The sequence below is a fragment of the Phalangium opilio genome, unplaced genomic scaffold (assembly GCF_054372755.1).
Source record: "Phalangium opilio isolate 3A_F unplaced genomic scaffold, DU_Popi_V2 ptg000246l_1, whole genome shotgun sequence".
Taxonomy (NCBI): Eukaryota; Metazoa; Arthropoda; class Arachnida; order Opiliones; family Phalangiidae; genus Phalangium; species Phalangium opilio.
In genome coordinates, this window is record NW_028324225.1 from 285135 (window position 1) to 354163 (window position 69029).

Here is a 69029-nt window from a genome sequence, read left to right on the forward strand (position 1 = left end):
ATTTATATTAGTTTAATCCTTATTCATCATTTAATTCAATCAACTGATTTAACCGCTAATAGATTAATTCCCTCCAAGTTAATTGAAGAAAAGACATATCCTATGAAAAACATTAACATGTACAAAAATGGGCCTCGCCTCGTGCCCTTTCCGCCGTAAAACGTTCTGAGATCCCATGTAGAGCCAAGTATGCCTTTTTGCTCTTATTCAATCGCCAATTGAACAATTATGCTATAAATTAAGTCCTTTTCCTAATTAATAACCAATATTTTTTTACTCTATCATTATTATACATGTTTGTTCGTATCAAAAATATCGCGACTTGGCAATCGCAGGTAAGTAATATTAAAAGGGAATCGAGGGGATATTCAATAAATCGTCGCTGATTTTAAAATAATCGAAGGGATGTTCACTAAATCGTTTATGGTCGAGGGGGATATGTACAAGTTTATAAGATGAGTCATGCATAACCCTATTTACAAGTTTATAAGGCGAGTTTTGCATAACCCTATGTACACGTTTACATGCGATTGCCAAGTCACGATATTTTTGATACGAACAAAGATGTATAATATTGATAGAGTCAAAGAATATTGGTTATTTATTAAGAAAAGGATTTAATTTATAACATAATTGTTCAATTGGCGATTGAATAAGAACAAAAAGGCAGACTTGGCTCTATATGGGATCTCAGAACGTTTTACGGCGGAAAGGGCACGAGGCGAGGCTTGGCCCATTTTTGTAGATGTTAATGTTTTTCATAGGATCTCACTTCTTTCTGTAGACCCTCTCGTTATACTTCGGTAGTTATATTAAAACAAGACCCTCTCGTTGTACTTCGTTTGCCAATATAATTGCTAACGCTTGTCCATATTTACGCTGAATAACCCCTTTCGACCCCTAGAGAATATCCAAAAAAGATAGTACGCTATATCCTAAAATAAGAAAGTAGCATCAGCTACGACTTTTACGTCCTTTCAACAAGAACACACTCTAATTCTGTTGAAAAGCTGACGGCGCCATCTAGTTTTAAAATAAAGAACTAATGAACAGTTTTATAAAAATTTCGGGATGTTTTAATTTTTCTGTGCTTTATAAAATAAATAAAAACTAAGTCCTGAATTTTAAGTTTCTATCTACCCTAGAAGGGTTCACGGGTAGTTGAGCGGTTTTCAAAAGAGCGTTTTGGAATAAAGCGGTACCCAAAACAGCGGTTTACAAAACCGCGTGGAAGCAAAACCGCGGTTGCTGTTTCCGCGTTTCTCAATACAGCGCTATTTCCCAAAACAGCGGTTGCTGTTTCCGCCCAAACTGTGATTGATAGGAAGGGAAATCTCTATTATATTAAGTATATAGAACAAAGAACAATATATAGAACAAAGAACAATATTATGCAAAAAGGAGTAATGTTGTATCGGAAGTAAATATAAAATATAATTTTTTGGAAAAGGCATGTTATTTTGGGAAGTCAATAAACAACAATATTTTATAAAAGGCGTACGAAACGACGCTCAAGATATAAACGCTGTAATCAAAATGCGCTAAAACGAGAAATTGCTATATTGGAAAACGCGTTTTTGAAAAAGCCGTTTTGGACAATGCTGTTTTGATAACACGCCCAATCGATAGCATACCCCTAGAAGTACCTTAGAATTTTGATGATCGGTGAGTGAGTGAGTGAGTGAGTGACAAAATAAGGTAGATTTCACCTTCGATATTTCGAAAAGTATAAAGGGTAGGAACTTGAAATTTGGAAACTATCGCTAGCATTGACAGTCCTCGCGGCAAGCAAAATTTCAGACTTTTACCTATACCCATCACGAAGTTACAGTGATCTTAAAAGTGCCGTGATTGGCTTCGAGAAAAGGATGTCAGTGCTCGACTTGGCGGGGCGCTCCCAGATTTACGCTTTTTCAAGAACAAATTAGATTTTCCTGATTTATTTTATGATATTAATTACTTTGAAGGGAATACGTGTTGAGACATATTGAATATGTGAAATATTCTACTGACTGTTTAAAAAGAGCAAGAACTCCTCAAATTTAGAATTTCAAGGTATAATAAATTATCCGTGTAGAATTAGAACCAGGGACCACTTGAGCCCAAAGCGAGTATCATACACCTAGAACAACGGACCACGAAAACGTAATGAGAAGAAAAATACGAAAATCAAAAACTCCCTGAGATTTAAACGCGGTACCACTCGAACCCAGTGCGAGTACCATACCCCTTGACCAACAGACCACTAACATGTACTACGAAGTCAAACACGAAAATCAAAAGCTCCTATTATTTAAAAGTTCAAGGTGTAAGAAACGGTTCTTGCCAGTGTTGGCAAAACTTCTGTTTATAAGAAAAGTTGTGATTTTTATTGTTTAAAACACGATTTGAAATTAGATTTTCCGAAAACATTTTATCATGAAATTAATTATTAAGAAGGGAGTACGTTTTTAGAGAAAAATATTCTACTGACTGTTTAAAAAGATCAAGCGATCTTTTCAAAAGGAAAATGTTATTTTTTAATAGGGATACAAAATGAGGGTGATGCGTGAATTTATACATTTAACCTCTAATGTCTAAATGCTCTTTTTGTCGCCACTATTAAGGAATTTCCGCTTCTGTACTTTTGAGTTTCTTGGTCAGAATTCATCATACGTTTGAAACGTCACCACTCCTTACTACTTTGTAGGCGCTTCATGTTTTCCGTTTAAGCGTATTAATTTTAGCACTGTCAAGGGCCTGTAAAACAGTAAAATGTACCAACAGTGTAGAGAAACCACATTGGAGAAACGCTGTTGCTTTGTTTTAAGTAGACGACAAAAGCCTTAATCATATTTTTGGAATATCATTCTTCAATACAGATTGGTAACGGATAAATCAACTGGTAGGGTTTTTTATATATTAAGTATATGGGCCATGTGGGCTAGGCTATACGCCTGCCTCGGGCCCGTCTTTATAGGTTAAAGCTTGGGTTTATGTACAAATTGCTCTTCTACTTTTTTTGTCGGTTACATGGCTGTGTGTTTTGTTACAATGTTAGTGTACAAGTGTGTTGGATTTTTATTTTTATTTTTTTTTTCGTTACAACCAGTTTATTGTAGAATTTGGTAGTGTTTAGAGTGGACCGGCACTATCCCTGGTTTCAGCGGCCTGTGGAGCCAAAGCCCCCCTCTCCTCGGTTGGTTGGCGGTAATGTGGCGGCCTCTTCCATTGGTCCTGTGTAGCATGGTGTAATTATCATGTGCGCAAGTGCGTCCCCTTGGGTTATGTGAAGTTCCGTCTGTGCTATGTTGAAGAGGATCACTTTGACGCCTCCTCCTATATGGCATCCCTGCATCATTAGATGTTGTAGTCCTAGTAACATGCCCACGTGGCTATCCGGTATTGCAAAGGCCAGCGCTGTGTCCACGGCAACTCTGGTTTGTGGGGCGATCTGTATGGTTTCTGCGCTGTGAAGGGTTGGAACGCCATTGCTAGAGCTTCCGCTCTCTGGGGCTGTGGCAGCGTTGGACAACCGTTGATATGGGAGTGGCACCGAGGAGCCTTGTTCCACCATAGAGTCGGGGTTGCAGCTATGTTATATACCCCGTGTGCTGTTACGTCACCAACGGCGGGCTGTTTTCTCATACGCTGCCCAGAGGCACGTGATCTTCCTTATAGTTTTTTCTTGCCATTCATGTTGCTAGTTAGTAAATTTTTTAGGGTAACCTGTTTGTTGGGGTTAGGGTGGCGCAAGGATTGTCTGTGTGTGTCATAAAGTGGGCAATGACACAATATATGTTCGGTGTCCTCTATGACACCACAAGTGGAGCAGTTTGGGCTTGCGAGTTTTTTATGAAGGGAGTCTCCCGTCATCCACCGTCTACAATGTAGCCTTGATATGCAGGTTTCTTGTGTTCGCGTTAGTTTTGAAATTTTGTCTTTGTAGGGATCGGTACGCCATTCCTTCTGTATTGCTCCTTCTCGGGTTCCCCTCCTTTCTGTTATAAGAGTGGAGTGCCTGTGTTGGCGAAAAAGTCGTTTGAGCGTTGGGGCGGAGTAGGGGAGCCAGTAGTCCGGGTAGTCGTTTTCCTTTTCTAGCGCTAGCTTCGCCGCCCGATCCGCTCTTTCATTGCCTGCTATACCTATGTGCCCAGGGCTCCATATAAACGATATCTCTTGAGAGCTCGCTTCAATTTGGTGCTGTATCGTGCGTACCAATTGGTTGTCCGGGAGTAATTGTTGCAGGAGTTTGAGGGCTGCTTGTGAGTCCGTGGCTATGAGGACGTGTGTATGTGGAAAATCCCTTGCCTCTGAGATAGCTAGGTGTAAGGCCATTAATTCGCCCTGAGTAATGTCGTGGTGTCCGTTGATTGTCTTCTTTATCGTTAGGTTAAAAGATTCTAGTATTATCCCCAGGCCTTATTTTTTCACCCCGGGCCGGTATGAAGCGTCCGTGTAGATCTGTAAGGTGGCGTCGATCGTAGATGCGGTAGAAAGTGCCTGACGGTAGTGTTGTAAGAGTTGGGCCGATGAAAGTTCCTTTTTTGAGCTTGGTTGAGAAAGGTTGTAGATTTTTGGTGTGAAGGTTCTCCACGGCGCAGGGGGTCTGGCGTTGAGAGGTATCGGCTAAGATAGTGGGTTTGGTGTTATAAGGTCCTCGGGAACACTGCGGCAAAGGTATTGTAGGCGCTCCTTCAAGGTTCTTCTTTCTGGCGGTGGGAGAAACTTCTGTGGCCTGGTAGTGTTGAGCCATTCCCGGCTCTTCTCTGTCCCCAATTCCCTAGCTAAGAGGTTTAAGTCTAGTCTTCGTCGTCTTACCGATAGGGGAAGAATACCCAGCTCGGTTTCCATTGACGAAATGCTTGTAGATTTGGGTGTACCTAGTATGATCCGTAGGGCATTATTCTGTATCTTATCCAGCTGCTGGAGTTGGGTATGACTTGCCGCTCCGTATACCGAGGCTCCGTAGTCCATCGTGGATCTGATCATTTGGGTGTAGACCATTTTATCTGTGGTCCGCTTCGCTCCCCACCGTAAGCCCGTCACTGCTTTGAGGACATTCATTCTTTTCTGGCACTTCAGTATTACGTTCTGGATGTGATTTTTCCAATTGAGCCGCCTGTCTATCCATATTCCGAGATATTTGTATGCGTCTGTACCACTGATGGGGTTACCGTCTATGTGTATGGGAAGCTCCACTGGTGGACCTCTTCTTCTTGTGCAGAGTAAAGCTTTGCATTTTTCGTACTGTATCGGTAATGTCCATGTTTCTAGGTTTGCTGCGACGAGATTGAGGTTGTCTTGTAATACCCTGGTGGCTATGGTCAGTGTGGGAGAAGAGGTCCATTTCGCAATATCATCCGCATGTAGGCCGTATTCGCAATTTGGGAAGAAGTCCAGTCCAATATCGTTGATCGCAATCAGGAAGAGGGTGGGGCTTAGGGGGCTCCCTGGGGAACTCCATAATTCAGTCGTCTAGTTAAGGAAACTGTCCCATTTAGGCGAACCTGTACTTCTCTTTCGAGGAGGAAGTTGCTAATCCATGACCTCAAGTTTCCGTGGCAGTTTAATTCCGTCAATCGTTGTAGTAATCGTCCTGGTGGTACGTTACCGAAAGCATCCTTTATATCGAGAAAGACTATGCCCATGTATTGTCCCTGTTCCAAAGCTTCCCTGGTCGCTTCCGTCAGGCGTAGTATGTTGTCGGTAGTGGTTCTCCCCTTCCTGAAACCCGTCTGAAAAGGGTTGAGGGCTTGGGTGTCTTCCAGGAAGTGTTGTAAGCGTCTGTTGACAATTTTATCCATCAATTTTTTCAGGGTTGAAATGAGCGCTATAGGTCGATAATGGAACGGGTCCTCCTTCGTTTTGTTTGGTTTCAGAAAAGGGACGATGACCGCGTCATTCCAGTGGGGCGGATATTGTTGTGTGGTCCAATGGTGATTAAACATGTTTAGGACTTTCTGATGAAATTCCCAGGGAAGGGTCGCCAGCATTTTGTTCGACACCCCGGCCCACCTGCGGCTGTGTTCTTTAGGCGTTGTATTCCGAGTCGGTACTCCTGTGGGGTTATCGGTTCACTATAACTTTCGTTCTCTCCCCCTGTGCTCGGCTGACGAAAGGGAGTTTCTTTATAATATACTGTGTGATAGTAATCTGCAAGTTTTTCTGCCACCTGTGCGTCGTCGGTGTGAGGGGTAGCCGCATTCGTCGTCGCCCATTTCAACCCCTTCCAGACTTGTGCTACTGGGCTTTGGGCGTTTAGATGGGTGCAGAACTTCTGCCAGCCCGACCGTCTTTGCTTCTTTAGTTGTTTTCGGAAAAGGGCACGGAATTTCTTATAGGCAATGAGATCGTTTTTATTGTGTTGCTTGCTGTATCGGTTCCTGTGCCAATTCATTTTCTTGTGTAGTTGGGATATCTTGATGGTGTGTTGTTGAAGATTGGTCTGTCTTGATTTTCACCGTCGTCTGATTAGTTTTCTGTCGTCGATTTCACGGATTCTTCCATCCCGTCGCTAACACTGGCTTAGGCAAGAAGTTCTACTATCTGTTTCTTTCTTGATGCTGGCCCTAAGACGGGCTTTTTCTTACGTTTCTTTTTGACAGGGCCGGACACCGCAGCAAACTGAGCCAAACCGCGCGGCATGGCGACCCAAACCGAAAAAGAGCTGGTAGGGTTTCCAAACAATTAAACACACATATGAAACAGCTGAATTGTTGGAAGGTTTTGAATGAAGCTTAGTATTTCTGTTATTTATTCACTTCGCTCATTTTCAAATAAAAAGAGTTAAAATATTCGAAATTTCTCTCCATAAAAAACACGTTTTAAACTTTTTTTAAAACGTTTTAAACAAATTGGTCTTTTTAATGACTGTTTAGAACAATTTGTTTAAAACTTGCCAACGCTGCTCATTGTATATTCTTTCTAATTCAAAGAAGTATAGAAAATTGGTTAAAAACGTTATGAAAATTAATGAAAACAAAACGGAAATTAACGACTTCTTATCTCTATAGAGATATCTGCACTTGTTCGGACATAGATATGAAAAATGTAATCAATAAAATATTTTCTTAAGTTGTAGTTAATATTTAATAATCAAAGACATGTGTTTTGACTACGAGAATAAAAGTATTTATTAATTGGAAATATTGTTATAGTCAGATACGTTCTTTTATATATATAATCAGAAAGACGCTTTTATATATATAATCAGAAACACGCTTTTATATATATAATCAGAAACACGCTTTTATATATAATCAGATACACGCTTTTATATATAATCAGATACATGCTTTTATATTAAATGTAATAATAATTTTAAAGGCAAGGCAAGGCAATTTTTTGGCTGTCTATAAGTTAACCAAGCGATATTAGCTTCATTAGTTTGAAACTCTTTCAAACTAGCACGATCTCTTTTATTTTGGCTTGTGTAGGGTAGGGTTTTAATTTCGTAGATGGATTTTTTTCGAGTCTTTTTTTCGACCAAGCCGCATCCTTAGGATTAAGTTTTCGGAACATTGATCCAGAAGACCCTTACGTTGAAAAGATCCGTTGAATTCAAGACGCCACGGGCTTATTCGGAACCATAGGTGTTAAAACTGGCATACTGGTCGTTCGAGAGAGAGAGAGTCGATGGTGAGAGAAACGACATCGCCGGTGTTTGTACTGTTCAGTATGGGCTGTGGGGTAGCGAAATTAGAAGATAGGGTCGCAAAGATATATTCTGGGAAGGGGTAGAGTTATTAATAGATATATTCAGGGTAGAGGTAGGCCACAATGGACGAATCCAAGGAGAGGATGAAGGACTTAGAAGCGGTATTTTACTCGACACTGCGGGTGCTGGAAACGACGAGTTCGTTGTAGGTGGCAAGATTGAAACACTTGGTAGCTCTGCTACACTCTTCAAAGATAAAACCTTTTGTAGAGTTAAATGGTACTCCAATTTATCCTCGGCAAAACCAGGTTTTCTCAGCACCTCTTTAATGGCGTTGTCTAAACTGTTAACTTCCTTTTGATTGTCCATCAATAAAGCTGCTGGTACTAAAACGCACATTTTCATTAGCTAATAAAAGCCGAAGCTTTTGTTGGTATAACCATAAAAATCAACGCTGGCCAGAATCCTCTTACCTGTTTAATTAACACCTGTCGGCTCTTTTTATCACTTAAACCTCTCTTGGATAAATACCTTATAACGTTGAGGTCATTTCTTATGAGAGAATTCAAAATTTGGCAAAGTTGATAGTGTATATTTATAAATTCAAGTTCTTCTAAGTTACGGAATTTAACGTTATATTCGGTTAAAACGTATTTATATTTTCTAGATATACGGTTTGATGTTTTATCTATCGTACAGCATAGCTCTAGTCGAAATTCAGCAGATGAATCGATTGCTTTGACATCATCGTCTGACGATGAGGTGTCCGACATTTTTTAGCGGAAAAGTTCCCCAAATCAATTTATTTTGTCTCTCCGAAAGCAGTTGAATACCAATTTTCCCATAAATTTATTGATCCAATGAAAAATACATAGTACTCCCTAATTTTAAATATCTACTTGATAGTATTATTATTTCGACATGAATGAATTTTATCTGTTAATACTGCGGTTTTATATATTTTACCCGTTAGATCTCGTCTTCTATTTAGGGTCTTGGAACGATGTTACGATTAATATCTTGCACGATAAATTCATGTTCGATGAGCCGAACCTTTCCTGGTTACTTACATGAAGGAGGAAATTTATTAAACTTAATGTTGAAAAAGATGAAACGCTCCGCATTATAGCTGCGTAGCTATAAAAATCATCTTGTTGAAAGTGAAATTTTGATTTTCGAAACTTAATATTCTAGTTGAAATCCTAACTGGTACACAATCTTTGTAATCACCTCGGAGATTATAGGACCACTGGGTTCCTTGAAATCATTTATAGGCCAGGACAGATAGGCCAAAAAAGGGCTTGACCTAGAACATTTGAACATAAAGATGAAAATTGGTACATGTGTTGTTTTGACCCAAAAAAAAATATACTAAAAGTCCCCTGCTGTAGAGCGCGAGCTTTTGCCGCCATCTTGGAAAATGGCCGCCGGGAATTACAGCTACAATGTATTCCACGTTCATCTTCAAAAATTATGAAAATTGGTACACATTATGATTGGAACCACATGAAAATCATGGCAAAATTTTAAAGCTCTGTGTTGAATAGTTTGGTCGCCATATTGGAAAATGGCCGCCGTTAATGCTAGGTACAGTATATTTCACCATGTTGTTGGAAAACTATGAAAATTGATAGGTATTATAATCAGAGCTGTGTGAATCTCATAGTAAAATATTGAAGCCATTAGTCAGATAGTTTGGCCGCCATGTTGGAAAATGGCCGCCATCAATGTCATTTAGATACAGTATATGGTTCAAAAATTATGAAAATTGGTAATAATTATGTTGAAGACCATCTAAACATCATACTTGAATATTGAAGACGTGTTACTGATAGTTTGGGCGCCATCTTCGAAAATGACTGCTTGAAATGGCAAATATATTGCCGATATATAAATTTTTTCGATATTTTTTTATTGAGTAGATAATTTTCATGAACGTATAAAACGCCATAAAAATAACTATTTTCGAGTCTAAATTATCGACCCATCTTCAAAAATGGTCCCTTAAATATTACTATCCTAAAATCTGGAAAAAGAAAAGGAAAGCCATATTACTCGAATTTTGGTTAGGAAAAACCATTTTATATGGGGTATAAACATTCTAGTGTCGTTAAGGATTAGATTTACGACACATTTTTAACATTTCGTTCATATTTCTCTTCATCCTGAAGATTTTTTATTACCGCTAATACCTTGACAATGACCACACATTGCCCAGCAAGCTAATCCAGATCGTCTACATTCACAGTTCTTTATACAAGATGTTCTGCAGACTGCAGGTACAAATAATGAGTGTTATAAGTTCATCTGATGCCGGAAGGAGAATAGTGTGAATGGGTCTTAGACTTTCGCGATCGCGAACCAATCCCCACTGTTCGGGATTAAATCGTTTCCGAGCAATTGTTGGACTTCAAGATACGCTCGGAATAAACGGAGTTTTCCGGCATCGGTTGTTGGATGAAGCTTAGCGAGATCAAATGAGTACTTGACAGTATGTGTGGCAACGGTTCCATTATACGTGTAATTTCAAAAACGGATTTATGGGATAAGAACGTCGGAGTTAGCGAATTCACTCCCCATCCTCGCATACTTTATTGAGAAACTTCGTCTGCTTATATTTTGACACCACCCACAAATTCTGTATATAGCTACTTCTAGAGATCGAATTTGTGGGTGGAGTCAAAATATAAGCAGACGAAGTTTCTCAATAAAGTATGCGAGGATGGTACTAGAGACTAAAGCTATGATCCGACGTTCTTATCCCATAAATCCGTTTTTGGTAATATCTACATAGTTGAAGCGTGACGTGTCAATTATTACCCTAAAAAAAGCGAAAAGGAGTCTCTCTTCGGCAGCAGCTATGGGTTCCTTAGATGCAATATGGTCTTTAAAAAAGCGAAACAAATTTGTAAGATGTTGATTATCTGTCATTACTTTAAACCACGCCTTATCATAACCACACCCAGTTACAGCACGTAAATGAAAGAAGTGTTCTTTTAACCTTTTTAACTCAAAGGACTTGTCGTGGCGGAGGGGGCCTGAGTTCGGTGTGACGGTTCGGGAGTTCCTTGGGTTCGCCCTTGGTTCAGGCCGTTCCTTATCCCAATCCGTGAAGGTTTTGCCCGGCCGCTTCGCCCAAGCCCAGGTGTTGTCTTGGCTCACCCCTGCTATTGGCAACCCTCTAGGGGTCGCGCATACACTATTTGTTTGGGCCGTATGGCACTGTTGTGCTTGGAGAGAACTCCCCCGTCCCCTCGAGTCTTCTGCTGCCTTAATCCTTCCCTGTCACTGACCACCTTATGACTGGGCTTCTGTCACCTGCTCAAGTGGCGTTTGTTGGTCCCACTGGCCGATCCCGTGTGCCATGACTGCGGGTCCGCAGGTTCAATTTGGAATATGATGGGGAGGGGCGCTGATAAGGCCCCCATATAGGTGTAGCGCCTAATCAATGGTTCTGACATGCAATTATTATGAGAAATCTTCAGGATGACGATGAATATGTATGAAATGCTAGAGATTTGTCTAAATTCTAATCTTAAACAACACTTGAATGTATAAACCCCATAAAAAATCATATTCTCTAATCAACATGTCGAGCATAACAGCTTAGAATAACTTTTCTTTCTTTCAGAATATAGGGCAATGATTTTCATGTGGCCATTTTTAAAGATGGCGTCGATAATTTCGACTTCGAGTTATCCATTTTTTGTTGTTTATTACGTTAAAGAAAATCATCTATTCAAAAAAGGAATTTCAAAAAGATTTATATATTTGAAATATTTTTAGCATTTCCAGCAGTCATTTCCGAAGATGGCGCCCAAACTATTAGTTGCACGTCTTCAATATTCAAGTATGATGTTTAGACGGTCTTCAACATAATTATTGCAATTTTTCATAATTTTTGAACCATACACTGTAAAAATATGACATTGATGGCGGCCATTAATTTAATTAATTAATCCCTCCATTAGTTTTTTTTTATAGAAAATAAAGTTGCTAAGGGTGGTTTTCATTTCCATAAAAAAATTCAGTCATTTTGGCAAAAAAAGGTAAATTTTCCCATAGGAATAACATGGGAAATGTTTTGCTGTGATGGCCAAAGCTACTCGACCATTTTTTTGAAGACTATTTATTCGATAGGTCTGAAAATGGTTTTAAATGAAAGGTTGAACATTAAAACTGGTGCCTTTCGAAGTTTTATTGAAAACAATTAATTAACAACTTATCTCGGGTTTTCGAGCACAATTCCATTCCCCGTTTACATTTTATAACTAAATTTATCATTTTTAGGAGAGTACGTGTATGACATTGTGTCGTTAATAGGTTGCTAACATATCCCCGTTCATGGCCTGAACGATTTACAGTGAAACCTTTTGTTTTTGTGCAAATTTCAACAATGGCGGCAAATTCAATAGGGACGTTATGAGTTTTAGTCTTGGTTAAACTGAATATATGTAAGAGGGAAAGACACGGGGAAAATACTTAACCTTCCAACTCGCTCGATGGAAAGATCATAAAAAAGAGTAGAGACGTCGAGGGGTCAACCCCCTGTATATCCCGATACTGAGGATTGACATCTCTCTTTTTTAAGTAGAAAGGGTCTATAGCAGCGGTATGACAGACAACGGTCACACGGTTCTATGCCAGGCCAATGGCGTCTCTATCGTTTTTATAGTTCGCAAGCAGTAGGGGGGTTGTTGTAAACTTGTAATTGTCAACTTAAGGGCGCTAAGGCCGTGAGAGTGTCAGCTGGACTCAGCGCGGTCGTAGCCTGAAAATTCTGACTTGGCTATTTTGCCAGGGATAATTGCCAGGGATAAAGGAGTTGAGATGGATTGGAAATGATGATGGGCGACCTGCGGCACCGTATCTCTCCCAATGTACCTCGCGCACGCCCCTACCCTTCGCCTTCGGTAGGCGATTGCTAAGTGCTGCCGCGTAGCGCCATTTCATTTGTATGAGAGCTAGTTTCTATTTTTAAGATAGAGGGAGCGCCTTTACAATTTCATCCAGTAAGAGTGACGTACGACCCTATCTAACCGCTGAGGATGCTGGGAGGACTAGGGTGCCGTAGGTAGGGTACACAGGCAACGCTATAGGTATGGAGGTTTCCACTCCATTCCTCTCTCCTTCAAGATTTTGCAATATAGCCTGCGTTCACCGAGTCGCGTGATCTAGGAGGCTGTGACTCGACTCTGCTTCTTAGTCTGTATATCTTCAGGAACAATGTTAATGAATGTATTAACGGTTTTTAAAGGAATATGGGATTTATCAGGGATAGTCCTGGATTTATATACATGTCGCCGCGAATCTTCCTATATAAATGTAGTATTTCTAGTAGGCGCAGAGACTTCTGGTAACACTCTGTATGTATTTGGTAGAATACTTTTATAGAAATTGAAATTATTATTATTTACAAAATAAAATTTGGTCGAATTATTTCGTAGTTGTCCTATTTCAAGCCGAGGAATGTTCTCAAAAACAATTACTATTTGGTGACGAATACCTTAAAAAGTACTATTCACACGGAATTTTGGAGCAGCTTAACGAGTAATTGAGTGGAATATTGCCTTGGTGACGAGGCCAGCGAAAGAAGGCATGAGAGTGGCACAAGGCGTACTTCTAGCCAGGGCGATGTATACAACTATGCATCCTCCTTGCTCGTATTGGGCATAGCAGAGGCTAAAGCAGACTACGACTAAATCGTTTTGTCATTGTTACGTGTAGTTTTATGGTATTTTTCATGACGAAATCCCCTAAAAATGATAAATGTAGTTATAAAATGTAAACGGGGAATTTAATTGTGCTCGAAAACCCGAGAAAAGTAAATTTTTCAAATTATTGAGAGGGAATAAATTGACTACCAGTAAATTAAGTTTATTCAATGGAATAGGGTGATGGAACATTAGTTTCTTAAAGGGGCTGTCCGACGCCCTCTAGTTTTTTACCCACCCGCCATGTTAAGCTCTACGAGGAAGATCGTCCTTTGTCCCACTGTCCGAGCAGCATCTTAAGCATGTAAGTCTTAATTTAAAAAAACTTTTAATATCTGGGCCTTCAGTCACTTGCTTAACTCTCTTCTTATCGATACTTTTTAGGTCTTGGTTAAATCCTAGACGTTTTGATTAATATCTGGTACTTCGGTCATAATTTTTATTAATTTTGTGTAGACACGTTGGTGATTTTATATTGATTATTTCAACGCTTATTTCTGCATGCCGTAGAATAGCGAGCTAACAGTTCTGACCCTGAAACGTCACACCCTAGCTTCTATCTCTTACTGGAGTTTCATCCCCCCTAACGGTTGGAAACAGTATTCTACGCGCAAAAAATGCCAACCAGATAGGGGCTGCGTGACATCAGACTATCTCTTCCCCCTAGCCAGTTGTTAGCTCCCTATAGGAAGTAGTTCATCATTCAATTGAAAATTGTTGAGAGATCAGAGCTATGGGAACGTCACATCAATATTTGTAGTCTAAATTGTATGACCTGAGCTGACAAAGATTGTAGTATCACACTATAGAGAGCTTTCAGATGGGATAGTAGTACGTCACACCCTCCCAAGTCTTACCGCGGTTCTGGTAGCCATATTGGGTGGTCTCAGCTTCATACCTGCTTTAAACCCACCAATATGGCAGCGTAAATTACGTCACGAGACTCGGCTCCTCCTCCAACTGAAAGCTCTCTATTTCAGGTGGACCAAGACAAGATGCTCTATTACAAATTTTTGAGCCCCATTTCCAATGTCATTGTTTGAACAATTCTTATTCAAAATGGATAATTTCTTTTAACCTTGACAGGAAATGAAACATATAGAATATCCCATCTTTTGTGGCGCTCTAACTTTAACCTAGTTTAAAGAAAAAAGATAGTATTTTTTTGTCGAAATGCCATTAAATTAGTAAACTAGCAATACTTAAGCAATATTTCGGGGTGAAAACAAATCCAATTTTGTAATATTTTGGGAAAGATGTCAATTTGATAATAATAAGAAATACAATAACAGGCACACATTCAGTCATTCAGTTTTAATGTTATTAGCTCCGCCCTTAAGTACAATTCTAATTGGATTCAGCCTTTGGGAAATTGAAGTTGGTGTTAAAATAATTTGCCAGCATGCTAGGAGGTCAGGCAATGGAAGTATGCTTTGATTTATCATTAAATATAGGAAAAAACAGGATTAAATTATTATTTACTTGTAATCATGAAATTAATGTTATTTTATGCCCTGTAAACTATTTTATTTTTAATAAATAAAGTTAAATGACAGTTACGGTAATTTATTGATGACAAAATTTAGGGTTAATAATATTATTTCATATAATAGTTAAAATACAAATAGGAATGTTTTTAAGTAATGCCTGTTTAAAAATTACTTTCAAGTACTAAATTGCATTAAGAATGTTTTTGTTTGACTATTTTCAAGTTTTTAAACACGCATGATTATGATATTGGAAGGCGCAAATTATTTATTTAAATAAACATTTGGTTTGATACTTGCCACGTTTATTTACAGCATGTAATTTGGGCTTAATTTCCCTAGTTGTTATTAAATTATGGTATTCATTATAAATTTATTCCAGTCAATAAAAATATTGTTTTTTACGTTTAAAGGTAAAAGTTGCATATTTTAAAGGGTTTTTCCAAAGAAAATTGTTTTTGACACCAGAAAGGCTTTTGAGGATAATTAGCGATTGCGTCCTGCTGCCAAAAAATAGACCTTAACAGGGAAAAGCTAAAAGTAACTATAATTAATTTTAAATGAATCTAAAATGTAAGTTTCACAATGAATGCGTGAGAGGGATTAAAAAAATGTTCAAAGACAGTCATACGTGAAGGTTGGACTTAAAAAGTGTGAGAGTTAAACATTATCGTATGAATGCCTATAAAAATTTTGTTAATCTCTCAAGTGAACAATTCAATGATGAAGAAATTAATATTTACACACATTTAATCCTAGGATTGTCAAATTGAGACTATATAATTGCCAGAAAAATAGTAAGCATGTGTTTTAATATTATAGTTTTTTAAAGTATAAAAAAGGGAAGGGGAGTTTGTTAAATTACTCCTAATATACTTAAAGATGCTTTTTAAAAGGGTAGTGATTGGGACGGGTAAACATTATTGATAAGTTAAAGAAAGAAAAGGTTATATTAATAGATAATATTTAAACATAAAAGCTTTGCTAATCTTTGATATTTTAACAGGATAATATTAGATTAGATTAATTTAATTCAATGTTTTTGAATGGTTTTAAATTGTTAATGTAAAAAAGTTATGGGCGTCTTAATTTAAAAAAAATAGCGCGCTTAAAAGAGAAAAAAATGGAATATGCGAAACTGATATTTAGAAAACTCTTTGAATATATTAATTTTAATAAGTATTTATTTAAAATTTGGATACGAGTGTCTAAATCTCAGTTCAAAAAATCTGTTCAATGTTAACTAATAGGATGAGTTTGTCTCAATAGTTTCACCAGCTTATTAAAGAATTATATTTAATCACATAGCATTACCAACAGGGGTTACGTTTTTAGCGTGTTTTTTACATAAAACACAATCGGGGCAAGACTAATACAGAGTACTAAAAACCCTTCACTAGAAAATTCTAAAATTAATGCAAGAATCATCGCCTTTTTTTCGTAACAATAGCATGGCCCTACAATCCTCCCTCCTCTCCCTTTCACGGTGATTATAGTAAGCAACATCAAAATTACTCCAGAACCATCGTTAACCTTTAACTTGCTCTAGGATTAACAATCTTACCCAGACATAAATTACTTTAAAGGGATTATGAAAGTATTAGTATATCTTTGACAGATATGATGCTCCTTTCTGGTACGAATATTGAAATTTTGGACTTTACTCGGGGTAAACTTGATATGGATTCTTCAAGCACGTTAGATTCCCTTTAATGTGCCTGGACTCTTTCCAAGAGCAGAACAGTGATGCAATAACTTCATGCGTTTTCCAAAATATTGATGGTGACGTTTGCTAATTACCCAATAATTTGCCGCCTTTTCCAAAATATGTCTGAAATAACTAGACGCCTTTTTTTAAAATATTGATGTTGACGTTTGCTAATTAGCCAATAATTCGCCGCCTTTTCCAAACTATGGTTGAAATAACTAGACGGCTTTTCTAAAATATTGATGTTGACATTTGCTAATTGCCCAATAATTTGTCGCCTTTTCCAAAATATTGCTGAAATAACTAGACGCCTTTTCTAAAATATAGTTGCAACAGCTGGAATCCTTCTCAAAAAGATTAATGTTGACGTTTGGTACCTTCCCAATAATTTGTCGCTTTTCCCAAAATATAGTTGCAAAAACTTGACTCTGATATATTGATGTTGAACATTTGCTAATTTCCCGATAATTTGACAACTATTCCAAAACATAGTTGCAAAAACTTGACGCCTTTTATTTAAAAATTTTGTTCCAAAACATTCCCCAAGGATTTGACACATTTTCCAAAATAAATTCAAAAATAATTTGACGGCATTTACCAAAATTTACCGTTATCAATTATCGAATTCCCAAACAATTCAACGGTTTTCCCAAAACATAGCAGTTTTTCTCGCATTATATTTCCGTTCTTTTATCAGAAATGAAGGGTTTCCGTAAGCTTATAAAATTCCATAGTACGAGTACGTCAATTTATCACAGTCCCCCCGGCTTATTTTGCAAGATTGAGTGCAGAATGCATTAAGCGGATAGCGACTTCAATGGTGGTCAGTGCGTGGATTTTAAAATTTTCAAATTTTTTTTCACTAACTTGCGGCGGCGAAATAATTTTTTAACTATTTATTTCGGACTCCTCAGGGTCCAATTAATTAGAAACCATTGTTAGTTGGGTGGGTCACGTAAAGTGCAATCCTACCGGCGATAACTCTCCGATTACCCTGACCTAATCTGCTCCACTGCCAATAAGTATATTGTCTGTAGTCAGAATGGCGGTACCTCTTTTTTGCATTGGGGAGAAGGTGCAATAAATTTTGTTGCATTTCCATTTGGATTTCTAACACTTTGTTTTTAAATTATGTTATCAAACTTTGAATGGTCTGTAAAACATCCCATGCTCCTTCTCCTCGAGCAACATTTCCTTTCATCAGGAGTTGGCATCTTCCTACACTTATCACATTTACACCAGCCTGGAAAGTTTCCCCGGCAGGGTTAGGAATAGCATCATTGGGAATTGGGACCTCCTCTTTGGTTGGGGCACTATGAAAATTTTTAACGGGAGGGCTCTCCAGCTTCTGATATATTGCCAGGGAGGAGGAATGTTGTAAAGGAGAGGTCTACGCACGTTGTAAAAAGAGAGACAATTCTCGCAGATTCCGGGTTAGGGCTCAGAGGCTCTTTTTTTTTTCAGGCGCATGCGTGATTTTTTTCTCCGGACCGTCGGCTGCTAAAATTTACTCTCGTTAGGCTTAGAAATTTGAAACTTGGTTTTTTTCACGTTTTAGTTATAATAATAGCGTTATTAGGATATTTCCATTCAGAATGAATCTGGTTTACAAGGGAGTCCCGGAAAATTAAATAGTTATATATAAACTAGGCATAAAGTTAAAAATGCCTAAAACTAAGGCGTGTTATTACAAAGATTGTTTGAACACTAGTCGTGCTATGCATCAAGAGTTTATGGAAGGGATATTTTTTATTCCATTCCAGAAACCCAAAACACAGCTTGAAAAATGTAAACGTTGGATAAACGCGTGTGGTAGACCAGATTGTTTTACTATTGATAAGATAAAACCACATCATTTCATATGCTCGGAACATTTTGTCGGTAGTCAAGGTCCCACCCAAGAATATCCAGATCCAATGGTTTATCATCCTACGAAATATATGATTGTAAGTCAAATATTACTCTAAACAAAATATTTCACGACTATACCTCATAATACTATAATTATATCTATTAGGATCCAAGAAAGGCTGATTTAGATGATAGAATCAGTGCTTTAGTTGAAAATTCAGTGAGTAAACACAATAACTCAACTGAAAATGTGCAAATTGAAATTAATTCCACGCGTGATGAACTTTTCATGCAACAAAATGCTTCCACAACGAATTCTTAAGACCTGTTAGACGTTAATATTTGTTTTCCAAACCAACCCGATATTGAATTTTCCTCATTAGAAGAAATGTTTTCAGCATTTTGTCAATATCAGTTAGAAAATAATGAAAAGCTGTTTTGGGTCTTTTACCGAAAGCCAAATTCTCCGTGTTTAGTTGCAATTAGCACAGAAAGATTTAACGAAGTTGGGTTGAGCATTGAAATTAATGAGTCCTTCATGTTCGAAATTAAAACATTTGGAAGAAACATTAATAGTATGCCTAATTGCGAAAGAAAAATATTCGAAACTTTTCCCAAAATCAATAGTTTCAAAAAACTAGTTGATTTCCTAGTATTTTTGGATTCATATGAAACATGTGCTGGTAACGATGATGAAGCTTTCATGTATTATTCAAAATCTGCTTTCAAGAATCCCTACACCAATGCATTACATTCGCCTAATTGCCTGGGGATCATTGTTTGTAATAATAAACAGCGAAGATGCCATAACTGCGTAGGATTACGAGCTCAGATTGGAAAAAAAATATCAAGGGCTAAATTAAGGTAGGGAAAAAAACAAATCACTACAGAAAAACTGAGAAAAATGAGAAATGAGAAAAGATCCCTAAGAAGTAAACTTTGTAAACTTCAGAGAAAAGTGGAAAAATCAATGATTAAGCAGAAAGTTGAGCCATTTGGAGGCCTTTTCTCAGAAATATCTGATGAAAACCCATTCTGTAGTAAGATAAACTTTTTGAAAATTCTAATGAAGCAACAAATAGAATTAATTAAAAAAAAACATAAGAGACCCAATAAATGGCACCCTGCTATAATTAAATGGTGTTCTTACATAAAAGCCAAGTCAACAACTGCGTACGAAGCTTTTAGAGAAGTAATCCCGCTGCCAGCACCTAGAACTTTATACTCTTATACCTCAGTTTTATCAAATAAAAGTGGCTTTGTTAAGGAAGTTATTCAAGAAATGAAAGATAAAATTGATTTAGATGTTGTTGATGAGCATCAGAAATATTTTTCTCTCATCGTCGATGAAATGAAGATAAAAGAGGATTTGGTGTATAAAGCCACAACTGGTGATATTATAGGGTTCACTCATTTAAATGCAGCTGGTGATAAACTGAAGTCCGAAGAGATTAAAAAAATGGGTGAACCATCAGCTGATCTACCAGTAGCTTCTCACGTGATGGTAATAATGGTTTGAGGGCTTACAACAAATTTTAAACATATTTTGGCATACTTTCCATGTCACGAAATGAAAGCTGAAGACTTGTTTTCTATTATGCAAGAAGCCATTGAAATATGTGAGAATAATGGTTTTAAAATTTTGACTGTGGTCTGCGATAAATCTGCCATCAATCAAAAGTTTATAAGAATGAGTACCGATATGGATACAGAAAAGGGTGTCGCGTATAAAGCAAGAAACCCTTACGCCCAAGAAAAGACCCTCGTGATATCTTCTACATCTCAGATGCGCCACATCTTATCAAAACTGTTAGAAATTGCTTTTCCAACAGTGGGTTCAACAAAACAAGATTGCTAACTAAACAGGGAAAACATATCTTATGGTCCCATATAGAAGAGATGTTTAAAAAAGACTCATCTACGCAGTTAAGGTTGTGCCCTAAATTGACATTAGACCACGTTACAATTGGTCCTTACACGGCAATGAGGGTAAAACTGGCCACCCAAATTTTAAGTGCTACAGTAGCATCTGCTGTCGAGCAATTAGTTGGATCCGAAGCTTCAGAAACTGTTCAATTCATAAGAACATTCAATAAGTTTTTTTGATATTTTGAACACAAGAAATCTCAACCATGCCAGACTAAAGCGAAACCCGAATTTGGATGTTTTTAGATCGGAATCAGACGATCGATTAAAGGTACCAATACTAAATGAAAGACGTATTCGAGTAAAAATTAAATTAATTTTATCTCTACAGTGGTTGGAAGAAGAGTTCATCAAGTATCTAACTGAATGGAAAGAGGAAGCTGAAAGCAAAGATTATCCAGCAGAAGCCAAAGCAAAAATGCAACTTAGCCGAGAAACTTTGGCAGGTTTACATATAACAGGTACTATTCCGTCAATCAAAGGTTAAGTGTTTCAATATTAATATTGATTTTTCTTCAGTATATTCCATTATTGGTGCTATTAAATTTCTACTATCAAAAGGTGCCCCATTTGTAATGACAGATAAATTTAACCAGGACCCGTTAGAAATACACTTTGGGAAACAGAGGCGGTCAACAGGATGCAACGAAAATCCAGATTTGTCACACTTTGGTTTTAGCGAAAGAAAGTTTAAAATTATGCGGCCCCTTATAAATAAAACCAAAGTTGGTAACACAACTAAATTTAAGAATAAAAACCCTAAAATTAAGAAAATAGCAGGAACCTCAGAGGAAAAATCTTAACTTTATTGGGAAAAACAGTATTTTTAGCTTGATCACATTTGCTTTTATCACATTTGATTTTATCACGCTAAGTCATAGTAATTATCTTTATCATATTTGAATTTGTCGTTATTTGAGGTCAGATCTTTGGTTTCATTGCGTAAATTTAATAAAAGTGCAAGTTCTTTTAAAACTAGTAATATTTTCTAACTAATTTAATTTTAAACCTGGTTAAAATAATTCAATTTAATAACCCTCCCTTTAATTAGTTTTAAACCCGCATTTGTTGTTTTCAGGCATACAATTGCTTGCAGAATTTTCCTTCATTGACCTTCGAAGTCCCTTTTTTTAGCTAAAGCAGCTCTTTGCGCTTCACTCATTTTAATTTTAGCAAAATTCTTGAGGGCTTTCCCTCGACAATTTATGTAAGTATCCATCAAAATGGTTTTGGCTCTCTCCCTGCTGCTTAAATCATTTTAACCCCACAGTCTGTTAAATGCCTCACTGACATCACTTTCCTTTAGTCTTTCTAAGAGTTTATTTTTCTTGTTTACATTTTCATGCAACACTGAAGTTTCAAAATATGGTTTGGCTAATTCGTCCAGCTTTTTGAAGAAATTAAACCTTTCATTAGTTAGGAACTTTAAACCACCCCTGCTAAGTAATTCTGTCCAATTTGAAAAAGAGTTTCCCGCCGATACTTGTTTACCAACGCAATTAGCAAAAATAACTGTTAATTCAGATTCTTCAAATCGTTTCGATAGTTTTTTCATAATATATCCACCAATATGATAAATAGTCATTTCTTCTTTGTGCATAATTTCCCTGGTTGTTAAGAGTCGTGACTCATTCGACCCAAATTTCGTGAAACTAAACTCTGGCAGAGAATTGTCTGGCTTTAGCGAAACCCACTTACAGAGAGTTTCTTCTAAAAAAGATCTTATCCAGTTCGCAACGACTAGCTCCAGATTTTCCTCCGTTAGATTCTGAAACATCTCCATCTTTTGAAAATTATTGAATAATTCGTCCAGAAGCTCAAAATCATTTCTTAAAACTCTAGCTTGAATCATGAATGTCGCCTTGTCTCTTATGTGCTTTGTGTTAAGTGAAGCTAGTTTTTCCAAAACATTGTCGCTTAACTTAAGAAAACCATTCTGGAACAAACTACTCAACCCGATGGGCAAGAAATGAGAGTTTTCCATATTTTGACGGGTCTTCTCAACAAGCTCCTTTTCATTAGTTTTGAAAAACTCTTTGTCAAAATCTGTGGGAAATAAATTTAATTTCCACTTTTTATGCCTTACTTTTACTTGTTAAGTTCATTAATGAGTTCCTACCATGTTGACCAAAGTTCTGGGCATTATAGAGTTTTGGCTTTTCAGGCTTTTTTGGGGTCTCAATTGCAATTTCAACAGCTTTTTTGACAGATAAATCTAACTGCGAATTTTCATCATTCTCCTAATAAGAAAATCCATTTTGAGCAACTACGTTAGAAATATTTTTACCTTAAGAAAATATTTTACTTACATCAACAACACCAAAGTTAGCTAAGGGTTCTACACTCCCGTTAAAGTGCTCTGAACATATGTAGTGGCGTTTATTTATTTTTTCAGGCACCAAATCACTTCTTCCAGTCGCGATAATCCACTTTTTACATTGTTCCAGTTTTGTTTTAGGTTTGGGAAACGGGTGGAAAGTAATGTTTTTACGTTCAATTTTATCCTTCAACTTTGTGCTGATTTTGCAGTTTAGGTAACAACACTTCTTAACGTAAACCATGATTTTAAAATAGCCTCTGGCCTAATTTAAAACGTAAATTACACCAAGGCCGACTATATTTATACGAGCACGAGCTGAGAAGAGCAGACGACACAAACCCATAAAATTCTCTCTCTAACGTCAGTGATGACGTACTTGCGCACCGCTGATGCGTAGTAGCTACTAGTCAGCCTTCTCTCTCCAGACCGCTAAATGGAGACCTCTTCGTAATGCCTTCAGCCACTCCTCTACAACATTCCTCCTCCCTGATATTACTTACACTAGGGTCTCCCAAAAATCCACGGATATCTATGTTTGGGTACGATTCCTGAACCTTCGTAACTATTTGCCTGAGCTGATCCGTTGATAAGTTTAAAACATTGACTTTTTGCAGTTTGGACAGTTAAAAGATATTTTCATAATAAAGCGAACAATAAAATATAATATAAATAGAGATGGGCCGATACCAATTTTTGGCTAAAACGATATATTGGTATCGGCCCATCTTTATAAATAAAAGAAAGAAACTCCATTTACCTCGTGTGAATCATTTGTTACTACCCCTTCCATAAATCCACTACATTTGCAGCTAACTGAGCTAAGAGGTACTGCTTCTGAAAGCACCATCCTTCCTTCGTCATGGATTACAGGGTTCAACTTTACAGCCCTTTTGGTTCTACCTCTCCTTTTCGGGAGTATTAATTTTGTTGCCTTACCAATGCCAACCAGATCAACTCCTGAAATTACACTTTTCACATTGGCGCATTCAAGATATTCTCCACATTGGCACATTCAAGACATTCTCCACATTGGCACATTCAAGATATTCTCCACATTTGCAAGTACTGGGGCATTTCAAATTGCCTTTCTATATTCTCAAACGTTCCTATTTCCATTGCTCTAGCAATTACTTTTACAACTACAAGGCATTTTCAATAAAGTTTTAAAAACACTCCATAATGCGCCTACTAGTCTCTAACTTGAATTCAAAAAAACAACAAAGACAGCCTAGAGACGAAAACCCTAACAACTCTAGCAGGTAACGCTTTTGCTGGCCCATTCACGCCTCAAAAACATGTATCATTTCTCACTTAAATCTAGTTCCTTTTCACTCACTCCCCTTCCTTTTTTCTCCCCTTCCCTAAATCCAAGACGGGTGGGTCGACATTCCGCGGGGTCACCACCGTCGAGCCGAACAGTCCCTTTAAGATGGCTAGTAAAAACTTAAACAATGATCTAATTTTAGTGGCTAAAGAACGACTTTCTTGGTTATCATGATGAGTGAGAAAATTATGTCTCAATATTGGATGTCAAGGAAGAATTTAAGAAAAAGATGTTGCTTAGCGCTGAAAAGCTGTCAGGGTTACGTCAAAGTATTATGCATTTAGGGACATTCAGGCGTTAAAAAAAATCTTTCAGGCAAGGGTCTTTTGGAGATTATTCCTTTTTATTGGAGCAAGGAGCTAAATTTATTATGACATCACATCTTAACCAAGATCCTGTGGAACAATTATTTAGTAAACACCGACAGCCATACAAAGCTGGTTCGAAACCACAGAACCAGCACTCTAACTTTTGCCGAAATGATTTGAGGCTTAAAATTCTTGAAGAAGGCAAAAATATGGTGCTGGTACCAACAATGAATGACCAAACTAGCTTCGGCAAAGGTTTTAAATTCATTTCTTATTCTAAACTCTTTGAAGGAACTATTACCATATTCATATTTTTAAAATGATATTCTACAGATCAAAATGAAAACTTAACAATCTGAGATCAGTTGAAATGTCCTATAACATTTTGTTATCACAATTTTTATGGCTAGCACGTAAATAATTTTAGCTTTGACTTTTTTTTTCACGACTATTCTCTTTCGTGTTGTTATTCCCATCCAATCTCTTCTTTCTTTTATTAAAGCTTATGCAGTTTCTCAATTTGTTTGTGTGCCCGTTTCCTGCGGTGTTGATGAATGTTCTTTTGATACACTTTAATATTGGTTCTGCTTGTTCTTTAAAAATGCCAGCTTTCTCGCAAATGTTTTCCCATTTGTAGTTGAGGTTTTCATCCAAATTCATTGACCTTAAAGCAAGCTCTCCTTTTTTGGGGACATGCTTTTCATTGTAAAATTTCAATATATGGGAGTAGATAAGTTCAAAGAATTGGAAAGCTTCTTCCGTAGCATATTTTAACCCGTTGCGATTTTGAAGGTCAGTCCACTCTCTCAGTTTCCTTGGCACTTTATCTTGATTGTTTTCACGCAGAGCTTGCCCTATTATTCGACTAGCTTCAGATTTATTTGGCTTCAAGAGTTTGTTTATCAGGCTTCCTGTGACGTAGAACAGAACATCTTTGTTTTCTTTCATTTGAATTTGCTTAATTTCAGTATCTGCAATTTCGGAAGCTGAAACTTGATATTTTAAACTCTGGAATAATTGCCAAAGAAAGTGTTTAATCCCTGTTTCTTTTTCAGAAGAATTTAATCCAACCTATTTGGAGAAAATGAAGAATGGATACATTTTTAAATGCAAAACTAGCAAGGGACAAGAAAACAAATCATACACTAGTGTCATCGTCAATTGATGCCAGCTCTTCCAAGTTTGATAAAAAAACCGATTTGAAATTTGGCCCAACTTTGTCTTCTCTCGTGTTTGTGAATATATCTTCAAAAATGGTTTTTAACCCAACAAATAGAATGGAATCAATTTGCAACGCATAAACCCAATTTAATATTGCTGCTTTTTTGGCATCATCAACAAGAACTTGTAAAGAGGCTAATCTAGACTTTGCCTCAATCCACCCCGATTTAAAAATCTCATTGTAGAGAGGTTCTAAAAACAAAAAATATTACCAATGTTTTAGTTTTTAATGCAAATAAAAAATAAAAATTACTTGTGACTAGCTGATTTTTTAGAACTTTCTTCGGTTCCCTTTTTCTCTTCCTGTAAATGGAAAAGTAACTTTCTTTTAGTCAAAAACTAAATATCAATTTATACTTTCAAATTCAAAACATTTTTGCTCAATAAATGCAACAGCGACTTACTGTGTCTCTACAGAAGTTGGATTAGATTTGTCTAGGAAACCGGTATCTAAAATGGGTTACTCGTTAAAAGAAACAATTTAATGCTAAAACTATAAAAGGATTAAATTAAAATGGATTACTATTAGAAAGGTCTTTCAAAACTTTGACTGGCGTTTTAGAATTTGAAGTTGAAGCATAAACCAACGATTGTTTGTCCATGGTTGATGGTAGAGCCCTTCCATAAGTTTTAATGTTGCAATACAAATCTGGAATGAGTTATTTAAAAACAAAACCCTCAATTTATTTTGAGAGATTTTAACTGAGAAAAAAAAATAATTGATAATTTTATAAATAAAAAACAATACCATTAGAAACATCTTCATTGTTGTTGAATGGGGATATTGAATTCAAACCTACAGTCAAGAACAACTGTTTAAAACAATAAGCCTTGGACAACGAAGGAACTTTTTCTTTTAAAACTAATTAATTCATGTTTAAAATAATAAAATTATTTAACCCTGGGACAATGAAAAACTTACCTGAGACTGAGAGGCTTGCCATTTCTGCTTCCAAGTTTCAACCATTTTAAATTAACATTCAGCCTGAATCCGTTGAACAATGAACCAATGATTACTGACTTTTTTGTCACGTGCCTAATGTCGTTACCCCGGTTTTTCAGAACATTGATTCCCCCTTATGCCCCCCACTGTCCGGTTTGTAGCTACTATCTGCCGCTAGAAGGCGAATTAACAAGTATTTTTCAACTTTCTCCCGCTGCCATTCGTCCTTCAGTATTGTTTCGTCCATGTTTACATATACATTTTATACACCATTGTTATAATCATGTTTATGTCATACTTGCAAGTAGTAGGTGGATAACAGGCATCTTCTTCATCCAAAACGGAAGGCGGAACTGCTTCTGAATGGTCTTCGGAGAAATCTGTAGGACCGCTGTTTGAGCAGCTTCCCGGTTCTGTAGAAATAATGTCAAGGACATGGTAAATACATAACTAGTCATTAATGAAATGTCATCTTACCATAATTTGAAAAAAAATCCGATATTTGTGATGACAGGGATTTTTCCCTATCTTCGCTTGAAACGGGAGTAGCGCTGTACGAGCAGCTTGCTCCTGGATCTGGTTCTGAAAGCAATGATGATAATGACATGGTAAGTACATTACGAAACCTTAGCAAAATTTAAACTTACCAAAATTTGCAAAACGCGAACCTACATCAGTTGCGACAGAAGTAAATTTACTTCTGGTTCGATTAAAGGGTCCTCACAGTCTTGCTTATCAGGTGTGGGATTATTGGCTTCAGAAGGTAGGCTGCAATTGTTTTAAAGATAATTGCACACACTGAAGTTTGTAAAATAGTTCAATATACTTTCTCGGGCCATGGGGCCTATTTCGTAACTTTTTTAGCGAGTTATTGCAAGTGATTACTATTAGTTTAGGGGGTACAGTCAGCATAAATAGACATAAGACTTGGGTGTCCTCAAACTTAAGTGTTGCATATCTCTCAATTCCGCTCGTGCTTATAAGACTATTTAAAATATTACCGTATTTAGTTATCACGACATCGGGTTGTGAAAATGAAAAAACCGATAAACGTTTACTTTGACAATCTATGTTTTTACAGAAGCACGAACGAAGTCGCGACACAACCCTCAAGGTTTGATGACACCCCATATTAATTGGATATTTAGACCAAGCCCTGACATAAAATCGGGTGTTTTAGCGATATATATCATAACTCACTGAAAATGTTGCAGAATTTTCCCCCATATCCGTTAGGATTTGTTATATGACGACTGAATAAGTACTTACATTTCAGAGGAACTATCTATAGATACCCCAAACTGGGAAGCACCAAAATCGAAAGCATTAGGAATGCCTACCATTGACACCTTTGCAATTAGGGAAGCAACCCTTGACTCAGTGGGTGTCAATGGCTCCGAATTGCTTGCTCCACATTCAGTTTTATGGGACTCCCTCGATAGAATTGCCACCTTTTTGCGCACCTCTCTTTAAATAGCTCCACTTTTTTAAATTTCTTCAGGAGTGCGGTTTTGACGGTGAAGTCAACGATTGGTTATTTCCTGCCACCTACTTCTCCTCTCTTCAGGCGTCTTCCCAAAGTCATTGATTACCAATGAACGAACAGACTCCAACTGAGTTAATAACGTGTCAAACTCGTCATGGGTATATGGCGCCTTTTTCAGTTTTTAGCCGTACTATGTTTAATTCATTACAATAATTACAAATAAATCTTAACAACTTTAGAACATATCAATATACATTTAATTACAACTTGTCAATTACAAAGGAATAGGAAAATAACTGTTTCACAAAACAAATAAAACTTCACTCTGCCAGTGAATTTAGAAGTACATTCAAATTTCACATTTACATTTAGTCTCTCAGTCCCAAACTTTATTTCTCAACAAGGCTCAAATCTAACTCGTATCTTCTGTTCTAGTCTGTAGTGATTCATTTTATTTTTGTTATCAATTCATTGTATTACATTAGTATTATCATTTGGAGCTGTATGGCCATTGTAGTGCTAGCTCGACAAATAAAAAGAGAAAAAAAACAATGACAGAAAAATCTGGGTGACATAGGTAATATAATAATTATAAGAGATGACCCGACACTGATATATCGGTTTATCCGAGTATCTGTATCTCTATAAATTATGCCTTCATTAAGCTTAGGTAATTGTGGTTCGTGGAAAATTCTATATTATCAAGGTGACTAACAACATGGAAGATTAGACGTTTAAAACGTAATAAAATTACAATTAGTTTTCATACAAATGTTGAAGCACATTCTTTACACGAAAATATATACATTACTCAACATTACACCATGTTACCATAACAAGCGGCTGTCTCTAGTATGTTGAATTCATTCAATAAAGACAAAGCAAATATAGAGCAGACAGCAACGAATAACTAATTTGAAATAACCGGTAAGCCGGCACGAAATTACTGTTTAGTTCATATAATAGGTGGCGTTTATAACTTAATTTGGGGTTAAAGGTTACGGCACTGACCTTTGACGATAAATTTACACTGTACACTGACCTTACACTGAGATTCAGTTCCACTTGAAATGCTAACTGAACTGAATTGTAAGGCTTATTTTTGCCAGCTGAACCTTCAATCACTGATCCTAGGAATGTAACGTCATCGGTGAACGTAGCCAATTAGAAGGCCAAGGGCAATGGTTGACGGCCCAACCAGCAAGCTTAGGACAGAAGGAGGAGCTTAAATTTTCTGCAGAATACGGCCGCTGAAGCAAATACTGTAAGCAAATTTCTGACGTTCATTCTAGAGAGCCGGTAGGCCCTTCTAGATAAGATCCCACACGCTCTTGTAATGTTAAAAGAAACTTCAAAGTTTTTAGCTGATTTTCCCATAGGAATAACATGGGGTTTTTGGTGCTCCAGCTAAAGCGAAGTTACGTTTCGGAATACTTTCAAATTAACAAGTAACTATTCAAGGTGTTCCTTTTTCAAGTTTCATCAAAATCCAAGTATGTTAATTTCATTAAAAATGTAAGTACCTCAAAAAATAATTCTACAGCAGACGACGCTAATTTTTCATTTCACCGCCTTGAAATTTTTACTTGATGTTTTTCAATTAATATGCAACTGTAAAATGAGAAAGTAGGAAAGGGGGCCTAATTTCACGACTCACAAAGAATTTAAATTAAAAGAAGACTAAGAAGTTCCCAGGTTACCCGTTTAAAGGACTTATTGTCAATGACTAACAATATTTACCAAGTAATCCATAGCAAGAATTGACAGATGCCGTAGTTGAGGGCAAAAATACTTTATTTCAGAACAAGAAAAAACGCGTCTGTACTCTACTGTGACTAGTGAGCGGGTGACTTCTTTACAGACGGAGGCGGCGGTTTTTATTCCCGCGAAAACGTTTTTTAATAAATTTGACAGCAGTGACGCTTAAGGCACCGTTTGTGAGAGAAATAATAAGAAAATCAAAAACACTTTATGAAGCAGACGACGAGAATGGAGATGGGTGTAGGACGGTAACATCTCCCCTCTAGAGGAGTCGTCGGTCTTCAGGGAGAGGGTGGTCCTTCGTCCTTTTTTCGGCCTATTGCGGCGGCGGGCCTTTTAGGCCCCGCTCCGTTTTGGGCGCGGCTTGAAGCAGTTCTTTTCATGGTGGCGCCCCACGACATAGAGTGAAACGCTCATCGGGAACCATATTCGGCGGGGCACTCGTTGGCCGTACCTATGGTTCCACGGGAAGTGGCGTCAAAAAGTTATTACTTTGCGTTCCGAACAGTTTCCCACGGTTCTCGCGAGATTGATTAACGCGAAAAGTTAAAACTCACTAGAAGTCACATCTGTGATTGCATGCACGCGTAAATAATTTTCTACGTCCGGGCGAGACCGAAGAGTCTTGTGCGGATAATTAGCTGGAGGGTGATAATAAATGTCCTGTTCAGGACCTCCAGTAATATCTCACGTTTCCATCCTTTACGGAAAGGATTTACAAATCGCATAGTATTTATGGGAACAGGGTTGGACAATTCCGTATCGTCTTCCTCAGATTCAGAGGAAGAACTGGAATCGTAAGGGTGAGATAGAGGAGAGCGAGAGACTTCTCCCTCGAGCTCCTATCAGGAGAGGAAGGAGGAGAAAGGTCTGGCGGTATCCGATTCACTCGGAAAACCGCTGGAGGATCTGAGAATAAGACAAATTCGTCTGGTTCAGATTCCTCGGGTAGATCAGAGACTTCTGGGAAGGACTCTGGTACTTCTTCCGACGAGGAATAAGAGGATCCTTTAGTGGATGAAGATGAGGATGACGATGAGGTTTCTCCAGATGACTCAATTTGCGTTTCATGTTCTCTCAACAATCGTTGTCTTCTTTCTCGTCAAGTCTCACGAAGTTCGTCACCAGTACTGACTCCAGCGTCCTGAAGTATAGGCATTTATTGTGACGTTGTAGAACTTGAAGATGAGGATGACTGGCTTCCGTCCGGTTGGCAGACATCTTTATTTGACCAATACAGTTTTAAATGAGCGATTTTCTCGATCCCTTTATTTTCTCCAGCCTCTGGGTCTTCTAAATGATATCGCAATCGATCCATCTTCTTTGCGATCTTGTAGGGACCATTCAATTTGGGACATAACTTTGCGGCAACATCACGTGCCGCTTGAGACAAAGGATGCGTCTCCTTCCAGACAAGCGCACCAACGGGAAATTCAATCCCTTCCCGCCTTTGATCGTAGTAGCGTTTCTGGTGTACTTGCGCTTTCTTGGCAAGTTCCTTTGACAAAGCAAGTTGCTTCGCAAAAGCTGAGAGCGATGCGGACCTTTCACCAAAGTCCGCTACTGGCATACCCACGTCCAAGTCCCAGGGAAATCTCGGTTCCCTACCCATGTTTAGGTAGAAAGGAGTTCTTCCTGTTGTGGTATGTGTAGTCGAGTTGATGGCGAACTGAATGAATGGCAAGTTCTCATCCCATCTTCGGTGATCTCGACCAACGAACATCGAAATAATTTCGCCCAGAACTCTGTTGGTGCGTTGCACGATGTTACTCTGAGGATGATACGGAGTGATGTATCGTGATTTGTTTTTGAACATCTTGAGAATGTCCTTGAGAACGGATTGTGTCCCGTTGTCGCTTACGATGGCTTTCGGACATCCGTAGCGAACTATCACGGAGACGAGTTTCTTCGCACACGTTCTGGCGGTGATGTTCTTCATCGGGTACAGTTCGACAAATTTGGTAGCATAGTCCGTGAACACCAGGAGGTATTTGTGATGGTTTCGGCTACTTGGTAAAGGTCCCATTATGTCCACTCCCAGCAAATCAAATGGCTCAGTAATGGCCGTAGGTTGCATGAGACCTGGACGTTTTCTATTGCGGGCCTTGTGCATCTGACACAAAGGACATCCGCGGACGTACTCGGTTACGTCCTGCCGGAACGATGGCCACCAGTATCTGGCTCGTACTTTGTCGAAGGTACGATCTCGACCTCGATGTCCAGATAGAGGGTGGTCGTGGAATAAGCGGATGAGTTCCCGCCGGAACCGCTGTGGCAAATACATTTTTGCTGGTTGTCTACCATAGGCCTTTCGATACAAGACATCGTTCAACAGTTCGTAGTACCGATGTCTTTGAGGATTATCTCCTGATAACTGGACTATGATGTCATTGATGGCTTGTTCATCTTGTTGGACTTTTCGCACTTCTTCCAGCGTGAAAGAGTGGTACAATGCGTTATTGGCGGGAGGAGCTAATCCGCTACTGGTTGAGGACGAAGTCGACGTCATTGAAGAGGATTCCGCTGGACTGGAATCTTCCAAAGACATGGCTAATAGCGAGACAGGCGCTCTTGATAATGCGTCAGCAACCTTGTTCTCAACTCTCTTCTTGTGTATGATCTTGAAGTCATACGTCTGCAGGTACATTGCCCAACGAACAAGTCGAGAATTGGGTTCTTTCAAAGTGAACAAACACTGTAGTGCCTTGTGATCACAGTGAACGGTATGTTCTCCAAGTATGGCCGGAACTTTCCAACTCCCCAATAGATGGCAAGACATTCCTTTTCCGTCGTGGTATATCTTCTCTGGACGTCGGTCAGTTGTTTACTGGCATAGGCAATAGGTAGCTCGACGTCATTTTGGATTTGTGACAGGAAAGCTCCAAGTCCGGCGTCGCTAGCATCCGTTGTCAGGATACACGGCAACTTAGGGTTGTAAGCCGCTAAAGGAGGCGCCATGCAGATCGCATCCTTGATGGCCTGGAACGCTTCCTGCTGTTCATCTGTCCACTGGAATGGAACGTCCTTCTTGAGATGGTTTAACAGGGCAACGATTTTGGAATACTGCGGGATGAATCGAGAGTGCCATCCCGCCATGCCCAGAAATCTTTGGATTTCTTTCACTTTCTTTGGGACGGGAAAGTATACTATAGCCCTAGTCTTGAAAAGATCAATATGAATCCCTCGTTCATTGACAATATGCCTTAACACGGTCGCTTCGCTTTGCGCAAAGCGACATTTCTTAGTCTGAAGCGTAAGTCCCGCTTCAGACAGTCGGTGAAAGACATATTCCAAGGCTTGCAAATGGTCTGCCCAAGTACTGGATGGAATGGCGATGTCATCCAGATAGACACAGATAGAAAAGTGATGTCCATCCCTGAAGACTTCGTCGATGAGTCGTTGAAACGACGACGGCGCATTGCACAGACCGAACGGAAGTACCTCAAACTCGTACTTCCCCGCGTGCGTGATAAAAGCAGTCTTCGCTTTCGCCTGCGGATGGAGATCTATCTGCCAATAGCCGCTCTTTAAGTCCAGTGCTGTGATGAACTTTGGGGCACCCATTTTTCCTAACAGTTCTTCTATTCTCGGAAGCGGATACTGATCTTTCACGGTCACTTTATTTAAAGCGCGATAGTCGACGCAGAAACGTATCTTTCCGCATTTCTGGTGGACAAGTACCACAGGCGCCGCGTAAGGACTAACGGATGGTTTCACGATTCCGTCGCGGATGATTTCGTGAAGATGATCTTCAATTATCCGTTTTTTCTCGTCGCTAACACGATACGCGCGTTGACTAACGGGAACATCGGTGGTAGTGTGTATCTCGTGATAGACTAAGTTCGTACGTCCCGCTTTTTCCGAAAATAGTTTTGGAAATCGTAATAATAAAGTTTTTAAGTCTTCCTTCTGTTTGGGACTCAGGGTAGGCGACGCGACAACTTGTTCAATATCCTCGATAATCCGAGGGGTTGGAGTTTTTAACCCAGGGAGATTAAGCACGAATGGAAACGTTGTTCCGTCAATCTGACACGTTTTTGTACCAAAATCCAAAACGGCACGATGTTTATAAAGGAAATTTTTTCCCAAAATAAAATCGTTTGGTAGTGAGGGAACTACGTGAAATTCCTGCTTTAGTTTCAACTGTCCTAAGCGGAAGTCTATTCGCGCGCGTCCCTTCGTGAAGGTATAACGTCCATCGCCTAACACTATACATTGAGTATCTTCTTCTTCCGGAAGTACTAAGTCTGGTTTTAAAGTTCTGACTAAATTGCGCCACTGATATAAGCTGATAAAACAAGCATCAGCGCCTGAATCTACTCTGGTCGCGAAAGTCCCATGCGAATACACGGCTTCCATGGCCACGGGAGGATCAACCTCACAGCGACGCACATCCATAGAGCCAATTTCCATGAGGGGCTTTACTTTCTTCGCGCGGCGGGAAGACGATCCCCTTTTTGTCTTCCCGCTTTCGCGTTTTCCGAAGCCTGTCTTTGCGCGACTTCTTGTTTGTCCGAACAGGTTGTGGCATAATGCCCTAAGAGTCCGCACTTGTAGCATTCTACGCGACTTAAATCGTTTTGCGCTGGATTCACCGGCGTAGGAGTCTTTGATCTATTGGCATTGCTTGCATTTGATGTCACAACCTTTGATTTCGGACCTCCCCCCGGCGGTTTTGTAAAAACCGCGGCTGTGGGAAAATTTCTTCTCCCACTGGATTCACGCGAGGAAGACTTTGCCCTTTCGGCAGGAAACAATGAGCTAGAAGGGGTCGCTCGTAAAATTTCTTCTGCTACGCGGCCCTTTTCTATAAAACTGCGCATTGTCCTTATATTGTCGTTAAAAACGTGGATGCGTATTTCGGGGAGGATATTATTCTTGCAAATACCAACAAGTTCAGAGTCAGTGTACGGAACGCGTAGATTCTGATTCATCGCGGTAATTTTAGCGATATACGCGTCTAAAGACACACTGTCGGATTGTTTAAATTGCGCTATTACTAGGCGGAGGGATTCCTCCGCTCGTACCGAAAAGAAATAGTCTCTAAACGCACCTTTTGCTGTACGCCACGTTAGTACTTGATTAGGCCTATTCATGTCTCTAAACCAGATTAATGCACGGCCCCTTAATATTTGGGGTAGAAGCGCGATAATGTCATTTCCAGTCATGCTGTGGTATTCAGCGAATACCGTCTAAGTCCGAAAGAATTCCGGCGCGCTTTCACCTTCAACACCACTAAATATTAAGTGAGGGGGTGGTGTTGGCCTATTTTTGGCAGCTGGTCTAGTGCCTACATTCGCTAATGTAGTAGCTAGGGTTTGAACAGTTTGTAGCCAAACATTGGCCGCTGCACCTTGCGGTAGCGGCGGCGGAGGAAGGATTCCTCCTGCCGCTTGTCCTTGTCCATGGGTAGGACTAGCACCAAGGCTTGGAGGAGGAGTGTTCCTCCTCGGGGGAGTATAGGATCCCGTCAACTGCGCGTTAATCGCGGCGATTAAAGCATGCGGATCGGCGGGATTCATGACGCGACAGTTAATGAGTTCAAGCAATGACACAAGTAATGTTCACAATAACGCGTTTAAGCACAAATGGTAATGTTAGTCTTAACGAGTCCTGGCAAGCTCGGCACTTTATGTAACCGTAAAATTTGAAAGTAGGAAAGGGGGCCTAATTTCACGGCTCACAAAGAAATTAAATAAAACTAGCAATTGAAGAAGTTCCCAGGTTACCCGTTTAAAGGACGTATTGTCCATGACTAAAACATATTTACCAAATAATCCATTTTGAAGGAAAACACCGTGGTAATCGAGATAATACTTTTTATTGAACCAAAAACAAAAACACGTCTTAACTTGAGCGCGTTACATTTACTGACTGCTGCCCGACGACTCTTTACAGATTGTAGGCGGGGGTTTTTATCCCCGCTAAAAATGTTTTTTAACAGGGTTGACAGCAGTGGCGCTTAAGGCGCCACTTCGGGACAATTTAACATTATACAAAATTTAGTATAAAAATATAAATTGAGTAAAGCAGACGACGCGGTTTTTTCCCGGGAAGGAGGTTCTGGCTGTGGACGGTTACAATATTACACTTTCAAGTCTCTACTTTCAAAATATAAAGTTTTTAATATAATTTAACCAAAGTTTCTATTTTTAAAATCCATTGGAAAATCAGTTTCGATATATAAATCTATTTGTCTTATCAGCTTGTTCGGATGTTTTATGACATCACTATGACGTTGAGGAAAAAAGCGCGGGAAACCTATACGCGCGAGCTATACGCGTCTCGAGCTCTGTCCATGCTTTAATAGCGGAGAGAGTGGCACCATCTCGCGTGTGTGACGTCAAAAACAAGAAAACGTTGTAGCCTTTCTTAAAAAGTGGGTTTTAAATAATTTCATATGAAGCATTTTCAAATGCATATTGTCAAATAACTAGAAATCGGAGAATTAAAAGCTTGATATTTTTGAATTCACAGTAATTAATTCCATCTTTTGCTATATAAATCAGAGGTTTTTCAAACGAAGCTTCTCATACCCTTTAAAAGATAAGAAATTTTAAAAAGATACATTAATCCAACATGAACTACCGTTTTCGAGGAGTAAAATATTTTGGGTACTTCACAGATATCGGATTCATCTTCACTATTATCGAAGGTCTGAACTGCCATTTTCGTTGGATAAAATAAAGTGAATATTTCACGAATTTCAGATTCATCTTCACTATTATCAGAGACTGATTTTTGGGAAGATAAGATATAGAAATAAATTTTTTAATGCTTGATGATGTTTCAACAGTAGTCTAAAACACACCTTGAACTGAATTTGCTTGCAATAAATCAAATGTGTTTGGGGCATTTTCCATCGATTTAGGACGCGTATTCGAGGCATTTTCCATCGAGTCAATTCTTTTAGGACGCGTATACGAGGAATTTTCCATAGAGCCAATACCTTTAGGACGCGTATCCGAGTCATTTCCCATCGAGGCAATTATGTCAACCACCGTACGATTTGTAGTTGAGTCACTCTCCACAGTTTTATTTATTTCTACAGCGTTCGAAGGTCTTGGCCTATTTGGTAAATTAAGTTGTCTTTCGACGCCTAGGCTCATACGGGAAAACGCTATTGCTAATGCTCTTGCAAAGCTGAGCCCCTCACGTGAAAGCGCTATTGGGCTTGTAGTTACTTGTTGCCGAGGCACCATTTCAATTGTGTTGGTATCCCTTGAAAAATGTGTTGTTGTGTCTCTAGCACGGTGTTGCGCCAAACCTCGTGTTTGGTTATCCTTTGAAGAATGCAGGGCCGGCGGATGATGTGGGTATGGTGGGTAGGCCTACCCACATGGGAAATTCCGGGTGGGTAAAATACCCACCCGGAATCTCATGGGAGTTATGGCAGAGAAATAGCCGACGAGACTCTGAGTATGCTCGAGGATGAGGAGAGGGAAAGACTGAGACGCATTGGTAGCAGTACAGCTGCAGCTCGCTGAGCCTTGCTCCTCGCCTCCTCCTCCTTATAACCTAGAGCACCGTCACCGTGCAGCATGGTGCCCTGGCCTCCCTTTATTGTGATGAGTCATGAGTAGTCTGCTTATAGTGATGGTCCATCTTCATCATTAAAGGGAGCATTCTACTGCGGATTCCGTTTTCCAGTTAGAGAGTGACGCTGTATAATACAGCCTCAGCCTGTATTTAGATTTTTTAACTCGGCAAGAAACGCTCAAATGGATAAATTCGTTGTTAGGTTGAAAAGAAAGAACGAGTCCACTGTAGATGATGTTATTATTATTGTTGTTGAGGAGGGTACGCGCCCTAGCACCGATGCCAAAGGCATATTGTGCATCCTCGTAATCAGGCCTTGAATAGGCCTGTAGCTGCAGCGTAGCGAAGAATTCGCTCCACCGTGAGAGAGGAGACCCTCGAGGGTTCCAGGGTGTGTGAATCAAAATATTCTAGTCTAAGCGAGGCGAAGTAGTCGCACTCGCAAAGTACGTGAGCGGATGTTTCTTCCTTCTCCTGACACGACCTACAGAGAGGGTCGTCGGCAAAACCCATCAGATGGAGGTGCCTATTAAGCCGACAATGCCCGGTCAAAAGACCGGTGGCCAGCCTAATATCCCATCTGCTGAGCGAAATTAGGTCCCTAGCACGAGACCTGCAGGGACCATCGACAAACAACTTTGTCTGTCTCTGGCCCTCCATGCTGTGCCAGAGCTGGTTTTGTATGACAGTCAACCTGTCATGCAGACACCGTTTGACGTGCCTGTAGGGGATGGGGACGGCCGGCTCCGGCCCCAAGAGCTTGGCCTCCGCACCCCTTTTCGCAAATCTATCGGCTTGCTCATTGCCATAATATCCGCTATGCCCTGGCACCCAGTACAGCAGAACCCTGTTGCAGGATGCCAGTCGCGCTAGCAGGTCGAGGCAGCTACGCACCAGTTGAGAAGTAATCTGACACTGGTTCAGAGCGTTCAGGGCAGCCTGACTGTCAGAATAAATTCTCACAGTCCGTCCGGTATACCCTTTGTTAATACAGTAATCTGCGCAATAACAGATCGCGGCAATTTCAGCCTGGAACACACTAGCGAAGGTGCCCAGGCAAGCAGAAAAGCCGACCCTTGTGGTTTGACAGTAATAGCCGGCGCCAGCGCCGGAATCAGTCATGGAGCCATCGGTGAACCAAATGGTTTCACCCCCAGTGCCAAGAGGCAGCAGGTTAGTCCACTCTGCCCGACTGGGGAAGTGGATGCTGAATGGCTTAGTGAAATCAAAACTGGTAACGGTTTTGTCAGAGCACATCGTAAGCGACGGCTCAAGTGCGGCGTACTCCCGAAAGAGCTTCGTATGGCTGTAATCCCAAAGTCTTGGAACCCAGCAGCCACTAATGTTGAGCCTGTAGGCTCCCATGATAGCCTCCTCCTCAATGAAGAGATGAAGAGGAAGCATGTCAAGGATCACCTCCAGGGAAGCAGTTGGGGTCGATCTCATGGCCCCCGTAACACCAATGCAGGCAAGCCTTTGAAGCCAGCGCAGGGCAGCCTGCACCGTCTTAAGCCGGACCCTTGTGCACCAGACAAGTGCCCCGTAAGATAGTACGGGTCTGATGATCCCAGTATAGAGCCAGTGTACAGCCTTGGGGTTGAGGCCCCAAGTCTGGCGTAGATGATGTTAGAAGTGTCGAGGAGAATTCTGCACCATCGTTAGACTTGGATGTGGAAAAAGTTGAATCCATTGGATGTTTTGGAAGTTTAAGACATGAGTCACATGACCTTGTTGAATCTGCTGATATTGAAACTCCTGAGAGTAAGTTTTGAAGTATATTTTCAACCTTATCTCTAACACAAGTTACGCAACAAAAATTAGTCTGCATTACAAAATACAAATTCTCATAATCTCTTTTGTAATTATAATTATAATTAAATTATAGTTTTAATTATAATTTTAGACTTTTTAGTTTCTTTACCATCTTAAAGCTATAGTAATTTAAAAGTTCATTTTTTCCTAACTTCCTAAGGGCCTAATTCTTCAGTACCAGTTGTCTTTAAAAAGTGGTCAAAAGATAATCCATGGCTTCAACTTAATAAAAACAACAAAGCGATTTGCAGTATCTGCACCGAAGCGAACGATCGAAAGTTAAACATCATAAAAGATTCGCGTGCCATCAGATCGAAACAAGCTTGGGTTGATGAGGGATTTTCAAACTGGAAGCATGGACATGAGCGGATTAAGTGTCACGCCACTAGTTCTTTACATATCCAAAGCACCGGAGCGTTAAAAAACGTCGCTAAAATTAATGTGGTACAATCGATATCAACGGCTCATTTAAAACAAATGATGGATAACCGTACAGCGTTGATGAAAATATTCAGTACGTTGAAGGCGTTGGCAAGACAAGGTCTTCCTGTGAGAGGAGCCAACAACGACGAAAATCCAAACTTCGTGACGTTTTTAAAGACTCGAGCTGAAGATGTTACAGAGCTGAAATCATTTCTGCAAAGAAATGGTCCCAAATGGCTTCATCATGACTGTCAGAATGAAATTCTTGATTTGATGGCCACTACAGTGCTGTCTAAAATCATGGAAGAAATAAGAGCAGCTGAATGTTTTTCTATTTCGTTAGATGAAACCTCTGATATTTCCAGAACAGAAAAAGTGTCAGTTTGCCTGAGAATCGTTTCTGAAGATTTCATTGCAAGTGAATATTTTATTGGATTCTTTTCAACTGCGAACACCAAGGCAGAAACGTTATTCGATCTCGTTATCGATATATTTGCCCAGTACAAGTTGCCACTCTCAAAACTCAGAGGCCAGTGCTACGATGGAGCTTCTAACGTTTCTGGAAAAATAACGGGTTTACAGTCACGAATACGGGAAGAAGAGCCTCGGGCTTTATTTGTGCATTGTAATGCTCATAACCTCAACCTTGTAGTACAGGATGGAATTGAGAGAGTTATAAAAGCGAGAAATTTCATTGGAACCATAAAAGATTTAATAAACTTTGTGCGAGACTCGCCGAAACGACTTGGACAGTTTAAGGAACTGCAAACCCGAGCAGAAAAGGAAACTGCGGATTTACCATCTCTCGCAGCCTATTGTCCAACAAGGTAATGTGTTTAATATTAAAAATACACATTTCATGAAATTTTTCAATTTATGTATTTTTACAGATGGGTAGTTAGAATAAAATCTCTCAAATCAGTAAGAGCAAATTATCAGGAGCTTATGGAATTTTTATCCGATCGTTCTGTGGACAGAGAAGTAGACAGCGCTATTAATGCTAAAGCTTCTGGATTTTACACTTACATGGAATCGTTTGAGTGTATTTTCTATTTAACAATGATGATAGAAATTTTTGATCGCGTTGAAATTTTGAATGCAGATCTACAAAAATCTAATCTGTGTGTTATTGAATCTTATGGGAAGATAGAAGCTGTTGCCGACGTTTTGAAATGTACTCGAGATTCAAAATTTGAAGAAATTTGGCGGAAGAGTGTCCAGTCAGCAACTGACTTTGAAATTAACGAGCCACAACTCCAACGTCAACGAAAAATTCCTAAGCGTATCGACCAAGGTAGGAGCGAAAATATCCAATTCAAAAACCCTCAAGATTTTTTCCGAAAATCTTACTTCGAAGTGTACGACCAAATACTCGTGTCATTAAAAAGTCGATTCGACAACGATTCCCCTCACTTCTTTAAATCGTTGGAACGATTCACCTTGGGACAGCTCACCGATGTTCAAAATATTATAAACTTTTATAAGGATGAATTTGACGAAGATAGGTTGCTCAGTGATAGAGACATGTTTTTGCAACTTCTGAAAAGGCAAAATGAGGAGGCCAAAAATTTGAGAGGGGTTGTGGATTTTTTAAAGAAGTACGAATGGAGCCGAGGGCTCATACCAGAGTTTGTACGCTTTGTTAGACTTCTCGTCACGATTCCTGGATCTTCTTGTTCGATTGAACGAAGTTTTTCAGTCTTACGCAGAATAAAGACTTACCTAAGATCGACAATGAGTCAAGATCGACTAAACAACATCGCGATATTGCACGTTTATAACAATCTTACTGATGAACTTGATTTGGAAAAATTGTTAAATAGGTTCATTTCCAAAAATGAAAAGCGCACTGCAGTTTTTGCATTGCGCGAATAGAATTAAAATTTTTAACAAATATTATCTTTTTCTCAATTACTTCACATACTACTACTAATTATTATTAGATTTTATTTTATGTAAGATAACACAACATTTTCAGAAATCAGTAGAACCAGAAGTGAGATGAGACTAGAAGTGAAGGGCTCTAGCATTGGTAATAGATCCTGGCATTAGTGAACAAATTTGAGGATTTTTCGCCGCTTCCATCGCGCCTACACTAGAGAGAAAAAAATAAGTCGAGTTCCAAAAAACTTTCCTACCCGCTTCCCCTCAACCTAAAGCGAGCGTCTCACGTTTTGGGGGGGAAATTCTGAAACCGCCACCAGAGGGCCAACCGTTGGTGTTTTATCAAGAATATTCATTTTCGCCAAGTGAAGAATTTGGTTAGCTAACTTAGCTCAGTACTTCTAGTCTCATCTCACTTCTGGTAGAACACAAAGTACCCACCCGGAATTAACACGATCCGCCGGCCCTGGAAGAATGTGTTGTGTTTCCAAAGCGATGTTGAGCCAACTCTCGTGTTTGCTTTTCCCTTGAAGAATGTGTTGTGTTTCTAGCACTATGTTGTGATAAATCTCGCGCTCGGTTATCCCTCGACCAATATGCTGTGTTTCTAGCACTATGGTACGATAAATCTCGCGCTCGGTTATCCCTCGACGAATATGTTGTGTTTCTAGCATAATGCTGTGATAAATCTCGCGCTCCGTTATCCCTCGACGAAAATGTGGCGTTTCTAGCGCTGATTCGTGCCATATCTTGATTTGACCTTCGTCTTTGATGGTCCATTGCAGATGTTTGATTGTCAGTTGAAACATGGGTTGTTGTGATTGTGAAAGGGTGTACTAAAGGAGAATATTGTTGTCGTCTAACTTGGAGTTGGATGCTTGAAGGCGCTTTTGCGCTATGCGGGGAAATGTTCTTGAAACAGCTGTTAAGCAAAATAAACAGAATTTCTAAGAGGGTAAATTAATTTTAACTTTACCCTCATTGAGTAAAACCGAAACATTTAATGGCTCTAGCATTTTAAAGCCAACTGTTATTGGGTGTTTTGTAGATAGTGAAACTATAATCGGTATTTTAATCTCCTCTGAATATTCATAAACACTTATATTAATAGTTGTTGCACCAAAAATTTCATCTCCAAAATCTTCAGTAGAATGAGTAATTGCGGATATAACAGTGTATTTAATTTGGGGACTAATCAACACCACACACTTTGAGCGATTGATATAAAAATCACAGCTAGGGTAGCTTATCCTACAAACATTCTGCCATGAAAAAATTAAAATTATAATTTAGGTTATATACGCTTACCCCCGAGAAAAAGATAACCGAGGCTTAACACTCATACGAAAAAAACAAAGGAATAGTTATTACACCATTAATTTCAATTACTTAAACTATTACTATCGTTAATTCATATTTATTCCTAATAATACATTAGTGCTATTGACTATCGCGCTCTTAGACTACGATCTGACGCCTGTTAATCGCTCCACCTCCCCCCTCTCTCTCTCTCTCTGGCACCCCCACTAGCAGCGCACGAAATGCTACGATATAGAGTAATATCGGTCACGGGGAGGGTGACGTTAAACTCCGCCCATTCGCCCTTTTGGAGGCAGAATTTAACATGAGCTCTATAGCCACCAGAAGGTGACTCCATCTGTTGGCTTGTTAATTTCATTGGCTGAAAAACCAATGACGTCTCACCCCCCTCAGCAAATATAACTCTATTCTCTCCTTTCACGTACAAGAGCCGGTAAGATTTGTATTCATCCCGGGGATCTGCTCGACGTCGGGTCGAAACCCGGTCGAAGAGTAGTGTTTATTATTTCTCCATCTTCAAAATTATTCATTCAATTTTCAAATTAAGCGCGAAAATAGGCGGGGTTAGCACGTCAAAATAGGAGGGGCAAAATGCGTAAAAACGGGGGTAAAAGAAGAGGTAATGAATTTTGCGGTATAAATGCATAACTTTTTGTCGCCAGATGGCGCAAAAAAGTAAAAAATGCAGATTTAGTGCATAAAGCCATCGAAGGCTTAAAAATGGAAAATACGCCTGAAAAATTTGAACAGTTTCTTTCCACCCTAAACTTAACCGAAGAACAGTATAAAATGCCGTTACATTTCGCATAACCAAAAAGACAATTCTTTTGAGAAGATCTCCACAAGAAATTAGGAATAATCCATATAATAAGAAGATTCTGGACTTATGGGTTGCAAATATGGATCTACAATTTGTTGTCCTAGACGCTTACGCATTCGTAACATACATTATATCGTATATTGGAAAAAGTAATCGTGGAATGTCGCTACTCCTAAGAGAAGCTGTCAATGTTGCGAAAAAGGCGATAAAAGCATTAAAGGTAGTCTAAAAATTATTGGGAAGAAATTTCTTAATTCACAAGAAATAAGTTCTCAAGAAGTGGCTTTTGAGCTCTTCAACAACCAGTTTCTATGTGCAGTCGTAGAGTCATCTACATTAACACTACTCCCGCTGATGAGCGAGTTCACATTATCAAGTGTAAAGAAGAACTTGAACAACTTGCGGAAAATAGTACAGATGTTTTTTCTGCTGGATTGATTGAGCATTACATGGCAAGACCAGACGTATTAGAAAACACCTCTTTGGCTGAGTTTGCAGTTTGGTTTGAATTTTACAAGTTAAGAGAGGCAAAACAAATGACATGTACCACGAAGAAAACCTACTAGATGAGAATGAAGAAATTAATGGCAATTTTATAAAGTTAAAAGATGCTTCTGATTTTGTCTCAAAACGACGCTATGCAAAAATAATTTAGTTTAGAAAGTACAATATGCAATACGATATTCAAAACTTCTACCGAGAGCAACTCATGCTGTATTAACCATTTCGAAATGAACAAAGTAAATTCGGAAGAGATATATAATCAAAATTTGGAATTAGTTTCACATCGTCGAAAGGAGTTCGTTTGCGAATCTGACGAAACAGGAATGGAACAGGCCATTAAAGAAATAAATGAAAATATATACCAATGGTCAATGAATTGAACATTCAGCCAATGATTAGACATCAAAATGAAAGAGACAAGCATTGCAGTATGGATGACCCTGGTTATAATGTCAATGCGCTTGAACTTGCAGTTGGTGATATTGAAAGAGATATTGCTCCTGCAAGTAATAGTACTTCGTTTACAGAGACTCCTTCTGTTGTTGTTTCTCGTGTATGTGACCAAGAATACCGCGCCATTGTGCAAAAACTCAATGAAAAACAACGTGAAATATTAACTACATTTGCATCACTTCAAACCGTCGCAGATAGATCCGCTAAAAGTTCTTATAACTGGCGGGGCTGGCGTTGGAAAGAGCCTTTTAATCCAAACAATATATGAAGCTGTAACTAGACAAATAAACAGTCAACATGGTACTGATTCCTCAAAAATAAAGGTTCAAAGAACAACTTATCCGGGAAAGGCAGCATTCAATATTGATGGGTATACTCTTCATTCTTCATTTAATTTGAACGTCAATCAAATCTCTGGTCCAATGATGCCATTGGATTCTGATTCCCTTAATAAAGTGAGTCAACCACTTAAATTTAAAACTTCTCATTATTGACGAGATACCTATGGTTGGAGTAAAAATTTTCAATAACATTAATACGAGGTTGCAAGAATCATGGTTACATCAAAATCATTTGGTGGTATTTCTGTTCTTCTCGTTGGAGATTTCAATCAGCTTTCTCCAGTTGGGGATATTTTTGTCTTTCAGCGAATGAAGGAAAGAGATAATTCGTACGCACCCCTTATAGATTACCCCTTGTGAGAACAATTCAAGTTGTATGAGAAATCATGCGCCAAAAAGATGATAAGGTGTGCGCAATGACTTTAAATCGAATGGCTACTGGATGCATCACAAAGGAGGATGTAACACATTTTACGAATTTAAAGGTTACAAATAACTGAAAGCCAAGTACAGACGCTATCCACTTATTTGCAACTAACAGAGAAGTAACTGACTAAAACGAACTTAAACTTATTTTTTCTCTTGAAAACTCTGCGCAGTCAGTTGCTTTTGATTCGGCCACGGGAGATATTTTTGAATTCATAAAGAAAACCGTTTTAAATCACGTAAAAGATCTTGACGCATCAAAAGCAAACGGTTTACCTAGGCATCTTTCTCTCAAAGTTGGATTAAGATACATGATGACAGTTAATGTGTCTACATCCTATGGTCTTGAAAATGGAAGGACAGCAAAAATTCGCCAAATTAATGTAGCACAAACACCAAAAGGCGTCAGTATTCCTATGTAATTTGATGGGGAAAAGACTGGTAGAGATTTAAGATTGAAAAGACATCCCTTAATAAGAGCTGCCAACGCAAATGGCAATTGGACCCCAATAGATAAAATCTGAGGTCTTTTTGTAGACGCCACGGACAGCAAAATATTTATATATCTAGGAAACAATTTCTTCTTGTCCTTTCTGAAGCCATAACAGTGCACAAGAGTCAAAGAGATACATATAACGAAGTAGTTGTCCATCTAAATGCCAAAAAAAAAGTCCCGCTTTTGGGACTTTTCCCTTTGCTTGTATGCTTAGTGGTACAAGTATGCCAAATTTCATCATTCTAGCACCACCGGAAAAGCCCTATAGGTTTTGATGATGTGTCAGTCAGTCAGTCTCATAATGTGTCATTTTCACATAGGATTATCACACAAACCAAATGAGTTAGAAAGCTGGAAGTTGGAGGACTTCCTAGGATTAACACTGTGCCCTGGAGGTGCAAATATGAGTGGTGTACTATTCCCCAGTACCGAGTTACGAATGGGTGAAAATGAGGCTGAAATGTTTCGGGTAAAGGATTGCTGGTAGTGCACGACAACTTGGCGGGTGCACTGCCGTGCACCCAGATTTGGTAGCCCTACTCGAATCTTGCATAATGTTAAAAATAGCTGGTTTTTTAAATCAAGGGACATTGGGCGGCCTTTGGTTGACTCACTACTGCATGGTCGTTTAACTTTCCTCTCATATCCAACCCCATTGTTGTATAATCGTAAGTTTGCCAATTCAGGACCTGAATTTGGGCAAAAAGTGTGTTATATTCTTCAGTAGATGCAAAGCCAGTAGTACTTCAATTGCTTACAATCGTTCGAAATTGTAGTGAAAGAAAAATTGCCTGTGGAATTTTTCTGTAGGTCTTGTTGCAATCGCCTAATCGCAACACGAGGAGAAATATTCTCTAACTTTGAATTTTCCAAAAACGTTTGCAGACGTGAAACTTTTTGCTCTAACTCTTTTATCTGAGACATCGCTGATGTGAAAAAGCTTTAATGAGCAAACAGTCAAGATAAAAAATAATAAATATTAACATACCAAAGTTACTAATCTTTAAAAGCTCGTCTTTGTTTGAAAGCTTAATTGCACATTCTTCAACAACGGCTTGTCCTATCTCCACTTCAGAACCAATATTCTGCATTAAACCTTCTGGGTCATCATCAAGTTTCGTAGCTGATAGTTGCACATTTTAAGGGTAATAACGGTTCCCTAGGTAGACTAGTAAAATGTCATCTCTGTGCTTGATTCCACTTGAATTAAAGTGCACACCACATACGACACTTGTCCTTTTTGGTTTCCAAATAATTCTTCTTTGAGGTTTAGCTACAACATCATCATCTTCATAACTACTCTGAATTCTTGAAATCCACTCGTTTCTTAAAATGGGATCTTTAGGTAGCTTATGAAAACTTTTTTTCAGTAAAGAACGATGACCGCGGCTGTTATTAGTACAGTTCTTTACGCAAAATACTGAACCTTCTTTCATGTTTAACTTATTCATTATTAATAAAATCAATTTAAAGCGGTTAATTTAATGAAAGTTGTTAGTAACTTGGATTTCGCCACGTAAGCCTCGGCTTTCTAAAAGCTCCATTAAAGGAGACGAATGCTCACTTTTCTACGAGTAAGCATCACTTTTTAAACTGAACTGAACTTAAGTTTTACACCCCTTATACCTCCCCTCTCGACCTCAAATCCAGTACTACTGAGGGAAAACAAAACTTCCAGGGGTATTTTTTTTCCTGGTCTATTGCCAATAAACTAGTCATCTGTTACCGAGGAAGTATTCATTTCTCTTACTAATGGTGGGGAAAAATTTGTAAGATAAGCACATCCTGCAACAATGTTTTCAGCCATATCAGACATAGAAAGGGGAATGGGGCTGTCAAACTATGGTAAGCCTTAATGCGACGGATTGCTCGCTCAACATGCACCCTGACTTCAGCTATACTTTTGGTTTTAAGAACATCACCTGTTTGCATTTGAGGATTCCGGCTCGCTCTAAAAAGTGGGTGTATATTCAACGTTAACCCTTTCGGGAGAAGGCTCTCTATCTCAAATCCCTTATTAGCCATAATGTCACCAGGTTCTGACAATAGGCTCATCAGCTTACTGTCATCAACGATGAATTTATCTGAATACGCACCACCATAAAGTTTAGAAACAAAAGTAACGGCATTTCCAGGCGAAATTCCAATTAGTCATTTTAAAGTGTTGTAATTCTTGTAGTTAGAAAATGTACATCGCTGCGCAGATATAGATGATGGTCTCTCTACTCTGAACTCTGTACAATCAATTATTATACGAGTATTTGGATATTCGTGAAAGTATGCAGGCATAGTCGCGTATATAGCTTCCCTCGTAGGGAATAAAAATAAATCTAGAAGGTCAAAATGCAAAAGCGATATCCAAGTAGTTAGTATTGTGGAGACCGTGCTTTATGACACGGAAGATATTCTTGCCAGTTCCTGCAGTGGCATGCCTAACCGTAATCGAACCATTACCAAGAAAAATTCATCTTCCAAATCCAAATGGCGTTTATTGCAGCTAGAACTATCATAATCTTGTTTAGTTTTCTTTCCATTCCAGTACTGCATGACTTTGGCTTTCTTCTTTAGGTAAGTCAGAAATGACTCCAAAGTTCCATAATTTATGAAACCAGTGTCGAAAGCACAGACCTCCGGATTTCCTTTTATAAATGATATATTTAACAGTTGCTTTCTCAGCTTCTCAGCGTAAAATTTCCATTTTTCCTTATTTTCATTCAAACTTTCGACTTTGATTTTACTTTCTTTAAGTTCAGATTCCAACTTCTCAGACTTTGATTTCAAATTTTTTAAATCAATCTCAAGCTTTCCGTGTCTTAATTAATCTATTTCTTTATCTATTTCAGCTAATTTTAATTTTAATTGTGACACCGTTTCTTCTAATTCTTTAACCTTATTTGCATTACCACAGTTGCATCCCTCCTGACTAACACTCGGCTCCAAAGAAATATTTTTATCGATTTTAGCGGAACTGCATTCATTAGGTGTTGCTAATTTATTGGCCAGTTTAGTGACAAGTTGTGTGACTGATATTGCTTCTGATTCACCTGGCGAATCTTTACTTATCGTCGTTGTTTGAGTAATCTCTCCAGATGCTTCTGGATTTTTTTGAAGTTCTTCATAACCAATGTCTTTTCCTGCCTCGTCATTTTCAGTGACATCAGCGATAGGCGTCAAGATTTTTCCCGTTGATGGCGCCTTAAGTTGAATACAATTAACGCAACCGCTGTGTACTAACAACCATTATCATTTATATAATTAGCTTACCCCTTTATCAAGTAGCGATGGGAACACTGTTGGATAGACTCCTTGTTTTAAAATCTTGTTTTTATAGTGGAGCAAAGGCTTAAAATCGATTTTAGTGAAGTGAGCCGAACACACTTTCGAATTTTTACTGCGATTTAATACCGTTTCAACAGAATGTGATATTATATTAATGACCCACAATTGGCATAAACTCTCATCAGTAGGGAAAGAATGCCACGATAATCGTTTATTTTTAATAGATTTGTTTTTGCACCGTTGAACCACGCAAAAATAACCTCCTTCCTCCGCCATTTTTAACTTTTTTTCGTCAGTACCGGAAACCACAGCTCTAACCGCTGCGCGCGCACTGCCCTCAAATGTTTTCTTCATAACTAGTAGTTCGCCCCGAGCCCGCTATGGCGCCAAACGTAATATTCAAGTGGTGTATTCTTGATTAAAAGAATTAATTTTAATTGAGAACAACTGCGAGTTTCAAGTCCTCTTTATCACTATCATAGTGTTGGGGGTCTATTTGATTGGCCTCAACCCCATCCAAAGCGGAAAAACAGTTTTCAAATTTGTCTTCCTTACTAAAAGTCATTGTTACAATGGCTGTGTACGTTTTATTCTGCAATTCATGGACTGGATTGAACAACTCCAAATTGGGAAAGGAATTCGCGAAGATTTTCTTCACACCTTTTGTGGCTTATGTTTTTAATTCTTATAATTTTTGAAATTGAATAGTTTTTCGATTTCCGATTGATGGATTGTCTTTGAAATTGTTGTGCATTGATTGCTTTGAAGTTGAATCGTGATGTTGATCAACTGGACGTTGAATTGAAGGAAGATCAAAACGCATTCGAAGTCACATAACTCAACCCTAAACTTATCTTTTATAAGCGCTTTGAAAGGAACTCTTAAAGAATTTTCCAATATATCTACCTACTCCGTGTAGGTAAAGTCAGGATAGAAACGGACACGTCACCTACAAAATATTGTACCTATACTCTGAAAGTTCTTCCAGGGATACAATGTAGCTACTTGGAAGCGAGTGTCATACAGTCAAAAACAAATCTGGATTTCGACCCGCTGTCATTCTGCGAAACACAAACACAACATCTCCTTATGTTCATGTCAGTAATGACGCTTTCCAGGTATTACCAAATTTTATGAAACCATATTCTCGAGATGGAAGCCTGGTGAATAGCCTGATTGTGGTTAAGCAGAGCAAGGTGTAATTTATTTGATTATAGGAATGTTTATCAATGTCTATCACGGACGACCTATTTTACCAAAAACGTTTCTTTTAATCTCGAACATTAAGGAGAAGAAACGACAACGCGTTTGGAATTCTAGCAACACGTTGGAGGGTGTTTAAAAGACCTCTACTTTTGAAATCAGCTAATGTAGACAAAGTCATCCGAGCCTGTGTAGCATTACATAATGATCGAGCTAGAAACATGTTCTCAAAAGCATTACTGCCCAAATGACTTCCCAGATGCTGTTGATAAAACAACTGGAGAAGTTGTGAAAGGAAAATGGCATAAAAAGCTGCAAAGTGATCCAGCCGAAGCGTTTCAAGTGCCAAATTCAACATGCGCAAGAAACTACAGCAGGGAATCATCAGCCATTAGGGACAATTATGCAAAATATTTTGAAGGAGAAGGTAGTGTTGAGTGGCAATGGAATTTGAATGTAGTAAATAAACCAGATTTTTAAGCGAGCATCGTATGTTTTTTTAACGGCAAAATAAATTTATTTAATTCGCATCTTCTATGCATTTTATAAACACGTCAATAACGTCTCTTTCATATCGTCGGCGGTTGTTGCTGCTAGGAACGTCTCTCAATAAACTAGCAGCATGATCTGCGAATGCGGTTGCAGAGTCATCAGATTTACTTAACTCTCTGTACACTGTTTTTAGATAGAAACACAACAATAATTATTTATATAGATTTGCATGGTTTCCGTACACAACAGTAATTAATACTACTTATTGCAATGGGCCAATGCTTCTAAAACCGAAGAAGGTGGAATGAAAAGTTGTTCTGCCCTTCTCTTATTAGGCCTTTAAGCTCTCTTGTGGATGAGTTTCCTTCATGATAAACCAGTTTTATTCATCCTTTACTAGACGTTATACCTCTGTTGAGCGAGTCTGAAAAATATTAACTTAAAACAGAAGAATTCGCAGCAGACATCGCCCAGTATATATACCCTTTTTTGTGGTTTCAACTAGAGTTCGAGCTGGTGGAGTCACCAAATAAGTGTTTACTTATAAAAAATCGATATCGAAATGATGGGGAAGAAAAGCCTCGAACACACGGTATTCCTGTCTCCATCCATTGTAAAAACAACGGTGTTAAACCCCTCAAACGAATCACAAAAGACAACAGCCAGGTGTTTGTTAGACCAAGGAAGTCAGGGAACTTTCATAAAAGAAAAAATTTCCTGAAAGTTAGGTTTGCCCATAATAGGAACGGAAAAAATAAAATTCAATACGTTCTTAAACGAAGAATACAAAACACTAGAATGCCAAAGAGTAGTATTAGTCTTAGAAAATCTTAGAGAACCCCAAAAAGCCCGCCAAACAGAAGCTCTAGAAATGCCTTATGTATGTCGTAGTGTTACGTCAGTGAGCGAAACAGAGATTGGACAACTTTCAAAATCAAGGGAATTGAGCTAGCGGATGATTTCCATTGTACGAATGAGCCTTCTAGTATTGAGCTATTGATTGGGGTGGATAATTACTGGGACTTGGTACCGGGTAGCGTGGAAAGACTAGGGAAAAACCTCATGGCCATAGAGACTAAAATAGCATGGGTAGTACAAGGGAAATCACCTATAAAAGGGGGTGAAACTCCAAGTTATTCCATTACTTGTATGAAAATAAGCCTTGAAGAAAAGGAGGTAACAAAAACCCATAAATCCCTATGGGAATTAGAAACTCTAGTTATTGGCAGATAAGAAAACCCAAAGCTTCAAAACAACTTGGAAATGATGGAAAGATTTGAAAAGGAAACCACCTTCGAATGGGGTAGATATATCGTGAAATTTCCATGGAAAACAGATTAGAGCATTTTACCAAATAACTTCGCCCTAGCAATGAAAAGATTTAAGCCTTCAGTAAAACAATTCCTGAACCATCCCGTTTTCTTTGATAAAAACAAGAACAGCTTAGATTAGGCATAGTCGAAGAGGTAGAATTTGAAAAACCCCTATTGAAAAACAAGGTATAAACTATTTGCCACATCAAGGCGTGGTAAATGAGCAAAGAGCTACAACTAACCTAATAGTATAGGAAAAATAGGTTTTAACCCGCAACAAATTCTAGAGGGCCGGTAGGCCCTTCTAGATAAGATCCCACACCCTCCCGTAATGTTAAATGAAAATTCACAGATTTTCGCCGATTTCCCCATAGGAATAACATGGGGTTTTTGGTGCTCCTGTACATCGAATCATTTAAAAACTAAAGCGAAGTTACGTTTCGGAATACTTTCAAATTAACAAGTAACTATTCAAGATGTGCCTTTTTCAAGTTTCATAAAAATTAATTAAGTCTAAGTATGTTAATTTAATTAAAAATGTAAGTACCTCAAAAGATTATTCTACAGCAGACGACGCTAATTGTTCATTACTCTACAGTAGACGACGCTAATTTGCCATTTCACCGCCTTGAAACTTTAACTTGATATTTTTCAATAAATATAACACCATATTTATTAAAAATTTCTCTGGCGGGTCTATTTTTCGTTTAATTATGTGTCTCGGTTGAAATTCTATACTTAAGATACCTTTTTAATTTATATTTTAGATGTTAGTTTCGACCAAGGCTTAAGTTGCCTTACTTAGGCCATGGATTTATAATAGAAGCTCACGCTTCATGGATATTTCACTCTAGCCTTCAGTAAGGCCATGAGTGAATCATATCCTAGCTCCCTATAAGTTACTCAGTCACACTGGCCTAATGTATCCAGCATTTTCTTCCGAATAGTCGAGAGGAGGGGAGGCGGGTGAAAGTGATAGTAGACGGCGCCCTCTCTTAGGGCTTTGAAATTAATATATCGAGAACTTGAAAGTGAAATAGTTCCAAATGGTATTTACGGTTTTGGAGGTTTTGGTTTCTTTGCGTCACATTCATTCTTTTGCTTATTTAAAAATAATTTGGGTTTCACAACAGGCTTCCCTAAAAATGGGTTGGGCCTTTCTTTAAGTTTTTCTATTAGTTCTTTAGACGCGTTATTATAAAGTTTAGTAAGGTTTTCGAGATGACTATTAAGTTGTTGTTTAGCTCTGCCTCTGAAATCTGAACGTTGCCTACGGAATAAAAATTTTAAAGGGCTCCTTCGGACCCTTAGACACATGGTCCCGCGGATTTCCATCCCCTCTTCATAGACGATCTTCCTCAGTACTCTCCCTCTCTCTGGCTAGGTAGGGGGGTTCGGAAATCCGCGGGGCCATGTGTCTAAGGGTCCGAAGGAGCCCTTTAATTCCGTAGGCAACGCTCTGAATTTAAATGAGTTTCTTTCATTTGGGCTTTGTCAAAAAACATCCAAAATTCTGCCATTTTAATGCGAAAAAAATAAAACTTCCTATTGCGCCAACTCTAACCCGTTAAAATAATTTCAAAGATAAAATACGACTCTGAAGTCTGAACCGTCCGCAAACAATCACAACTGCTTATACTAACTACCTTTCAGTTCGAAGTTTCATTGGTTGATCCCCTTTTCCGGAAATACGTAACCGCCGAGATTAGTGTTATTTTCTCTCACTGGGGGTCGCATATAGGTAATACTTTTTGGCGCGAAGAAGAAAATGCTGGATACATTAGGCCAGTGTGGCTGAGTAACTTATAGGGAGCTAGTATATGATTCACTCATGGTAAGGCATAAGGATAGATGGATCAGTGTTGGAAATAAGGATTTTTTTAAAACTGGACCTGTGGCCTAGGTATTTTAATTAAAATAACTGGCCACGGTGCCACTCACTGTAAACGTACAAGGGCAGTGAACGCAATGTCATGGATAATTGTAATCGTAGAGTGGACTGTAAAAGATACGGATTTGATAGTTTAAAAATCGTGGCAGGATGTAGGTTTTGAAGTTGACTATAAAGCTCGGGTTCTAAAACGAATTGTGAGCCGTATCTTATAAGAATTAGTAGAAGTGTAGAACCATTTTTAACCTCGTCCTAGAAGTGAAAAATTTCGCATTTCAGGCAAAAAATTGTTTTGTAATAGATTAATACAAATGCAGACTGAAGGAACAGATATTATATAAAAAAGGACTTGGTTTGCCCAAGCCTAAAAAACAAAACGATAAGAGTTTTTTCCAGTTGACTGAAGCGCGGATATTTTATTTTTCTATATAATTTTAAAGACAATCCGTATTTTACTACTCTTTAGAATTTAATTCAATCTCCTGATTTTACTGGTAATAGATTTATTTCCTATAAATTAATTGAAATAAAAAATTACTTATCTCAGATTTTTCAACAATTCCATTTTCGTAAAATTTTATCATGAAAAATCTGAGATAAGTAATTTTTTATTTCAATTAATTTATAGGAAATAAATCCATTACCAGTAAAATCAGGAGATTGAATTAAATTCTAAAGAGTAGTAAAATACGGATTGTCTTTAAAATTATATAGAAAAATAAAATATCCGCGCTTCAGTCAACTGGAAAAAACTCTTATCGTTTTGTTTTTTAGGCTTGGGCAAACCAAGTCCTTTTTTATATAATTGAAACAAAGCTGCTAATTTCAGATCTTATAGATGTTTGGGCGTTCTTTAACGTGGTCTGGTCTCCCTCACTCTCCCATTGGAGGAATTTCCGCCATATTGGAAAATGGCGGACAAAATCGAAAAAAAGGTTTAATAACTCCGGTTCTACTTAACCGATTAACACGTAATTAGGCTTCAATTGTAGATCACCTTCAACCACATAATTCATCTCTTAAGATAGTTTGCCCGACAGCTAACCGGAAGTTCACAATCTGACCCTGAAGATTAGCCTCATATAAAAAATGGGGATTTAAAGCATTTATGGTTTCTATTTTCAGAATAAGTTTCCAAATTTAAACATATAGTTCCTATTATTAAAAAATTTTGCTTCTTTTCTGACAAGAGCTATAATGTATAGTACGGGAGAGGGTAAAACAGCCTTTGTACCATCATAAAACTTAATGTTTTAATATATACCATTGTTCGCCCACACTTGTCAATACGGCTAAAGTTGAGTTAAAGCGTGTGAAACAAAGTTGACAAAACCAAGTGTATACTTTAAATGAAGATTATGGAATTGAGCTTTTGAATTAGCTTCTCTTCCACCAACAAGTGCGGCAGCAAAGCAGCATTCAAACAGAGTTTATCACCAAGTTCAAACGTGGTTTGGAAGCAGCCTAAATGCTAGAGAATGGGGTTGGAGACAGGTAGGATCTGAACTCAAACCAATCGTTACCACTCTACAACCTGCTCCAGCTGAGCTTCTGCAGATGATCCCTCGTAAATGCAAGGAAGTCTGTGACTTGAAATGTGAATGCGGTAAAACTGGTCCAGTCTGTTCTTCAATTTGTAGACAATGCAAGGGAGTATATTGTTCAAATAAACATAGAGATTTTGAGGCTCAACCTCAAGTAGAGGACTATGATTAATTTTAAGCATAACCAATATTGATAAATATACTAATATACAAGTTGGTAAACCAAAATAAAGCTCTCCGATACGAGACGCAATTAAGAGGTTATTCTTAAATAATTAAGAAAATATAATTGATATTAATTACTTTAGTCGTCAGTAGTTTAACGTAATTCTACTGAAGTCGTTTTAAGAAACTTAATTCCTAAAATAATTTTAAACATAGCTATTGTTGACGTTTGAATTCTAGCGTATGCCTCTTTAACAATTTTTGGAAATTTAGGGTATATAAGGCGATTGATTCACAATAAATGATAAGAAATCCGCAATTGCATGAACCTTTCGTTGAAGCCCTGCAATTGGGAGGCTAGACGTTTCTCGTTACCCTATCGCCACGCACTTCTTGATCCTAACGTTGGGAGTAGAAGCCAAAAATTATACTGCGAACACGTTTGCTCCGATTTGCCAACTGCGAACGCGGTGACCGACACATACAGACAGACACCCCCCCCCCATCTACGTCCAGTATAATACCTCTCCGTCACGTCATGGTCACTTAAAGAGGTAAAAATATAATTGGAATAATATATTTTAGGTTTTGCATTTATTTCGCTTGAAACCGATTCGAAATTCTCGAAAATTAGATTTGCCTTACCTTCCGGGCTGGATTGTGAACTTCCGGTTAGTTGTTGGACAACATATCTTTAGGATAAATTATGTGTTTGAAAGTAATCTACAATTGAAGCCTTATAACTTGTTAATCGGGTTAGTAGAACCAGAGTTATTAAACTTTTTCTCGATTTTGGAAATGTATTCAGAATATAGAAACCATAAAATGTTTTAAATTCCCATTTTTATAAGCGGCTAATCTTCAAAGTCAGATTTTGAACTTCCGGTTAGTTGTAGGACAAAATATCTTAAGAGGTGAACCATGTGGTTGAAGGTGATCTACAATTGAAGCCTAACTACGTGTTAATCGGTTAAGTAGAACCGGAGTTATTATACGTTTTCTCGATTTTGTCCACCATTTTCCAATATGGCGGAAATTCCTCCTATGGGAGAGTGTGGGAGACCACACCACGTTAAAGAGCGCCCAAAAATCTATAAGATCTGAAATTTTCAGCTTTGTTTCAATTGGTTGCGGGTTCCCTCTGTTTTTGAGCTAAAATGACTGTACTATAACATTTGATGGTTTGTATATCCAGAAATGTTTTATTAAATGATTATTATAAAGATTGTCGTCTTAGCAGGGAGTAAGGAACGTTAGAGGGAGTGTTGATCTAATGCTAAAAAACCGTCATACAGTGGCAAATGGGGAAGAAAGTGGGGGTAGGAATTTTTATCTCCGTTCCGCAATTTTAGCTAACGCGCAGGCGCGAGTGACGTCGTTTACTACCGCCAGCAGAGAGAATTTAAAAATTCTCTCTGCCGCCAGCTTCCGCTTCCATCGACTGCTGCCCCACTGACTCTGTTCAACCTAAATCAACGTCTGTTGGGAGGAAACCGAGGCTTATTAAAAATGCCAAATTGTTAAAAAATGGCAAGATTTATATTAGAGTTTGACACGAAGCTGCGAATATTTTTAAAGATCCTTCAGATTTCAAGATAGAACTTTCAATTGTTGGTGATGTGTTTCTATTTTCAAGATAATAGTATTTAAAATTAATCAGGGCTTGATTTAAACATTGTATCGTAAACAATTTGGGTTCAGAAATGAAAAAACTCAAAACAGCTTTTATTTCAACAAGGGCAACGCCTTCTAACAAAACATTCATAGGGTCATGGGTCGCAATACTTAAGTCAGTACCCTTTATATCAAATCTTCTGTTGTACGCAAACTAAATTGATCTTCGCTTTAATGTTGGGCAACATTTATGAGCGAATCCAACCCCCTCTTTAAAAGCCCAAAACCGGTTTGAAGCAAGAGTATCTGTTGGTGTACCAGGTAAAAGGTCAATTAAATTTTTTCTTTCCATTTTAAGCCCCAAATCTACACCATTCTGAAGTTCATTCATAGGTTGTACAAAATATAAAAGAGTATTTTTTATACCAAATGTCTTAATGTAGGATGATTTAACAATTTCCAGTAATTGCTTCCCCAGCCACGTTTGCTCTTCAACTTTACTTGTTGACCCGTGTAAAAGATAATGAAGAAACTGAATTTGTTTAACAAATAGGCCCTTCACTAAGCCTATTGCAGAGACAAAGAGAGTCTAATGTTACCCTAACCGTAAGCCTAACAGAATTGAAAATTTCATTAGCCCATTAAATGTTCTATAACACTATGATATAGAGTACCTTATTCAGTAGGAGCTAAAACGCTTTATCTTTTAAGTTTCTCAATTATTATACTGGTTGACCCGGTGTTAGGCGATCGCAAAGCAAAATATGTTAACATCTTTGAATTTATCAAGGCGGAACTGTGCTACTGTACGATAAAGTTCAATATTGAAAGACTATTTGGAACGTATGAAATTACGGATGATACCAATAGTTTCACAATTATTTCCTTAACAATCGGATCAAAAGCTTACCCGGATTTGAAAGTTGGCAATGTTATCCGCTTACATTGTTGCAAAATCAAGAGGTTTTTTGAAAAATTAAGAGGTTTTTTATCAAATTATAATAACGACAAGGAAACGAATTCTGATGGAGATGATCTTGAGTTGGATCACGTCGAAGATCCACCTACGGGCGAAGACAACGGGAATACCGAAAAACAAAGCTTCCTTTGCGTTGACCCAGATGATGATTCCGCTTTCCCTCGTCACAGCAGAAGGAAGAAGCCTAAATATTTGAACGATTACATACAAAAAATTTAAAATGAATTTAACGTACTTATAGTTTAAAGTTGTTATTTTTATAACTTTTATTTTGCGATTTTCTAAAATATTTGAGCCAACGGTCGATTTTTGTTTCCAATTTTAACCGGGGTTATAAATAACAGGGCGGCCGAGTGCTAGCTTTTTTCCCTAGGATAGATGGCGATACGCGCCGCATCTTTCGAGGGACCCTTATGCTTCTCGTTTTACCACGGTTTTGGTTTTTGGGGCTGTTCACACGTGAGGAACGGAGGCATCCATCACTCGTTCCGGATCGTTATGTAGTAAAACGTGTACTTATTTTTGTAGTGAACATTGAAATTTTACTTTCTTATTGTTATTCATCTAGTTGCTATTCATTATTCCTAATCATTATATAATTATCCTGACTAACGGATACATAAAGGGTTCAGTTTATATTAAAAGTAAAATTAAAGGATCGTTTACTATCAGCTCGAAATAAAACGTTGCAATAATAATGAATACCGACACGAGACTAGAAAAATCAGCTTGGTATGGCTGTAAAGCTGGGGAAGAAGGAGCGTGTGAACACGTTGGTGCAGTTTTATGGTTTATTTTGAACTGTTAACTTGAGGGTAAACTATTCCTTTTGGATGATCAAGCCTGCACGCATAAGTCTAGAACATGGAGTGCCCCAAGTGATCATAAAGTCTTGCTTAAAAGAAGTTTTAATAAGCTCGATTTCATACGTCACACCCCAGGAAAGAGTAGCGACGTGCTTTGGGAAAGATGCAAGAAACAACAAGAGTTCAACTGATTAGGTAATCAAGGAAATGACAAAGATGTAAATATTATGCAGGAGAGGATTAAAAACTGTCGAGAAATTAGAAACTGGCAAAAAGCGCTCGATGTTGCGTAAAATTCAACAAGAATACAATTTTGCTCCAGCTATTCGTTTATTGGCAAGGAATGAAAGCGCACCAACTACAGATCACAATTTTCACCCTACTCAAGAGCACTTTGTCGTGCAGACCCCATTTTCTCTCAGGTTGCTTGAAATAGACCGAAGTGTCAAACCAATTCTAGAGAGAGCCATGTCACTAGCACCCGACAATATGAAACATGTTTTGAATACAGCCATAGTATTAGAAAGTGATAATCGAGAGCAATTAAATTGCCTCCTATGGAAAGGTAAACAGAAAGCCAGGATTACAGCCTCAAAATTTTATTAATATGTTAACGAAGATTTTAGATTCGATAACCTACGGTCTAGTAAGTCGATCCAAGTAGTACGCAGATTATGGACTGTTTTTAGCGAAATTTGAAAATGATAAGCTTTCTATTCTTCTAAAGGCCTACTTTTAGACGGCAAAGAACCAAAAATAACTGCTCTTTGAAAGCTAACATCATTGGCAGGCCTTTGAGGTTAAAATTATTCCATCCTAGTTTGCATTTATATCCTCTTTAACCATTATAGAGTGTCAGATTTTCCAAATCTGGCTTAAAAAATTCGTAAAGGTCATTGAAACCTTCTAAATCATCACAGCCAGTGTAAAATTTTATCATTGCCGATGAATGAGACACATGTTTAAGAGAAAACCGGCTTGAATCCTTACACGACTTTTCCAAGATGTTAATTTTACTTCTGTGTTTTAAGTTTTCCATCTTTATAGAAGTATTCATTTCTTTTAACACAGCAATTTCTGTTTTCAAAAGGTTAGTTTCTTTCACTTCCTCTTTAAGACGTTGCAACTCCTCTTTCAAGTTTAAATTCTCTGTAGACAAATCTTGCCAGGTTTTCTGTAACTTCTCCATACTTTCTAAGCTCGCACGAAGATGGAAAAGTTCATTTCTATGGTCTTGGATAATATCAGTCAATGATACCTGACCAGAGAAACAGTAACTATGATCTATAAGATGATATAAAATATTAGTTCTATCAGGAGTTCATAATAACCCGAAGTACGAAACTGGTTAAAATGCCCGTAACAACAAAGTTTCGCCGTAAAGCTCAGCGGGTTCATACACCGCTTAACTCCCAAAGAAATAGTTACCCCATTTTTTAGCGCCCACGCGCATTAATTTCCCATATTCCGGTTTAGCACTATTTTTATCTTGTGATTTTGGGAGCGAAAATGGCTCACGTCTGCTTCTGTCGGAACGGTGTAAATTAAGCCTTGGCTAAGAAGTTTTCTTTTAATAGCGTTTCTAGTTTTCTATAAAACATTTAAACGATCGTCAATGATGTTTTGTTGTGATATGTGTGAGTGAGAATTCCGTGGTTAAATTAAAACGGTTTGGACAAATTTATTCCCTGTATCTTCAATATAAGAATTGCAACGTGTTTCTACGTCCACCATATCGCCATTTTTCTTTTCGACGAAGATCCCAGCCAACGGAAGATTTGGAACGAAAACCAAGGAACATAGATACCACTACGATATACTGTAAGGTTGTATGTCCATAAACAGGCTAATATTTCTATGCGCAACGACAGAATCTTGTTCTTCGCGATTTATACTATTAGCTCTATGGCCAGTTTCATACTCCCCCCCGAAGGAGGGTTATTATGAACTCCTGATTATACTGATTGATATCAAACTGGCAATCAGAGGAACTATAACCTACGTATAATTAAGATAATACAATAAATCACATTTTTTTAGCTCAATTATGTATTTTATACCATATATTCCATGCTTAGAAAATCCGTAGAGACCGATTTGTGTGCTACGAGTTCAAGTGGTATAGAAACGGGCAACCATGATTATTAAAATTTGTTTAAAAAGATTATCGCACACATTACCTTATAAGTAATTATATCATAAGATAAGGTATTTTCCATAAGATTATAAGGTATTTTCCATAAGATTATAAGGTATTTTCCATAAGTATGACACTACCTATACTTCGTAATGCTAGAGACGCACAGCTCGAGCGAGTTCGAGAACGACAAGCGAGAATTGACTACACTCGGTTAATTTTGAAATCCATCTTCCTATTTAGTCTGTACTAAGCCTTTGACAGCGTCAGAACCAGGCGTCACTTTACGAAAATCTATGACCTATGTCATTTCATGACAAGCTCCAGTTTGTAACCAGTGATAAACTTATGGAACATATCTTAATAACTTATGTTATACGAAGGTAAAAGTAAGATATTTTTGTCATAAATACCAATTGTCTTCTACAAAAGTTCCTAATAAATTTCCTTTTTGATCCAAAACATCTTGTGGAATTCTAATTATTTTGAAAAGCATTTTTAATTTAGCACAATACTTGAAAATATAATACTAATTACCTGCTTCCATCCAAATAGCAATAAGCTCTTTTCGCTACGGAATAGCTGCCAATCGACATTTTTATGTCCGTGCATGTATCCCACAAATTGTATAAAAGTGTTACCGTTTTCAATGGGTTTTCGTAAATGTGGTCTACTTTGTTATGCGATAACGCATCAACCAAAATTTGGGCCGGAATGCCATTTAAATAGCCGAGGCCACCAATCATGGTTAATTGTTGTGGATAAATTATACTTTTCTTAAAAAAAAGCCTCGAAATATTTAGTGGCCAACCACTAGCAAAATCACCAGCTAATCGCTGTACAATATTCCAAGGATTGTACTTAGCGGAAAACGAAGCCTTTCCGCTATCCATCTAAAACTCTTATAAATTTAAAATATTTAAATGAAGAAAATTGTGGGTATTTTTAATGTTTGCAGCAATTTAAAACACCAAAATGTTACGGTGGAGGGTGGGGTAGGGTGAAAAGGAAAATCAAGTAATTTTTAATTGATTCTTGTACGAATTATAAGACCAATCTGCATAGTGAAACATCCAGGAAACACATACGAATGATTTGACAATTCAAATTACTATGAGATTTCATAGTTAATTAGAAAATTGCACCTTCGACCAATTGCGTAACGCCCTGGCTTTTTATTAACAAAATTACCGTAGCACGCTCTATATCTCGAGCCACGATTGCCACATAGCGAGCAGGTCTTGTAATTAGTAGAAGAATCGATAAAAAAAACTAGATTTTCATTTTCACCCTCCCTTTTAGGTACTTTTTAGGGGCTATCCAACTCTCTACCCACCCGCTATGAGGAAGATCGTCGTTGTTCCTTTGGCTCAAACAGTCCCATTATCTGGATTTTAAAAGTATCGGGGAACGGCATCAAAGTACGGCAGACTCTGGGGAAAGGTTTGAATTTCTGTCGATCCGTCACAAATGGGGATGAACGAGTAATTCTTCGCGTGACTTAAATTTCCTTATATTCACAAGTGTTTGCAAAGCCTAGTCATCCGCAAGGATTATATTTGGTCATCGTTTAAATTGTTTGTATTGAAATATTAGGGAATCCCCCCTACGAGTAGGTGAAGCCCCAAATTTTATAATAACATTTGCAATAAATAAATTTAAATAATAATCTCTAAAGACAAAGGATAGTGCTTCGGGATAGTACGTTAATGAACCGAAACGTAATTTTTAGGATTGAGGTCTGAAATCCATACTAAGAGTGATAATGGGAATGGGGAGAGAGTTAGACATTCTGGTGTGACGTCCCTAATGGACGGTCCCTTCGGTCTTGTCAATAAAACGTTTAACTTAACCATTTACATTACCCCTAACCGAGTTTAACACTTTAGCGTTTTATATTGATGCTCAATATACATTAATTAAATAAAAAATATACATACGAATACTACTTGTAACGTTGGAATATTCCAATTCTGAGATTTTGTGACAAAGTACTTGTAGTTTTCAATTAAAGTGACTAACGTTTTATCAGAGTGAATACGCGAAGCAACAATGAACCTCACGGCGAAGACAGAAGAAAAAAAATGGGCTTTACCCGCACTAAAATAATGGTTTTTTATCTTTAGGGCAAAGGTTGTAATGAGTCATTCACTTTGGAGTTTCTTTAGACCGAGAAGCGTCAATAGGCCAAAAATTACGTCAAAGTTCTATTTTTCGGGAAAGAAATGGGGAACGAATCATATTTCCGTTTATTGCTTATAGTGGCGTTATTAGTGACTCATCCTCAGTTCCGAACCTGGTTTTATGAACAAAATGATCCAATTGTTAAAAAATAGACCTATGACCAATAAGCGGACACATGTGTTCCCCATTTCTTTCCCAAAAAATAAGTCTTTGACGTCATTTTTGGCCTATTTATTCAGTATATAGACATTCTAATTCCTTTGACAGCTATAGTTTTTTGTTAATGAACTGAAACGTAATTTTTAAGATTGAGGTCTGAAATCCATACCGAGAGAGATAATGGGAATGGGGAGAGAATTAGACACTCTGGTGTGACGTCCCTAATGGACGGTCCCTTCGGTCTTGTCAATAAAACGTTTAACTTAACCATTTACATTACCCATAACCGAGTTTAACACTTTAGCGTTTTATATTGATGCTCAATATACATTAATTAAATAAAAAATATACATACGAATATTACTTGTAACGTTGGAATATTCCAATTCTGAGATTTTGTGACAAAGTACTTGTAGTTTTCAATTAAAGTGACTAACGTTTTATCAGAGTGAATACGCGAAGCAACAATGAACCTCACGGCGAAGACAGAAGAAAAAATGGTCTTTACCCGCACTAAAATAATGGTTTTTTATTGTTGTGTTTACAACAAGTAACGATAACCCGACTTGGTATACGATTAAAATAGTTTATTACATAAATTATGGTCGTTGATTTACATCATTAAAAGATAGCTAACATGATAGAGTGATACCGGGATACTGACATGATTAGATATTGTGACTATAGTTTATATACTACATAGTAGGTCAATAATAGATTAGGTAACAATAATAGGTCAGATTAGGGTAATGTTTTTTATGCGAACACGACATCACTTTCTCCTTTTTTTTTTATGTTCCTAATTTTTCAACGGGTTTGCGTTGTCGCGTTGATCGTCGAGGTGCGTCTTTCGGAGCTTCTGTGATTGGCGATGTCGGCCGGGTTGCGTCCTTGGATGAGAGCGAGGTTTCTGGACCAGGTGCGTTACTTGTTATCTGCGATGATATGGGGAACCAGTCGTCTTCAAGGCACGTAGGTGTCGGAGGTTTTGATGTCCTTGATCTGTCTCCTGGTGTGGCGTGCCGCTTTCTAAGTTGATTCTGATGTTTGCGAAGAGTTAGATGGCCACTGGTCACTTGGTACATCATTTTGCCTATTCGTCTGTCAATTACGCCGGGAATCCATTTTGGACCACGATGGTAGTTTCGTATAAACACAGGATCTGCGACTTGGAATTCGAATGGATTTGTGACGTGTCTCTCTATGTCTTTACGTTGGTTGCGTGGGTGACAAAGATCTAAGCATGTGACGATGTTTCTCCCAAGCATGAGTTCGGCAGGTGACTTTCCGCCTTTTAGAGATGTTCGTCTATAGCGCATCAGGATGCGAGCAAGTCTCTGCTCTAGTGGACCTTTGGAGAAGGTTTTCAGGCCCTCACCAAGTGTGTCGATAGCGTCGTTACTGCCTCCAGACAGTTTCTTTAGCGATCCCTTTATGGTTCGAACGGTTCTCTCAGCCTGGCCGTTTGATTGCGGATGGTACGGTGCAATTGTCATGTGCGTGATTCCGTTGTTGGATGCGAATTCCTTGAATCGATCACTGGTAAAGCATGTGGCATTGTCCGTTATTAGCGTGGTCATGATGCCGAAACGGGCCATTTTACTTCTTAGTGCTCTGATGACTGTTTCCGTTGAAGCTGAAGCTACTATGTCCACTTCGATCCATTTTGTGTAAGAGTCCACAGTGATCAGTAACAGTTTGCCTTCCACGGGACCAGCGAAGTCGCAATGAACTCTTTTCCACGGTTCCGCAGGATCTGGCCATGGCGAAAACTTTTTCGGAGGTTCTGGTGCGTGGGATCTACATGTGGTGCATTGTTCGCTGACTTCCTTGATATCTTCGTCTATCCCTGGCCACCAACATAAAGACCGTGCCAGAGATTTCATGCGAACGATGCCTTCGTGCGTTTCGTGGAGTTGCTGTAGCATTTGAGTTCGGAGATTTTTTCGGTATGACTACCCTCTCTCCTATCATGAGTACGCCTTGCATAGTCGATAGTTCGTCACGTCGGGTGTAGTAAGGTTTCATCTCCGCAGCTTCTTTGTCATGACGATTCCATCCGTTCATTACGTTGTCGAGAATTTTTAGCAGTAGTGGATCGTTTTCTGTTTCTCTTCTTATAGTTGCAGTAGTTGTAGGACTGCTGTCAATTCTCTCCGTCAAAAGAACGTATTCCGTTGGCAATGTTGGTTCCGTGTGTTGTACCGGTAAGGGTAGGCGACTCAACGCGTCGGCGTTTCCATGTAATGTCCCTTTCTTGTATTCGATATGATAGTCGTAAGCTGATAGTACTAGCGCCCATCTTTGTAATCTGGCTGCGGACATCTGTGGTATCGGTTTATTTTCCGAGAGAAGGCTGACCAGAGGTTGATGGTCGGTAAGTAGAGTAAAGCGTCGCCCCAGTAGGTAATCGCGAAACTTGGTGACTCCATATATCAGCGCCAATGCCTCTTTCTCAAGTTGCGAGTAGTTCTTTTCGGCTGGCGAAAGCGTGCGTGAGGCAAATGAGATAGGACGTTCCTCCCCTTCGATGTTGTGCGAGATAACGACCCCTATTCCGACAGGTGATGCATCAGCGGCGAGTCGTATCTCCTTGGTTTGGTCGAAATGTACTAAGAGATTCGATTCGGTCAGCAGCTTCTTGGCTTTCTCAAAGGTTTGACTTTCTTCGGTCTCCCATTTCCAGCAAGAGGCTTTTTCCAGTAAGTGATATAGTGGTGTTAGTTGAGTGGAATAGTTTGGAATGAACTTGGCATAGTAGTTTAACAAGCCCAAGAACGCTCTCAGTTGCTCTACGTTGGTCGGCTCCGGAGCTTCGGAAATGGCTTTTAACTTCGTTGTTTGAGGATGGAGTCCTTCTCCGTCCAAATGGTACCCCAAGAAGTCGATGGAACTTTTTGCAAACTGGCATTTCTCGCGACGAAGTTTGAGGTTCGCGTCTTCGAAAACTTGCAGCAGCGAATCCAGTCTCTTCAGGTGGTCTTTATTGTCTTGTCCTCCTAGCAAGATGTCGTCTTGAAACGGTATAACGCCCGGTTGATTCCTCAGCAGAGCCTCCATATGCTTTTGGAACACAGCGGATGCGGACGAGATTCCATATGGTAAGTAATTGTATCGAAACAATCCTTTCTGTGTATTTATGACCACTAAGTCCTTTGACTCGTCGTCTAGCTCCAACTGGCTGTATGCTTCTCGCATGTCGAGACGTGTGAATATCTTACATCCGGCCAGTTTAGCGAAAATATCCTCAGCTCTTGGAAGCGGATACTTTTCGGTTTCGACTTGCTGGTTCGCTGTCAACTTGAAATCACCGCATATTCTGACTTCTCCGTTGGCTTTCATGACGGGAACAATGGGAGCTGCTGACTGGGCATATGGTATTGGCGATATTATGCCGGCCTCCTTCAGACGTTGTAGCTCCGCGTCGATTTTATCGGTGTAAGCGTATGGTACTAATCGGGCTTTAAAGAATCTGGGCTCGATTCCGGACTTCCGGTGGAGATGTACCTTCACCACATTTCTCAGACATCCTTTTTTCTCCTTGTCAGAAACGGTGTTGTGTTTGCTTAGAATGGCTGAGAGAGTTTCGTCGTAACTTGCGATATGAGATACTGCGTCAACTTGAGGTAGAACAGCATCTTGCAGAATTGGTAGCGACGATGACACCCATGACCTTCCACAGAGTGTGGGTCCTCTTCCATGATTGGCAACTTTTCCGTGCGAGCTTTGTATTTCACAACAACTTGTGTGACGCCTTGTACATCAATCTGATGTCCAGAGAAGGATTTCAGCCGTATGTCGCATTTCTTGATGGCTTCTTTCTTGATAATTGCGACAGCATCGTGGCTTGAGATTAGTGAGACGGCGGATCCTGTATCGACCTCCATGATGGTCTCTACATCGTTGACTTGACAGCGTATTTTTTAAGGTTTGGGCAATTCTCCGCCTTCTGCTCGTTCTGGTATATGGTAGACGTCTTCGTCTTTGAGTCTGATGGGTACTGTGGCAGCAGATAGCGCGAAGACTTCGTACTCCGGTTGATCATCATCGTTCTCAGCTACGTAGTGTGTTCTTTGATCGTTCTTTTTCTGTAGTCTGCTTCGACATGCTCTGGCAATGTGACCTTTCTTGTCACACGAGTGACACGTGGACTCCTTGAACGGACATGTGACAGGAACGTGATCTTGACTATCGCAGCGTGAGCATGTTGCTGTCTGAGTTTGGTCTCGCCGTGATTGATGAACCGGTTTCGACCACGCTTGGCTCTTTGTCTGAAATTTGCTCTTTCTAGCTGGGCGTCTTCTCTTCGAGAGTACTGAGACTGCTTGTACTTTTTCGGATGGCTCTTGATTTGGTTGTCCTTTCATGGCGTGGACGTTCCGCATAGCTTGCTCCATGGCTTGCGCTATTGCCATGGCCTTGGCGAGTGTTAAGTTGTCTTCAGCCAGTAGCCTTTTCTGCAGGGAATCGTCTCTACATCCACAGACAAGTCGATCTCTCAGCATGTTGTCCAGAGATGCTGCATAATTGCAGAACTCGCTCATCCGTCTAAGTTCTGACACGTACTTAGCTATGGTTTCGCCTTGCTTGCGATCCCGGGTGTTGAATTTAAAGCGCTCAACTATCTCCGACGGTATGGGATTGAAATATCCTGTCAGAGCTGCGACTAGGTTGGCATACCCTTTGTCAGTCGGCTTGTCGGGTCCCACGATGTTTCTAAGAGTAGCGTATGTTGCCGGGCCAATTACGGTCAACAGTGTAGCTTTCTTCCTGGCCTCATCAGTTATCTCGTTGGCAATGAAGTATTGTTCAAGTCTTTCGGCGTACAGAGTCCATGAATCTGTTTCCTCATCAAAAGGACTGTAGTGAGCGGTGACTGACATGATTTTCCTTCTGTCGTCCTTGCAGCTAGCTGACAATCTTCTGATCGGCCTTGGTATGGATACTGTGATGGCAGTGTAGAAACTCGCGGTACTTTATCGTTCAATTGTATCTCGCCTCCGTCGCCATTTTGTTGTGTTTACAACAAGTAACGATAACCCGACTTGGTATACGATTAAAATAGTTTATTACATAAATTATGGTCGTTGATTTACATCATTAAAAGATAGCTAACATGATAGAGTGATACCGGGATACTGACATGATTAGATATTGTGACTATAGTTTATATACTACATATTAGGTCAATAATAGATTAGGTAACAATAATAGGTCAGATTAGGGTAATGTTTTTTATGCGAACACGACATTTATCTTTAGGGCAAAGGTTGTAATGAGTCATTCACTTTGGAGTTTCTTTAGACCGAGAAGCGTCAATAGGCCAAAAATTACGTCAAAGTTCTATTTTTCGGGAAAGAAATGGGGAACGAATCATATTTCCGTTTATTGCTTATAGTGGCGTTATTAGTGACTCAACCTCAGTTCCTAACCTGGTTTTATGAACAAAATGATCCAATTGTTAAAAAAAAGACCTCTGACCAATAAGCGGACACATGTGTTCCCCATTACTTTCCCAAAAAGTAAGTCTTTGACGTCATTTTTGGCCTATTTATTC

The 69029-nt window shown here is 38.8% G+C and overlaps 10 protein-coding genes, 2 long non-coding RNA genes and 1 pseudogene across 13 annotated transcripts; 4 read left to right on the forward strand and 9 right to left on the reverse strand.

The window, feature by feature from the left end:
* Window positions 1–3142: 3142 nt before the first annotated feature.
* LOC149611125 (deoxyuridine 5'-triphosphate nucleotidohydrolase-like) lies at window positions 3143–3556 on the reverse strand. The gene has a single exon (XM_089858452.1). The coding sequence runs from the start codon at window positions 3554–3556 to the stop codon at window positions 3143–3145; it is 414 nt and encodes a 137-aa protein (XP_089714578.1).
* Window positions 3557–3654: 98 nt separating this feature from the next.
* LOC149611126 (uncharacterized) lies at window positions 3655–4986 on the reverse strand. The gene is made up of 3 exons (XM_089858453.1): window positions 4801–4986; window positions 4414–4608; window positions 3655–4359 (listed from the first exon to the last, which is right to left on the reverse strand). The coding sequence occupies exons 1-3, from the start codon at window positions 4984–4986 to the stop codon at window positions 3655–3657; spliced, it is 1086 nt and encodes a 361-aa protein (XP_089714579.1).
* A 2433-nt stretch (window positions 4987–7419) lies between these two features.
* On the reverse strand, window positions 7420–8465 carry LOC149611127 (uncharacterized). Of its 2 annotated transcripts, XM_089858594.1 has the most exons (3): window positions 8113–8465; window positions 7810–8047; window positions 7420–7664 (listed from the first exon to the last, which is right to left on the reverse strand). In XM_089858594.1, exons 1-3 carry the CDS (start codon window positions 8410–8412, stop codon window positions 7543–7545), a joined length of 660 nt encoding a protein of 219 aa, XP_089714720.1. In that variant the 5' UTR covers window positions 8413–8465; the 3' UTR covers window positions 7420–7542. The 2 variants fall into 2 exon arrangements, with proteins under 2 accessions (XP_089714720.1, XP_089714718.1); XM_089858592.1 differs by having other exon boundaries at window positions 7420–8047.
* Window positions 8466–18212: 9747 nt separating this feature from the next.
* LOC149611128 (uncharacterized) lies at window positions 18213–19269 on the forward strand. Its single transcript, XM_089858483.1, has 2 exons — window positions 18213–18494; window positions 18566–19269. Exons 1-2 carry the CDS (start codon window positions 18213–18215, stop codon window positions 18719–18721), a joined length of 438 nt encoding a protein of 145 aa, XP_089714609.1. The 3' UTR covers window positions 18722–19269.
* Window positions 19267–21201, forward strand: LOC149611129 (uncharacterized). Its single transcript, XM_089858482.1, has 3 exons — window positions 19267–20596; window positions 20657–20786; window positions 20845–21201. Exon 1 carries the CDS (start codon window positions 19304–19306, stop codon window positions 19916–19918), a length of 615 nt encoding a protein of 204 aa, XP_089714608.1. The 5' UTR covers window positions 19267–19303; the 3' UTR covers window positions 19919–20596; window positions 20657–20786; window positions 20845–21201.
* Window positions 21202–21583: 382 nt separating this feature from the next.
* On the reverse strand, window positions 21584–23086 carry LOC149611130 (uncharacterized). The gene is made up of 3 exons (XM_089858454.1): window positions 22635–23086; window positions 22445–22565; window positions 21584–22371 (listed from the first exon to the last, which is right to left on the reverse strand). The coding sequence occupies exons 1-3, from the start codon at window positions 22884–22886 to the stop codon at window positions 21584–21586; spliced, it is 1161 nt and encodes a 386-aa protein (XP_089714580.1). The 5' UTR covers window positions 22887–23086.
* Window positions 23087–24468: 1382 nt separating this feature from the next.
* LOC149611131 (uncharacterized) lies at window positions 24469–25750 on the forward strand. The gene is made up of 2 exons (XR_016376412.1): window positions 24469–24532; window positions 25333–25750. It is a non-coding gene; the product is annotated as an uncharacterized LOC149611131 (long non-coding RNA).
* Window positions 24701–25817, reverse strand: LOC149611132 (uncharacterized). Its single transcript, XM_089858590.1, has 3 exons — window positions 25752–25817; window positions 25422–25690; window positions 24701–25348 (listed from the first exon to the last, which is right to left on the reverse strand). The coding sequence occupies exon 3, from the start codon at window positions 25223–25225 to the stop codon at window positions 24701–24703; it is 525 nt and encodes a 174-aa protein (XP_089714716.1). The 5' UTR covers window positions 25226–25348; window positions 25422–25690; window positions 25752–25817.
* A 74-nt stretch (window positions 25818–25891) lies between these two features.
* On the reverse strand, window positions 25892–26685 carry LOC149611133 (uncharacterized). The gene is made up of 3 exons (XR_016376411.1): window positions 26421–26685; window positions 26247–26294; window positions 25892–26147 (listed from the first exon to the last, which is right to left on the reverse strand). It is a non-coding gene; the product is annotated as an uncharacterized LOC149611133 (long non-coding RNA).
* A 9404-nt stretch (window positions 26686–36089) lies between these two features.
* On the reverse strand, window positions 36090–37231 carry LOC149611134 (uncharacterized). The gene is made up of 3 exons (XM_089858455.1): window positions 37098–37231; window positions 36500–36756; window positions 36090–36422 (listed from the first exon to the last, which is right to left on the reverse strand). The coding sequence occupies exons 1-3, from the start codon at window positions 37229–37231 to the stop codon at window positions 36205–36207; spliced, it is 609 nt and encodes a 202-aa protein (XP_089714581.1). The 3' UTR covers window positions 36090–36204.
* LOC149611135 (zinc finger MYM-type protein 1-like) lies at window positions 37230–41337 on the forward strand. The gene is made up of 5 exons (XM_089858456.1): window positions 37230–37260; window positions 38848–38988; window positions 39215–40289; window positions 40353–40504; window positions 40565–41337. The coding sequence occupies exons 1-5, from the start codon at window positions 37230–37232 to the stop codon at window positions 41335–41337; spliced, it is 2172 nt and encodes a 723-aa protein (XP_089714582.1).
* A 5363-nt stretch (window positions 41338–46700) lies between these two features.
* Window positions 46701–48253, reverse strand: LOC149611136 (uncharacterized; annotated as a pseudogene).
* Window positions 48254–48257: 4 nt separating this feature from the next.
* Window positions 48258–49304, reverse strand: LOC149611137 (uncharacterized). Its single transcript, XM_089858583.1, has 2 exons — window positions 48971–49304; window positions 48258–48901 (listed from the first exon to the last, which is right to left on the reverse strand). Exons 1-2 carry the CDS (start codon window positions 49259–49261, stop codon window positions 48524–48526), a joined length of 669 nt encoding a protein of 222 aa, XP_089714709.1. The 5' UTR covers window positions 49262–49304; the 3' UTR covers window positions 48258–48523.
* Between the last annotated feature and the right edge of the window lie 19725 nt (window positions 49305–69029).

Coding starts and splice junctions, on each gene's coding strand:
- LOC149611125 (XM_089858452.1), bottom strand. CDS start 3,556: ATGGTGGAACAAGGCTCCTCGGTGCCACTCCCATATCAACGGTTGTCC.
- LOC149611126 (XM_089858453.1), bottom strand. CDS start 4,986: ATGGTCTACACCCAAATGATCAGATCCACGATGGACTACGGAGCCTCG. Junction 4,609..4,800: donor TGGGTATTCTTCCCCTATCG/GTAAGACGACGA, acceptor CCACTATCTTAG/CCGATACCTCTCAACGCCAG. Junction 4,360..4,413: donor ACGCTTCATACCGGCCCGGG/GTGAAAAAATAA, acceptor CTAACGATAAAG/AAGACAATCAACGGACACCA.
- LOC149611127 (XM_089858592.1), bottom strand. CDS start 8,412: ATGTCGGACACCTCATCGTCAGACGATGATGTCAAAGCAATCGATTCA. Junction 8,048..8,112: donor GACAGGTGTTAATTAAACAG/GTAAGAGGATTC, acceptor GGCTTTTATTAG/CTAATGAAAATGTGCGTTTT.
- LOC149611128 (XM_089858483.1), top strand. CDS start 18,213: ATGCCTAAAACTAAGGCGTGTTATTACAAAGATTGTTTGAACACTAGT. Junction 18,495..18,565: donor ATCCTACGAAATATATGATT/GTAAGTCAAATA, acceptor TATATCTATTAG/GATCCAAGAAAGGCTGATTT.
- LOC149611129 (XM_089858482.1), top strand. CDS start 19,304: ATGAGAAATGAGAAAAGATCCCTAAGAAGTAAACTTTGTAAACTTCAG.
- LOC149611130 (XM_089858454.1), bottom strand. CDS start 22,886: ATGGTTTACGTTAAGAAGTGTTGTTACCTAAACTGCAAAATCAGCACA. Junction 22,566..22,634: donor CTAACTTTGGTGTTGTTGAT/GTAAGTAAAATA, acceptor TTTTCTTATTAG/GAGAATGATGAAAATTCGCA. Junction 22,372..22,444: donor CCAGAACTTTGGTCAACATG/GTAGGAACTCAT, acceptor TATTTCCCACAG/ATTTTGACAAAGAGTTTTTC.
- LOC149611132 (XM_089858590.1), bottom strand. CDS start 25,225: ATGAAAGAAAACAAAGATGTTCTGTTCTACGTCACAGGAAGCCTGATA.
- LOC149611135 (XM_089858456.1), top strand. CDS start 37,230: ATGGTGCCCTGGCCTCCCTTTATTGTGATGA. Junction 40,290..40,352: donor GCAGCCTATTGTCCAACAAG/GTAATGTGTTTA, acceptor GTATTTTTACAG/ATGGGTAGTTAGAATAAAAT. Junction 40,505..40,564: donor TTACATGGAATCGTTTGAGT/GTATTTTCTATT, acceptor TTTTGAATGCAG/ATCTACAAAAATCTAATCTG.
- LOC149611134 (XM_089858455.1), bottom strand. CDS start 37,231: ATGCTGCACGGTGACGGTGCTCTAGGTTATAAGGAGGAGGAGGCGAGG. Junction 36,757..37,097: donor TCGAGCATACTCAGAGTCTC/GTCGGCTATTTC, acceptor TTTACCAAATAG/GCCAAGACCTTCGAACGCTG. Junction 36,423..36,499: donor GCAAGCAAATTCAGTTCAAG/GTGTGTTTTAGA, acceptor CCCAAAAATCAG/TCTCTGATAATAGTGAAGAT.
- LOC149611137 (XM_089858583.1), bottom strand. CDS start 49,261: ATGGCGGAGGAAGGAGGTTATTTTTGCGTGGTTCAACGGTGCAAAAAC. Junction 48,902..48,970: donor CATCGCTACTTGATAAAGGG/GTAAGCTAATTA, acceptor ATTCAACTTAAG/GCGCCATCAACGGGAAAAAT.